Genomic DNA, 68,692 nt, shown 5'->3' on the forward strand with positions numbered 1-68,692 from the left:
TATCTGTTGTCCACAGCTTCGGAACTAGTAGAGCGGGGGCTCGGAAAAAAGAGGGTAAAATTTGTGAATGGGTTTTTAAGGAATAGAATGCGCCGTATCTTTTGTCCCCAGCTTCGGAACTAGTAGAGCGGGAGCTCGGAAAGCAGAGGGTAAATTTTGTGAATTGGTTTTTGAGGAAATGAAATGCGCCGCATCTGTTGCCCGCAGGGTCCGAACTAGTAGAGCAGGGGCTCGGAAAGCAGAGAGTAAAATTTGTGAATTGATTTTTGGGAAAAATAAATGCGCCGTATCTGTTGTCAGGAGCTTCAGAACTAGTAGAGCGGGGGCTCGGACAGCAGAGGGTAAAATTTGTGAATTGGTTTTTGAGCCGTATCTGTTGTCCGCAGCTTCGGAACTAGTAGAGCGGGGGCTCGGAAAGAAGAGGGTAAAATTTGTGAATGTTTTTTTAAGGAATAGAAATGCGCCGTATCTGTTGTCCGCAGCTTCGGAACTAGTAGAGCGGGGGCTCGGAAAGCAGAGGGTAAAATTTGTGAATTGGTTTTTGGGGAAAAGAAATGCGCCGTATCTGTTGTCATGAGCTTCGGAACTAGTAGAGCGGGGGCTCGGAAAGGAGAGGGTAAAAATTGTGAATTGATTTTTCAGGAAAATGAATGCGCCGTATCTGCTGTCCGCAGCTTCGGAACTAGTAGAGCGGGGGTTCGGAAAGCAGAGGGTCAAATTTGTGAATTGGTTTTTGAGGAAATGAAATGCGCCGCATCTGTTGTCCGCAGCTTCGGAAGTAGTAGAGCGGGGACTCGGAAAGCAGAGGGTAAAATTTTTGAATTGGTTTTTGAGGAAAAGAAATGTGCCGTATCTGTTGCCCGCAGGGTCGGAACTAGTAGAGCGGGGGCTCGGACAGCAGAGGGTAAAATTTGTGAATTGGTTTTTGAGGAAACGGAATGCGCCGTATCTGTTGTCAGGAGGTTCGGAACTAGTAGAGCGGGGGCTCGGAAAGAAGAGGGTAAAATTTGTGAAGGGGTTTTTAAGGAATAGAAATGCGCCGTATCTGTTGTCCGCAGCTTCAGAACTAGTAGAGCGGGGGCTCGGAAAGCAGAGGGTAAGATTTGTATTTGGTTTTCAAGCAAAAAAATGCGCCGTATCTGTTGTCCGCAGCTTCGGAACCAGTAGAGCGCGGGCTCGGAAAGCAGAGGGTCAAATTTGTGAATTGGTTTTTGAGGAAAAGAAATGCGCCGTATCTGGTGTCAGGAGCTTCCGAACTAGTAGAGCGGGGGTTCGGAAAGCAGAGGGTCAAATTTGTGAATTGGTTTTTGAGGAAATTAAATGCACCGCATCTGTTGTCCGCAGCTTCGGAAGTAGTAGAGCGGGGACTCAGAAAGCAGAGGGTAAAATTTTTGAATTGGTTTTTGAGGAAAAGAAATGTGCCGTATCTGTTGTCCGCAGCTTCGGAAGTAGTTGAGCGGGGGCTCGGAAAGCAGAGTAAAATTTGTGAATTGATTTTTGAGGAAAAGAAATGCGCCGTATCTGTTGTCAGGAGCTTCGGAACTAGTAGAGCGGGGGCTCGGAAAGAGGAGGGTAAAATGTGTGAATGGGTTTTTAAGGAATAGAAATGCGCCGTATCTGTTGTCCGCAGCTTCGGAACTAGTAGAGCGGGGGCTCCGAAAGCTGAGGGTAAAATTTGTGAATTGGTTTTTGGGGAAACGAAATGCGCCGTATTTGTTGTCATGAGCTTCGGAACTAGTAGAGCGGGGGCTCGGAAAGAAGAGGGTAAAATTTGTGAATGGGTTTTTAAGGAATAGAAATGCGCCGTATCTGGTGTCTGCAGCTTCGGAACGAGTGGAGTGGGGCTCGGAAAGCACATGGTAAAATTTGTGAATGGGTTTTCGGGGAAAAGAAATGCGCCGTATCTGTTGTCGGCAGCTTCGGAACCAGTAGAGTGGGGGATCGGAAAGCAGAGGGTCAAATTTGTGAATTGGTTTTTGAGGAAAATAAAGGCTCCGTATCTGTTGTCCGCAGCTTCGGAACTAGTAGAGCGGGGGCTCAGAAAGCAGAGGGTAAAATTTGTGAATTGGTTTTTGAGGAAAAGAAATGCGCCGTATCTGTTGTCCGCAGCTTCAGAACTATTAGAGCGGGGGCTCGGAAAGCAGAGGGTAAAATTGGTGAATTGATTTTTGAGGAAATCAAATGCGCCGTATCTGTTGTCCGCAGCTTCAGACCTAGTAGAGCAGGGGCTCGGAAAGCAGAGGCTAAAATTTTTCAATTGGTTTTTAGGAAAAGAAATGTGCCGTATATGTTGCCCGCACGGTCGGAACTAGTAAAGCAGGAGCTCGGAAAGCAGAGTAAAATTTGTGAACTGATTTTTGGGGCAAAGAAATGCGCCGTATCTGTTGTCAGGAGCTTCGGAACTAGTAGAGCGGGGGCGCGGACAGCAGAGGGTAAAATTTGTGAATTGTTTTTTGAGGAAAAGAAATGTGCCGTATCTGTTGCCCGCAGGGTCGGAACTAGTAGAGCAGGGGCTCGGAAAGCAGAGGGTAAAATTTGTGAATGGGTTGTTAAGGAATAGAAATGTGCCGTATCTGGTGTCTGCAGCTTCGGAACGAGTAGAGCGGGGGCTCGGAAAGCAGAGGGTAAAATTTCTGAATTGTTTTTTGAGGAAAAAAAATGTGCCGTATCTGTTGCCCGCAGGGTCGGAACTAGTAGAGCAGGGGCTCGGAAAGTAGAGGGTAAAATTTGTGAATGGGTTGTTAAGGAATAGAAATGTGCCGTATCTGGTGTCTGCAGCTTCGGAACGAGTAGAGCGGGGGCTCGGAAAGCAGGGGGTAAAATTTTTGAATTGTTTTTTGAGGAAAAGAAATGTGCCGTATCTGTTGCCCGCAGGGTCGGAACTAGTAGAGCAGGGGCTCCGAAAGCAGAGGGTAAAATTTTTGAATTGTTTTTTGAGGAAAAGAAATGTGCCGTATCTGTTGCCCGCAGGGTCGGAACAAGTAGAGCAGGGGCTCGGAAAGCAGAGGGTAAAATTTGTGAATGGGTTGTTAAGGAATAGAAATGTGCCATATCTGGTGTCTGCAGCTTCGGAACGAGTAGAGCGGGGGCTCGGAAAGCAGAGGGTAAAATTTTTGAATTGTTTTTTGAGGAAAAGAAATGTGCCGTATCTGTTGCCCGCAGGGTCGGAACAAGTAGAGCAGGGGCTCGGAAAGCAGAGGGTAAAATTTGTGAATGGGTTGTTAAGGAATAGAAATGTGCCATATCTGGTGTCTGCAGCTTCGGAACGAGTAGAGCGGGGGCTCGGAAAGCAGAGGGTAAAATTTTTGAATTGGTTTTTGAGGAAAACAAATGCGCCGTATCTGTTGTCCGCAGCTTCGGAACTAGTAGAGCGGGGGCTCGGAAAGAAGAGGGTAAAATTGGTGAATTGGTATTTGAGGAAAAGAAATGCGCCGTATCTGTTGTCAGGAGGTTCGGAACTAGTAGAGCGGCGGCTCGGAAAGAAGGGGGTAAAATTTGTGAAGGGGTTTTTAAGGAATAGAAATGCGCCGTATCAGTTGTCCGCAGTTTCGGAACGAGTAGAGCGGGGGCTCGGAAAGCAGAGGGTAAAATTTGTGAACGGGTTTTTAAGGAATAGAAATACGCCGTATCAGTTGTCCGCAGTTTCGGAACTAGTAGAGCGGGGGCTCGGAAAGCAGAGGGTAAACTTTGTGAATTGGTTTTTGAGGAAAAGAAATGCGCCGCATCTGTTGTCCGCAGCTTCGGAACTAGTAGAGCGGCGGCTCGGAAAGCAGAGGGTAAACTTTGTGAATTGGTTTTTGAGGAAAACAAATGCGCCGCATCTGTTGTCCGCAGCTTCGGAACTAGTAGAGCGGGGGCTCGGAAAGCAGAGGGTAAACTTTGTGAATTGGTTTTTGAGGAAAACAAATGCGCCGTATCTGTTGTCCACAGCTTCGGAACTAGTAGAGCGGGGGCTCGGAAAAAAGAGGGTAAAATTTGTGAATGGGTTTTTAAGGAATAGAATGCGCCGTATCTTTTGTCCCCAGCTTCGGAACTAGTAGAGCGGGAGCTCGGAAAGCAGAGGGTAAATTTTGTGAATTGGTTTTTGAGGAAATGAAATGCGCCGCATCTGTTGCCCGCAGGGTCCGAACTAGTAGAGCAGGGGCTCGGAAAGCAGAGAGTAAAATTTGTGAATTGATTTTTGGGAAAAATAAATGCGCCGTATCTGTTGTCAGGAGCTTCAGAACTAGTAGAGCGGGGGCTCGGACAGCAGAGGGTAAAATTTGTGAATTGGTTTTTGAGCCGTATCTGTTGTCCGCAGCTTCGGAACTAGTAGAGCGGGGGCTCGGAAAGAAGAGGGTAAAATTTGTGAATGTTTTTTTAAGGAATAGAAATGCGCCGTATCTGTTGTCCGCAGCTTCGGAACTAGTAGAGCGGGGGCTCGGAAAGCAGAGGGTAAAATTTGTGAATTGGTTTTTGGGGAAAAGAAATGCGCCGTATCTGTTGTCATGAGCTTCGGAACTAGTAGAGCGGGGGCTCGGAAAGGAGAGGGTAAAAATTGTGAATTGATTTTTCAGGAAAATGAATGCGCCGTATCTGCTGTCCGCAGCTTCGGAACTAGTAGAGCGGGGGTTCGGAAAGCAGAGGGTCAAATTTGTGAATTGGTTTTTGAGGAAATGAAATGCGCCGCATCTGTTGTCCGCAGCTTCGGAAGTAGTAGAGCGGGGACTCGGAAAGCAGAGGGTAAAATTTTTGAATTGGTTTTTGAGGAAAAGAAATGTGCCGTATCTGTTGCCCGCAGGGTCGGAACTAGTAGAGCGGGGGCTCGGACAGCAGAGGGTAAAATTTGTGAATTGGTTTTTGAGGAAACGGAATGCGCCGTATCTGTTGTCAGGAGGTTCGGAACTAGTAGAGCGGGGGCTCGGAAAGAAGAGGGTAAAATTTGTGAAGGGGTTTTTAAGGAATAGAAATGCGCCGTATCTGTTGTCCGCAGCTTCAGAACTAGTAGAGCGGGGGCTCGGAAAGCAGAGGGTAAGATTTGTATTTGGTTTTCAAGCAAAAAAATGCGCCGTATCTGTTGTCCGCAGCTTCGGAACCAGTAGAGCGCGGGCTCGGAAAGCAGAGGGTCAAATTTGTGAATTGGTTTTTGAGGAAAAGAAATGCGCCGTATCTGGTGTCAGGAGCTTCCGAACTAGTAGAGCGGGGGTTCGGAAAGCAGAGGGTCAAATTTGTGAATTGGTTTTTGAGGAAATTAAATGCACCGCATCTGTTGTCCGCAGCTTCGGAAGTAGTAGAGCGGGGACTCAGAAAGCAGAGGGTAAAATTTTTGAATTGGTTTTTGAGGAAAAGAAATGTGCCGTATCTGTTGTCCGCAGCTTCGGAAGTAGTTGAGCGGGGGCTCGGAAAGCAGAGTAAAATTTGTGAATTGATTTTTGAGGAAAAGAAATGCGCCGTATCTGTTGTCAGGAGCTTCGGAACTAGTAGAGCGGGGGCTCGGAAAGAGGAGGGTAAAATGTGTGAATGGGTTTTTAAGGAATAGAAATGCGCCGTATCTGTTGTCCGCAGCTTCGGAACTAGTAGAGCGGGGGCTCCGAAAGCTGAGGGTAAAATTTGTGAATTGGTTTTTGGGGAAACGAAATGCGCCGTATTTGTTGTCATGAGCTTCGGAACTAGTAGAGCGGGGGCTCGGAAAGAAGAGGGTAAAATTTGTGAATGGGTTTTTAAGGAATAGAAATGCGCCGTATCTGGTGTCTGCAGCTTCGGAACGAGTGGAGTGGGGCTCGGAAAGCACATGGTAAAATTTGTGAATGGGTTTTCGGGGAAAAGAAATGCGCCGTATCTGTTGTCGGCAGCTTCGGAACCAGTAGAGTGGGGGCTCGGAAAGCAGAGGGTCAAATTTGTGAATTGGTTTTTGAGGAAAATAAAGGCTCCGTATCTGTTGTCCGCAGCTTCGGAACTAGTAGAGCGGGGGCTCAGAAAGCAGAGGGTAAAATTTGTGAATTGGTTTTTGAGGAAAAGAAATGCGCCGTATCTGTTGTCCGCAGCTTCAGAACTATTAGAGCGGGGGCTCGGAAAGCAGAGGGTAAAATTGGTGAATTGATTTTTGAGGAAATCAAATGCGCCGTATCTGTTGTCCGCAGCTTCAGACCTAGTAGAGCAGGGGCTCGGAAAGCAGAGGCTAAAATTTTTCAATTGGTTTTTAGGAAAAGAAATGTGCCGTATATGTTGCCCGCACGGTCGGAACTAGTAAAGCAGGAGCTCGGAAAGCAGAGTAAAATTTGTGAACTGATTTTTGGGGCAAAGAAATGCGCCGTATCTGTTGTCAGGAGCTTCGGAACTAGTAGAGCGGGGGCGCGGACAGCAGAGGGTAAAATTTGTGAATTGTTTTTTGAGGAAAAGAAATGTGCCGTATCTGTTGCCCGCAGGGTCGGAACTAGTAGAGCAGGGGCTCGGAAAGCAGAGGGTAAAATTTGTGAATGGGTTGTTAAGGAATAGAAATGTGCCGTATCTGGTGTCTGCAGCTTCGGAACGAGTAGAGCGGGGGCTCGGAAAGCAGAGGGTAAAATTTCTGAATTGTTTTTTGAGGAAAAAAAATGTGCCGTATCTGTTGCCCGCAGGGTCGGAACTAGTAGAGCAGGGGCTCGGAAAGTAGAGGGTAAAATTTGTGAATGGGTTGTTAAGGAATAGAAATGTGCCGTATCTGGTGTCTGCAGCTTCGGAACGAGTAGAGCGGGGGCTCGGAAAGCAGGGGGTAAAATTTTTGAATTGTTTTTTGAGGAAAAGAAATGTGCCGTATCTGTTGCCCGCAGGGTCGGAACTAGTAGAGCAGGGGCTCCGAAAGCAGAGGGTAAAATTTTTGAATTGTTTTTTGAGGAAAAGAAATGTGCCGTATCTGTTGCCCGCAGGGTCGGAACAAGTAGAGCAGGGGCTCGGAAAGCAGAGGGTAAAATTTGTGAATGGGTTGTTAAGGAATAGAAATGTGCCATATCTGGTGTCTGCAGCTTCGGAACGAGTAGAGCGGGGGCTCGGAAAGCAGAGGGTAAAATTTTTGAATTGTTTTTTGAGGAAAAGAAATGTGCCGTATCTGTTGCCCGCAGGGTCGGAACGAGTAGAGCGGGGGCTCGGAAAGCAGAGGGTAAAATTTTTGAATTGTTTTTTGAGGAAAAGAAATGTGCCGTATCTGTTGCCCGCAGGGTCGGAACTAGTAGAGCACGGGCTCGGAAAGCAGAGGGTAAAATTTGTGAATGGGTTGTTAAGGAATAGAAATGTGCCGTATCTGGTGTCTGCAGCTTCGGAACGAGTAGAGCGGGGGCTAGGAAAGCAGAGGGTAAAATTTTTGAATTGCTTTTTGAGGAAACGAAATGTGCCGTATCTGTTGCCCGCAGGCTCGGAACAAGTAGAGCAGGGGCTCGGAAAGCAGAGGGTAAAATTTTTGAATTGATTTTTGAGGAAAAGAAATGTGCCGTATCTGTTGCCCGCAAGGTCGGAACTAGTAGAGCAGGGCCTCGGAAAGCAGAGGGTAAAATTTGTGAATGGGTTGTTAAGGAATAGAAATGTGCCGTATCTGGTGTCTGCAGCTTCGGAACGAGTAGAGCGGGGGCTCGGAAAGCAGAGGGTAAAATTTTTGAATTGTTTTTTGAGGAAAAGAAATGTGCCGTATCTGTTGCCCGCAGCGTCGGAACAAGTGGAGCGTGGGTTCGGAAAGCAGAGGGTAAAATTTGTGAATTGATTTTTGAGGAAATGAAATGCGCCGCATCTGTTGTCCGCACCTTCGGAACTAGTTGAGCGGGGCTCGGAAAGCAGAGGGTAAAATTTTTGAATTGGTTTTTGAGGAAAAGAAATGTGCCGTATCTGTTGCCCGCAGCGTCGGAACTAGTGGACCGGGGGTTCGGAAAGCAGAGGGTAAAATTTGTGAATTGAGTTTTGGGGAAAAGAAATCCGCCGTATCTGTTGTCAGGAGCTTCGGAACTAGTAGAGCGGGGGCTCGGACAGCAGAGGGTAAAATTTGTGAATTGGTTTTTGAGGAAACGGAATGCGCCGTATCTGTTGTCAGGAGGTTCGGAACTAGTAGAGCGGGGGCTCGGAAAGAAGAGGGTAAAATTTGTGAAGGGGTTTTTAAGGAATAGAAATGCGCCGTATCTGTTGTCCGCAGCTTCAGAACTAGTAGAGCGGGGGCTCGGAAAGCAGAGGGTAAGATTTGTTATTTGGTTTTCAAGCAAAAAAATGCGCCGTATCTGTTGTCCGCAGCTTCGGAACCAGTAGAGCGCGGGCTCGGAAAGCAGAGGGCCAAATTTGTGAATTGGTTTTTGCGGAAAAGAAATGCGCCGTATCTGGTGTCAGGAGGTTCCGCACTAGTAGAGCGGGGGTTCGGAAAGCAGAGGGTCAAATTTTGGAATTGGTTTTTGAGGAAAAGAAATGCGCCGTATCTGTTCTAGTAGAGTGGGGGCTCGGAAAGCAGAGGGTCAAATTTGTGAATTGGTTTTTGAGGAAGATAAAGGCTCCGTATCTGTTGTCCGCAGCTTCGGAACTAGTAGAGCGGGGGCTCAGAAAGCAGAGGGTAAAATTTGTGAATTGGTTTTTGAGGAAAAGAAATGCGCCGTATCTGTTGTCCGCAGCTTCAGAACTATTAGAGCGGGGGCTCGGAAAGCAGAGGGTAAAATTGGTGAATTGATTTTTGAGGAAATCAAAAGCGCCGTATCTGTTGTCCGCAGCTTCAGACCTAGTAGAGCAGGGGCTCGGAAAGCAGAAGGTAAAATTTGTGAATTGGTTTTTGGGGAAAAGAAATGCGCCGTATCTGTTGTCCGCAGCTTCGGAACTAGTAGAGTGGTGGCTCGGAAAGCAGAGGGTCAAATTTCTGAATTGGTTTTTGAGGAAAAGAAATGCCCCGTATCTGTTGTCCGCAACATCGGAACTAGTAGAGCGGGGGCTCGGAAAGCAGAGGGTAAAATTGGTGAATTGGTATTTGAGGAAACGAAATGCGCCGTATCTGTTGTCCGCAGCTCCGGAACTAGTAGAGCGGGGACTCGGAAAGGAGAGGCTAAAAATTTTCAATTGGTTTTTAGGAAAAGAAATGTGCCGTATCTGTTGCCCGCAGGGTCGGAACTAGTAAAGCAGGGGCTCGGAAAGCAGAGTAAAATTTGTGAATTGATTTTTGGGGAAAAGAAATGCGCCGTATCTGTTGTCAGGAGCTTCGGAACTAGTAGAGCGGGGGCGCGGACAGCAGAGGGTAAAATTTGTGAATTGGTTTTTGAGGAGTAGAATTGCGCCGTATCTGTTGTCCGCAGCTTCGGAACTAGTAGAGCGGGGGCTCGGAAAGCAGAGGGTAAAATTTGTGAATTGGTTTTTGGGAAAAAGAAATGCGCCGTATCTGTTGTCCGCAGCTTCGGAACTAGTAGAGCGGGGGTTCGGAAAGCAGAGGGTAAAATTTGTGAATTGGTTTTTGGGGAAATGAAATGCGCCGCATCTGTTGTCCGCAGCTTCGGAACTAGTTGAGCGGGGACTCGGAAAGCAGAGGGTAAAATTTTTGAATTGGTTTTTGAGGAAAAGAAATGTGCCGTATCTGTTGCCCGCAGCGTCGGAACTAGTGGAGCGGGGGTTCGGAAAGCAGAGGGTAAAATTTGTGAATTGATTTTTGGGGAAAAGAAATGCGCCGTATCTGTTGTCAGGAGCTTCGGAACTAGTAGAGCGGGGGCTCGGACAGCAGAGGGTAAAATTTGTGAATTGGTTTTTGAGGAAACGAAATGCGCCGTATCTGTTGTCAGGAGGTTCGAAACTAGTAGAGCGGGGGCTCGGAAAGAAGAGGGTAAAATTTGTGAAGGGGTTTTTAAGGAATAGAAATGCGCCGTATTTGTTGTCCGCAGCTTCGGAACTAGTAGAGCGGGGGCTCGGAAAGCAGAGGGTAAGATTTGTTATTTGGTTTTCAAGCAAAAAAATGCGCCGTATCTGTTGTCCGCAGCTTCGGAACCAGTAGAGCGCGGGCTCGGAAAGCAGAGGGTCAAATTTGTGAATTGGTTTTTGAGGAAAAGAAATGCGCCGTATCTGGTGTCAGGAGCTTCCGAACTAGTAGAGCGGGGGCTCGGAAAGAAGAGGGTAAAATTTGTGAACGGGTTTTTAAGGAATAGAAATGCGCCGTATCTGTTGTCCGCAGCTTCGGAACTAGTAGAGCGGGGGCTCGGAAAGAAGAGGGTCAAATTTCTGAATTGGTTTTTGAGGAAAAGAAATGCGCCGTATCTGGTGTCAGGAGCTTCCGAACTAGTAGAGCGGGGGCTCGGAAAGAAGAGGGTAAAATTTGTGAACGGGTTTTTAAGGAATAGAAATGCGCCGTATCTGTTGTCCACAGCTTCGGAACTAGTAGAGCGGGGGCTCAGAAAGAAGAGGGTAAAATTTGTGAATGGGTTTTTAAGGAATAGAATGCGCCGTATCTGTTGTCCCCAGCTTCGGAACTAGTAGAGCGGGGGCTCGGAAAGCAGAGGGTAAAATTTGTGAATTGGTTTTTGAGGAAATGAAATGCGCCGCATCTGTTGCCCGCAGGGTCGGAACTAGTAGAGCAGGGGCTCGGAAAGCAGAGAGTAAAATTTGTGAATTGATTTTTGGGAAAAATAAATGCGCCGTATCTGTTGTCAGGAGCTTCAGAACTAGTAGAGCGGGGGCTCGGAATGCAGAGGGTAAGATTTGTGAATTGGTTTTTGAGCCGTATCTGTTGTCCGCAGCTTCGGAACTAGTAGAGCGGGGGCTCGGAAAGAAGAGGGTAAAATTTGTGAATGTTTTTTTAAGGAATAGAAATGCGCCGTATCTGTTGTCCGCAGCTTCGGAACTAGTAGAGCGGGGGCTCGGAAAGCAGAGGGTAAAATTTGTGAATTGGTTTTTGGGGAAAAGAAATGCGCCGTATCTGTTGTCATGAGCTTCGGAACTAGTAGAGCGGGGGCTCGGAAAGCAGAGGGTAAAATTGTGAATTGATTTTTCAGGAAAATGAATGCGCCGTATCTGCTGTCCGCAGCTTCGGAACTAGTAGAGCGGGGGTTCGGAAAGCAGAGGGTCAAATTTGTGAATTGGTTTTTGAGGAAATGAAATGCGCCGCATCTGTTGTCCGCAGCTTCGGAAGTAGTAGAGCGGAGACTCGGAAAGCAGAGGGTAAAATTTTTTAATTGGTTTTTGAGGAAAAGAAATGTGCCGTATCTGTTGCCCGCAGGGTCGGAACTAGTAGAGCGGGGGCTCGGAAAGCAGAGGGTAAAATTTGTGAATGGGTTGTTAAGGAATAGAAATGTGCCGTATCTGTTGCCCGCAGCGTCGGAACTAGTGGACCGGGGGTTCGGAAAGCAGAGGGTAAAATTTGTGAATTGATTTTTGGGGAAACGAAATGCGCCGTATCTGTTGTCAGGAGCTTCGGAACTAGTAGAGCGGGGGCTCGGACAGCAGAGGGTAAAATTTGTGAATTGGTTTTTGAGGAAACGAAATGCGCCGTATCTGTTGTCAGGAGGTTCGGAACTAGTAGAGCGGGGGCTCGGAAAGAAGAGGGTAAAATTTGTGAAGGGGTTTTTAAGGAATAGAAATGCGCCGTATTTGTTGTCCGCAGCTTCGGAACTAGTAGAGCGGGGGCTCGGAAAGCAGAGGGTAAGATTTGTTATTTGGTTTTCAAGCTAAAAAATGCGCCGTATCTGTGTCCGCAGCTTCGGAACCAGTAGAGCGCGGGCTCGGAAAGCAGAGGGTAAAATTTGTGAATTGGTTTTTGGGGAAATGAAATCCGCCGCATCTGTTGTCCGCAGCTTCGGAACTAGTTGAGCGGGGACTCGGAAAGCAGAGGGTAAAATTTTTGAATTGGTTTTTGAGGAAAAGAAATGTGCCGTATCTGTTGCCCGCAGCGTCGGAACTAGTGGAGCGGGGGTTCGGAAAGCAGAGGGTAAAATTTGTGAATTGATTTTTGGGGAAAAGAAATGCGCCGTATCTGTTGTCAGGAGCTTCGGAACTAGTAGAGCGGGGGCTCGGACAGCAGAGGGTAAAATTTGTGAAGGGGTTTTTAAGGAATAGAAATGCGCCGTATTTGTTGTCCGCAGCTTCGGAACTAGTAGAGCGGGGGCTCGGAAAGCAGAGGGTAAGATTTGTTATTTGGTTTTCAAGCAAAAAAATGCGCCGTATCTGTTGTCCGCAGCTTCGGAACCAGTAGAGCGCGGGCTCGGAAAGCAGAGGGTCAAATTTGTGAATTGGTTTTTGAGGAAAAGAAATGCGCCGTATCTGGTGTCAGGAGCTTCCGAACTAGTAGAGCGGGGGCTCGGAAAGAAGAGGGTAAAATTTGTGAACGGGTTTTTAAGGAATAGAAATGCGCCGTATCTGTTGTCCGCAGCTTCGGAACTAGTAGAGCGGGGGCTCGGAAAGAAGAGGGTCAAATTTGTGAATTGGTTTTTGAGGAAAAGAAATGCGCCGTATCTGGTGTCAGGAGCTTCCGAACTAGTAGAGCGGGGGCTCGGAAAGAAGAGGGTAAAATTTGTGAACGGGTTTTTAAGGAATAGAAATGCGCCGTATCTGTTGACCACAGCTTCGGAACTAGTAGAGCGGGGGCTCGGAAAGAAGAGGGTAAAATTTGTGAATGGGTTTTTAAGGAATAGAATGCGCCGTATCTGTTGTCCCCAGCTTCGGAACTAGTAGAGCGGGGGCTCGGAAAGCAGAGGGTAAAATTTGTGAATTGGTTTTTGAGGAAATGAAATGCGCCGCATCTGTTGCCCGCAGGGTCGGAACTAGTAGAGCAGGGGCTCGGAAAGCAGAGAGTAAAATTTGTGAATTGATTTTTGGGAAAAATAAATGCGCCGTATCTGTTGTCAGGAGCTTCAGAACTAGTAGAGCGGGGGCTCGGAATGCAGAGGGTAAGATTTGTGAATTGGTTTTTGAGCCGTATCTGTTGTCCGCAGCTTCGGAACTAGTAGAGCGGGGGCTCGGAAAGAAGAGGGTAAAATTTGTGAATGTTTTTTTAAGGAATAGAAATGCGCCGTATCTGTTGTCCGCAGCTTCGGAACTAGTAGAGCGGGGGCTCGGAAAGCAGAGGGTAAAATTTGTGAATTGGTTTTTGGGGAAAAGAAATGCGCCGTATCTGTTGTCATGAGCTTCGGAACTAGTAGAGCGGGGGCTCGGAAAGCAGAGGGTAAAAATTGTGAATTGATTTTTCAGGAAAATGAATGCGCCGTATCTGCTGTCCGCAGCTTCGGAACTAGTAGAGCGGGGGTTCGGAAAGCAGAGGGTCAAATTTGTGAATTGGTTTTTGAGGAAATGAAATGCGCCGCATCTGTTGTCCGCAGCTTCGGAAGTAGTAGAGCGGAGACTCGGAAAGCAGAGGGTAAAATTTTTTAATTGGTTTTTGAGGAAAAGAAATGTGCCGTATCTGTTGCCCGCAGGGTCGGAACTAGTAGAGCGGGGGCTCGGAAAGCAGAGGGTAAAATTTGTGAATGGGTTGTTAAGGAATAGAAATGTGCCGTATCTGTTGCCCGCAGCGTCGGAACTAGTGGACCGGGGGTTCGGAAAGCAGAGGGTAAAATTTGTGAATTGATTTTTGGGGAAAAGAAATGCGCCGTATCTGTTGTCAGGAGCTTCGGAACTAGTAGAGCGGGGGCTCGGACAGCAGAGGGTAAAATTTGTGAATTGGTTTTTGAGGAAACGGAATGCGCCGTATCTGTTGTCAGGAGGTTCGGAACTAGTAGAGCGGGGGCTCGGAAAGAAGAGGGTAAAATTTGTGAAGGGGTTTTTAAGGAATAGAAATGCGCCGTATCTGTTGTCCGCAGCTTCAGAACTAGTAGAGCGGGGGCTCGGAAAGCAGAGGGTAAGATTTGTTATTTGGTTTTCAAGCAAAAAAATGCGCCGTATCTGTTGTCCGCAGCTTCGGAACCAGTAGAGCGCGGGCTCGGAAAGCAGAGGGTCAAATTTGTGAATTGGTTTTTGAGGAAAAGAAATGCGCCGTATCTGTTGTCAGGAGCTTCGGAACTAGTAGAGCGGGGGCTCGGAAAGAGGAGGGTAAAATGTGTGAATGGGTTTTTAAGGAATAGAAATGCGCCGTATCTGTTGTCCGCAGCTTCGGAACTAGTAGAGCGGGGGCTCCAAAAGCTTAGGGTAAAATTTGTGAATTGGTTTTTGGGGAAAAGAAATGCGCCGTATTTGTTGTCATGAGCTTCGGAACTAGTAGAGCGGGGGCTCGGAAAGAAGAGGGTAAAATTTGTGAATGGGTTTTTAAGGAATAGAAATACGCCGTATCTGGTGTCTGCAGCTTCGGAACGAGTGGAGTGGGGCTCGGAAAGCACAGGGTAAAATTTGTGAATGGGTTTTCGGGGAAAAGAAATGCGCCGTATCTGTTGTCGGCAGCTTCGGAACAAGTAGAGCGGGCGCTCGGAAAGCAGAGGGTCAAATTTGGGAATTGGTTTTTGAGGAAAAGAAATGCGCCATATCTGTTGTCCGCAGCTTCGGAGCTTATAGAGCGGGGGCTCGGAAAGCAAAGGGTAAATTTGTGAATTGGTTTTTGAGGAAAAAAAATGCGCCGTATCTGTTCTAGTAGAGTGGGGGCTCGGAAAGCAGAGGGTCAAATTTGTGAATTGGTTTTTGAGGAAAATAAAGGCTCCGTATCTGTTGTCCGCAGCTTCGGAACTAGTAGAGCGGGGGCTCAGAAAGCAGAGGGTAAAATTTGGGAATTGGTTTTTGAGGAAAATAAATGCGCCGTATCTGTTGTCCGCAGCTTCAGAACTATTAGAGCGGGGGCTCGGAAAGCAGAGGGTAAAATTAGTGAATTGATTTTTGAGGAAATCAAATGCGCCGTATCTGTTGTCCGCAGCTTCAGACCTAGTAGAGCGGGGGCTCGGAAAGCAGAGGGTAAAATTGGTGAATTGGTATTTGAGGAAAAGAAATGCGCCGTATCTGTTGTCCGCAGCTCCGGAACTAGTAGAGCGGGGACTCGGAAAGCAGAGGCTAAAATTTTTCAATTGGTTTTTAGGAAAAGAAATGTGCCGTATATGTTGCCCGCACGGTCGGAACTAGTAAAGCAGGAGCTCGGAAAGCAGAGTAAAATTTGTGAATTGATTTTTGGGGAAAAGAAATGCGCCGTATCTGTTGTCAGGAGCTTCGGAACTAGTAGAGCGGGGGCGCGGACAGCAGAGGGTAAAATTTGTGAATTGGTTTTTGAGGAATAGAATTGCGCCGTATCTGTTGTCCGCAGCTTCGGAACTAGTAGAGCGGGGGCTCGGAAAGCAGAGGGTAAAATGTTTGAATTGGTATTTGGGAAAAAGAAATGCGCCGTATCTGTTGTCCGCAGCTTCGGAACTAGTAGAGCGGGGGTTCGGAAAGCAGAGGGTAAAATTTGTGAATTGGTTTTTGAGGAAATGATATGCGCCGCATCTGTTGTCCGCAGCTTCGGAACTAGTTGAGCTGGGACTCGGAAAGCAGAGGGTAAAATTTTTGAATTGGTTTTTGAGGAAAAGAAATGTGCCGTATCTGTTGCCCGCAGCGTCGGAACTAGTGGAGCGGGGGTTCGGAAAGCAGAGGGTAAAATTTGTGAATTGATTTTTGGGGAAAAGAAATGTGCCGTATCTTGTCAGGAGCTTCGGAACTAGTAGAGCGGGGGCTCGGACAGCAGAGGGTAAAATTTGTGAATTGGTTTTTGAGGAAACGAAATGCGCCGTATCTGTTGTCCGCAGCTTCGGAACCAGTATAGCGCGGGCTCGGAAAGTAGAGGGTCAAATTTGTGAATTGGGTTTTGAGGAAAAGAAATGCGCCGTATCTGGTGTCAGGAGCTTCCGAACTAGTAGAGCGGGGCTCGGAAAGAAGAGGGTAAAATTTGTGAATGGGTTTTTAAGGAATAGAAATGCGCCGTATCAGTTGTCCGCAGTTTCGGAACTAGTAGAGCGGGGGCTCGGAAAGCAGAGGGTAAACTTTGTGAATTGGTTTTTGAGGAAAAGAAATGCGCCGTATCTGTTGTCCGCAGCTTCGGAACTAGTAGAGCGGGGGCTCCGAAAGCAGAGGGTAAAATTTGTGAATTGGTTTTTGGGGAAAAGAAATGCGCCGTATCTGTTGTCCGCAGCTTCGGAACTAGTAGAGGGGTGGCTCGGAAAGCAGAGGGTCAAATTTCTGAATTGGTTTTTGAGGAAAAGAAATGCCCCGTATCTGTTGTCCGCAACTTCGGAACTAGTAGAGCGGGGGCTCGGAAAGCAGAGGGTAAAATTGGTGAATTGGTATTTGAGGAAAAGAAATGCGCCGTATGTGTTGTCCACAGCTTCGGAACTAGTAGAGCGGGGGCTCGGAAAGAAGAGGGTAAAATTTGTGAATGGGTTTTTAAGGAATAGAATGCGCCGTATCTGTTGTCCCCAGCTTCGGAACTAGTAGAGCGGGGGCTCGGAAAGCAGAGGGTAAAATTTGTGAATTGGTTTTTGAGCCGTATCTGTTGTCCGCAGCTTCGGAACTAGTAGAGCGGGGGCTCGGAAAGAAGAGGGTAAAATTTGTGAATGTTTTTTTAAGGAATAGAAATGCGCCGTATCTGTTGTCCGCAGCTTCGGAACTAGTAGAGCGGGGGCTCGGAAAGCAGAGGGTAAAATTTGTGAATTGGTTTTTGGGGAAAAGAAATGCGCCGTATCTGTTGTCATGAGCTTCGGAACTAGTAGAGCGGGGGCTCGGAAAGCAGAGGGTAAAATTTGTGAATTGATTTTTCAGGAAAATAAATGCGCCGTATCTGTTGTCCGCAGCTTCGGAACTAGAAGAGTGGGGCTTCGGAAAGCAGAGGGTCAAATTTGTGAATTGGTTTTTGAGGAAATGAAATGCGCCGCATCTGTTGTCAGGAGCTTCGGAACTAGTAGAGCAGGGGCTCGGAAAGCAGAGTAAAATTTGTGAATTGGTTTTTGGGGAAAAGAAATGCGCCGTATCTGTTGTCATGAGCTTCGGAACTAGTAGAGCGGGGTTCGGAAAGCAGAGGGTCAAATTTGTGAATTGGTTTTTGGGGAAAAGAAATGCGCCGTATCGGTTGTCAGGAGCTTCGGAACTAGTAGAGCAGGGACTCGGAAAGCAGAGGGTAAAATTTGGGAATTGGTTTTTGAGGAAAAGAAATGCGCCGTATCTGTTGTCCGCAGCTTCAGAACTATTAGAGCGGGGGCTCGGAAAGCAGAGGGTAAAATTGGTGAATTGATTTTTGAGGAAATCAAATGCGCCGTATCTGTTGTCCGCAGCTTCAGACCTAGTAGAGCAGGGGCTCGGAAAGCAGAAGGTAAAATTTGTGAATTGGTTTTTGGGGAAAAGAAATGCGCCGTATCTGTTGTCCGCAGCTTCGGAACTAGTAGAGTGGTGGCTCGGAAAGCAGAGGGTCAAATTTCTGAATTGGTTTTTGAGGAAAAGAAATGCGCCGTATCTGTTGTCCGCAGCTTCGGAACTAGTAGAGCGGGGGCTCGGAAAGCAGAGGGTAAACTTTGTGAATTGGTTTTTGAGAAAAAGAAATGCGCTGTATCTGTTGTCCGCAGCTCCGGAACTAGTAGAGCGGGGACTCGGGAAGCAGAGGCTAAAATTTTTCAATTGGTTTTTAGGAAAAGAAATGTGCCGTATATGTTGCCCGCACGCTCGGAACTAGTAAAGCATGAGCTCGGAAAGCAGAGTAAAATTTGTGAATTGATTTTTGGGGAAAAGAAATGCGCCGTATCTGTTGTCAGGAGCTTCGGAACTAGTAGAGCGGGGGCGCGGACAGCAGAGGGTAAAATTTGTGAATTGGTTTTTTAGGAATAGAATTGCGCCGTATCTGTTGTCCGCAGCTTCGGAACTAGTAGAGCGGGGGCTCGGAAAGCAGAGGGTAAAATTTGTGAATTGGTTTTTGAGGAAATGATATGCGCCGCATCTGTTGTCCGCAGCTTCGGAACTAGTTGAGCTGGGACTCGGAAAGCAGAGGGTAAAATTTGTGAATTGGTTTTTGAGGAAATGATATGCGCCGCATCTGTTGTCCGCAGCTTCGGAACTAGTTGAGCTGGGACTCGGAAAGCAGAGGGTAAAATTTTTCAATTGGTTTTTGAGGAAAAGAAATGTGCCGTATCTGTTGCCCGCAGCGTCGGAACTAGTGGAGCGGGGGTTCGGAAAGCAGAGGGTAAAATTTGTGAATTGATTTTTGGGGAAAAGAAATGCGCCGTATCTTGTCAGGAGCTTCGGAACTAGTAGAGCGGGGGCTCGGACAGCAGAGGGTAAAATTTGTGAATTGGTTTTTGAGGAAACGAAATGCGCCGTATCTGTTGTCAGGAGTTTCGGAACTAGTAGAGCGGGGGCTCGGAAAGAAGAGGGTAAAATTTGTGAAGGGGTTTTCAAGCAAAAAAATGCGAAGTATCTGTTTTCCGCAGCTTCGGAACCAGTAGAGCGCGGGCTCGGAAAGCAGAGGGTCAAATTTGTGAATTGGTTTTTGAGGAAAAGAAATGCGCCGTATCTGGTGTCAGGAGCTTCCGAACTAGTAGAGCGGGGCTCGGAAAGAAGAGGGTAAAATTTGTGAATGGGTTTTTAAGGAATAGAAATGCGCCGTATCAGTTGTCCGCAGTTTCGGAACTAGTAGAGCGGGGGCTCGGAAAGCAGAGGGTAAACTTTGTGAATTGGTTTTTGAGGAAAAGAAATGCGCCGTATCTGTTGTCCGCAGCTTCGGAACTAGTAGAGCGGGGGCTCGGAAAGCAGAGGGTAAATTTTGTGAATTGGTTTTTGAGGAAAAGAAATGCGCCGTATCTGTTGTCCGCAGCTTCGGAACTAGTAGAGCGGGGGCTCGGAAAGAAGAGGGTCAAATTTCTGAATTGGTTTTTGAGGAAAAGAAATGCGCCGTATCTGTTGTCCGCAGCTTCGGAACTAGTAGAGCGGGGGCTCGGAAAGCAGAGGGTAAAATTTGTGAATTAGTTTTTGAGGAAAAGAAATGCGCCGTATCTGTTGTCCGCAGCTTCGGAACAAGTAGAGCGGGGGCTCGGAAAGCAGAGGGTAAAATTTGTGAATTGGTTTTTGGGGAAAAGAAATGCGCCGTATCTGTTGTCCGCAGCTTCGGAACTAGTAGAGGGGTGGCTCGGAAAGCAGAGGGTCAAATTTCTGAATTGGTTTTTGAGGAAAAGAAATGCCCCGTATCTGTTGTCCGCAACTTCGGAACTAGCAGAGCGGGGGCTCGGAAAGCAGAGGGTAAAATTGGTGAATTGTTATTTGAGGAAAAGAAATGCGCCGTATGTGTTGTCCACAGCTTCGGAACTAGTAGAGCGGGGGCTCGGAAAGAAGAGGGTAAAATTTGTGAATGGGTTTTTAAGGAATAGAATGCGCCGTATCTGTTGTCCCCAGCTTCGGAACTAGTAGAGCGGGGGCTCGGAAAGCAGAGGGTAAAATTTGTGAATTGGTTTTTGAGCCGTATCTGTTGTCCGCAGCTTCGGAACTAGTAGAGCGGGGGCTCGGAAAGAAGAGGGTAAAATTTGTGAATGTTTTTTTAAGGAATAGAAATGCGCCGTATCTGTTGTCCGCAGCTTCGGAACTAGTAGAGCGGGGGCTCGGAAAGCAGAGGGTAAAATTGGTGAATTGGTATTTGAGGAAAAGAAATGCGCCGTATGTGTTGTCCACAGCTTCGGAACTAGTAGAGCGGGGGCTCGGAAAGAAGAGGGTAAAATTTGTGAATGGGTTTTTAAGGAATAGAATGCGCCGTATCTGTTGTCCCCAGCTTCGGAACTAGTAGAGCGGGGGCTCGGAAAGCAGAGGGTAAAATTTGTGAATTGGTTTTTGAGCCGTATCTGTTGTCCGCAGCTTCGGAACTAGTAGAGCGGGGGCTCGGAAAGAAGAGGGTAAAATTTGTGAATGTTTTTTTAAGGAATAGAAATGCGCCGTATCTGTTGTCCGCAGCTTCGGAACTAGTAGAGCGGGGGCTCGGAAAGCAGAGGGTAAAATTTGTGAATTGGTTTTTGGGGAAAAGAAATGCGCCGTATCTGTTGTCATGAGCTTCGGAACTAGTAGAGCGGGGGCTCGGAAAGCAGAGGGTAAAATTTGTGAATTGATTTTTCAGGAAAATAAATGCGCCGTATCTGTTGTCCGCAGCTTCGGAACTAGAAGAGTGGGGCTTCGGAAAGCAGAGGGTCAAATTTGTGAATTGGTTTTTGAGGAAATGAAATGCGCCGCATCTGTTGTCAGGAGCTTCGGAACTAGTAGAGCAGGGGCTCGGAAAGCAGAGTAAAATTTGTGAATTGGTTTTTGGGGAAAAGAAATGCGCCGTATCTGTTGTCATGAGCTTCGGAACTAGTAGAGCGGGGTTCGGAAAGCAGAGGGTCAAATTTGTGAATTGGTTTTTGGGGAAAAGAAATGCGCCGTATCGGTTGTCAGGAGCTTCGGAACTAGTAGAGCAGGGGCTCGGAAAGCAGAGGGTAAAATTTGGGAATTGGTTTTTGAGGAAAAGAAATGCGCCGTATCTGTTGTCCGCAGCTTCAGAACTATTAGAGCGGGGGCTCGGAAAGCAGAGGGTAAAATTGGTGAATTGATTTTTGAGGAAATCAAATGCGCCGTATCTGTTGTCCGCAGCTTCAGACCTAGTAGAGCAGGGGCTCGGAAAGCAGAAGGTAAAATTTGTGAATTGGTTTTTGGGGAAAAGAAATGCGCCGTATCTGTTGTCCGCAGCTTCGGAACTAATAGAGTGGTGGCTCGGAAAGCAGAGGGTCAAATTTCTGAATTGGTTTTTGAGGAAAAGAAATGCGCCGTATCTGTTGTCCACAGCTTCGGAACTAGTAGAGCGGGGGCTCGGAAAGCAGAGGGTAAACTTTGTGAATTGGTTTTTGAGGAAAAGAAATGCGCCGTATCTGTTGTCCGCAGCTCCGGAACTAGTAGAGCGGGGACTCGGGAAGCAGAGGCTAAAATTTTTCAATTGGTTTTTAGGAAAAGAAATGTGCCGTATATGTTGCCCGCACGGTCGGAACTAGTAAAGCAGGAGCTCGGAAAGCAGAGTAAAATTTGTGAATTGATTTTTGGGGAAAAGAAATGCGCCGTATCTGTTGTCAGGAGCTTCGGAACTAGTAGAGCGGGGGCGCGGACAGCAGAGGGTAAAATTTGTGAATTGGTTTTTTAGGAATAGAATTGCGCCGTATCTGTTGTCCGCAGCTTCGGAACTAGTAGAGCGGGGGCTCGGAAAGCAGAGGGTAAATTTTGTGAATTGGTTTTTGAGGAAATGATATGCGCCGCATCTGTTGTCCGCAGCTTCGGAACTAGTTGAGCTGGGACTCGGAAAGCAGAGGGTAAAATTTGTGAATTGGTTTTTGAGGAAATGATATGCGCCGCATCTGTTGTCCGCAGCTTCGGAACTAGTTGAGCTGGGACTCGGAAAGCAGAGGGTAAAATTTTTCAATTGGTTTTTGAGGAAAAGAAATGTGCCGTATCTGTTGCCCGCAGCGTCGGAACTAGTGGAGCGGGGGTTCGGAAAGCAGAGGGTAAAATTTGTGAATTGGTTTTTGAGGAAACGAAATGCGCCGTATCTGTTGTCAGGAGGTTCGGAACTAGTAGAGCGGGGGCTCGGAAAGAAGAGGGTAAAATTTGTGAAGGGGTTTTCAAGCAAAAAAATGCGCCGTATCTGTTTTCCGCAGCTTCGGAACCAGCAGAGCGCGGGCTCGGAAAGCAGAGGGTCAAATTTGTGAATTGGTTTTTGAGGAAAAGAAATGCGCCGTATCTGGTGTCAGGAGCTTCCGAACTAGTAGAGCGGGGCTCGGAAAGAAAAAGGGTAAAATTTGTGAATGGGTTTTTAAGGAATAGAAATGCGCCGTATCAGTTGTCCGCAGTTTCGGAACTAGTAGAGCGGGGGCTCGGAAAGCAGAGGGTAAACTTTGTGAATTGGTTTTTGAGGAAAAGAAATGCGCCGTATCTGTTGTCCGCAGCTTCGGAACTAGTAGAGCGGGGGCTCGGAAAGCAGAGGGTAAACTTTGTGAATTGGTTTTTGAGGAAAAGAAATGCGCCGTATTTGTTGTCCGCAGCTTCGGAACTAGTAGAGCGGGGGCTCGGAAAGAAGAGGGTCAAATTTCTGAATTGGTTTTTGAGGAAAAGAAATGCGCCGTATCTGTTGTCCGCAGCTTCGGATCTAGTAGAGCGGGGGCTCGGAAAGCAGAGGGTAAACTTCGTGAATTGGTTTTTGAGGAAATATCTGTTGTCCGCAGCTTCGGAACAAGTAGAGCGGGGGCTCGGAAAGCAGAGGGTAAAATTTGTGAATTGGTTTTTGGGGAAAAGAAATGCGCCGTATCTGTTGTCCGCAGCTTCGGAACTAGTAGAGGGGTGGCTCGGAAAGCAGAGGGTCAAATTTCTGAATTGGTTTTTGAGGAAAAGAAATGCCCCGTATCTGTTGTCCGCAACTTCGGAACTAGTAGAGCGGGGGCTCGGAAAGCAGAGGGTAAAATTTGTGAATTGGTTTTTGAGCCGTATCTGTTGTCCGCAGCTTCGGAACTAGTAGAGCGGGGGCTCGGAAAGAAGAGGGTAAAATTTGTGAATGTTTTTTTAAGGAATAGAAATGCGCCGTATCTGTTGTCCGCAGCTTCGGAACTAGTAGAGCGGGGGCTCGGAAAGCAGAGGGTAAAATTTGTGAAGGGGTTTTCAAGCAAAAAAATGCGCCGTATCTGTTTTCCGCAGCTTCGGAACCAGCAGAGCGCGGGCTCGGAAAGCAGAGGGTCAAATTTGTGAATTGGTTTTTGAGGAAAAGAAATGCGCCGTATCTGGTGTCAGGAGCTTCCGAACTAGTAGAGCGGGGCTCGGAAAGAAAAAGGGTAAAATTTGTGAATGGGTTTTTAAGGAATAGAAATGCGCCGTATCAGTTGTCCGCAGTTTCGGAACTAGTAGAGCGGGGGCTCGGAAAGCAGAGGGTAAACTTTGTGAATTGGTTTTTGAGGAAAAGAAATGCGCCGTATCTGTTGTCCGCAGCTTCGGAACTAGTAGAGCGGGGGCTCGGAAAGCAGAGGGTAAACTTTGTGAATTGGTTTTTGAGGAAAAGAAATGCGCCGTATTTGTTGTCCGCAGCTTCGGAACTAGTAGAGCGGGGGCTCGGAAAGAAGAGGGTCAAATTTCTGAATTGGTTTTTGAGGAAAAGAAATGCGCCGTATCTGTTGTCCGCAGCTTCGGATCTAGTAGAGCGGGGGCTCGGAAAGCAGAGGGTAAACTTCATGAATTGGTTTTTGAGGAAAAGAAACGCGCCGTATCTGTTGTCCGCAGCTTCGGAACAAGTAGAGCGGGGGCTCGGAAAGCAGAGGGTAAAATTTGTGAATTGGTTTTTGGGGAAAAGAAATGCGCCGTATCTGTTGTCCGCAGCTTCGGAACTAGTAGAGGGGTGGCTCGGAAAGCAGAGGGTCAAATTTCTGAATTGGTTTTTGAGGAAAAGAAATGCCCCGTATCTGTTGTCCGCAACTTCGGAACTAGTAGAGCGGGGGCTCGGAAAGCAGAGGGTAAAATTGGTGAATTGGTATTTGAGGAAAAGAAATGCGCCGTATGTGTTGTCCACAGCTTCGGAACTAGTAGAGCGGGGGCTCGGAAAGAAGAGGGTAAAATTTGTGAATGGGTTTTTAAGGAATAGAATGCGCCGTATCTGTTGTCCCCAGCTTCGGAACTAGTAGAGCGGGGGCTCGGAAAGCAGAGGGCTAAATTTGTGAATTGGTTTTTGAGCCGTATCTGTTGTCCGCAGCTTCGGAACTAGTAGAGCGGGGGCTCGGAAAGAAGAGGGTAAAATTTGTGAATATTTTTTTAAGGAATAGAAATGCGCCGTATCTGTTGTCCGCAGCTTCGGAACTAGTAGAGAGGGGGCTCGGAAAGCAGAGGGTAAAATTTGTGAATTGGTTTTTGGGGAAAAGAAATGTGTCGTATCTGTTGTCATGAGCTTCGGAACTAGTAGAGCGGGGGCTCGGAAAGCAGAGGGTAAAATTTGTGAATTGATTTTTCAGGAAAATAAATGCGCCGTATCTGTTGTCCGCAGCTTCGGAACTAGAAGAGTGGGGGTTCGGAAAGCAGAGGGTCAAATTTGTGAATTGGTTTTTGAGGAAACGAAATGCGCCGCATCTGTTGTCCGCAGCTTCGGAAGTAGTAGAGCGGGGACTCGGAAAGCAGAGGGTAAAATTTTTGAATATGTTTTTGAGGAAAAGAAATGTGCCGTATCTGTTGTCCGCAGGGTCGGAACTAGTAGAGCGGGGGCTCGGAAAGCAGAGGGTAAAATTTGTGAATTGGTTTTTGAGCCGTATCTGTTGTCCGCTGCTTCGGAACTAGTAGAGCGGGGGCTCGGAAAGAAGAGGGTAAAATTTGTGAATGTTTTTTTAAGGAATAGAAATGCGCCGCATCTGTTGTCCGCAGCTTCGGAAGTAGTAGAGCGGGGACTCGGAAAGCAGAGGGTAAAATTTTTGAATATGTTTTTGAGGAAAAGAAATGTGCCGTATCTGTTGTCCGCAGGGTCGGAACTAGTAGAGCGGGGGCTCGGAAAGCAGAGGGTAAAATTTGTGAATTGGTTTTTGAGCCGTATCTGTTGTCCGCTGCTTCGGAACTAGTAGAGCGGGGGCTCGGAAAGAAGAGGGTAAAATTTGTGAATGTTTTTTTAAGGAATAGAAATGCGCCGTATCTGTTGTCCGCAGCTTCGGAACTAGTAGAGCGGGGGCTCGGAAAGCAGAGGGTAAAATTCGTGAATTGATTTTTGAGGAAATGAAATGCGCCGCATCTGTTGTCCGTAGCTTCGAAAGTAGTAGAGCAGGGGCTCGGAAAGCCGAGTAAAATTTGGGAATTGATTTTTGGGGAAAAGAAATGCGCCGTATCTGTTGTCAGAAGCTTCGGAACTAGTAGAGCAGGGGCTCGGAAAGCAGAGTAAAATTTGTGAATGATTTTTGAGGAAAAGAAATGCGCCGTATCTGTTGTCATGAGCTTCGGAACTAGTAGAGCGGGGGCTCGGAAAGCAGAGGGTAAAATTTGTGAATTGGTTTTTGAGGAAAAGAAATGCGCCGTATTTGTTGCCCGCAGCTTCGGAACTAGTAGAGCGGGGGTTCCGAAAGCAGAGGGTCAAATTTGTGAATTGGTTTTTGGGGAAAAGAAATGCGCCGTATCTGTTGTCATGAGCTTCGGAACTAGTAGAGCAGGGGCTCGGAAAGCAGAGTAAAATTTGTCAATTGGTTTTTGGGGAAAAGAAATGCGCCGTATCTGTTGTCATGAGCTTCGGAACTAGTAGAGCAGGGGCTCGGAAAGCAGAGTAAAATTTGTGAATTGGTTTTTGGGGAAAATAAATGCGCCGTATCTGTTGTCAGGAGCTTCGGGACTAGTAGAGCAGGGGCTCGGAAAGCAGAGTAAAATTTGTGAATTGGTTTTGGGGGAAACGAAATGCGCCGTATCTGTTGTCATGAGCTTCGGAACTAGTAGAGCGGGGGTTCGGAAAGCAGAGGGTCAAATTTGTGAATTGGTTTTTGAAGAAAAGAAATGCGCCGTATCTGTTGTCAGGAGCTTCGGAACTAGTAGACCGGGGGTTCGGAAAGCAGAGGGTCAAATTTGTGAATTGGTTTCTGGGGAAAAGAAATGCGCCGTATCTGTTGTCATGAGCTTCGGAACTAGTAGAGCGGGGGTTCGGAAAGCAGAGGGTCAAATTTCTGAATTATTTTTTGGGGAAAAGAAATGCGCCGTATCTGTTGTCATGAGCTTCGGAACTAGTAGAGCAGGGGCTCGGAAAGCAGAGGGTCAAATTTCTGAATTGGTTTTTGGGGAAAAGAAATGCGCCGTATCTGTTGTCATGATCTTCGGAAATAGTAGAGCGGGGGTTCGGAAAGCAGAGGATCAAATTTGTGAATTGGTTTTTGGGGAAAAGAAATGCGCCGTATCTGTTGTCATGAGCTTCGGAACTAGTAGAGCAGGGGTTCGGAAAGTAGAGGGTCAAATTTGTGAATTGGTTTTTGGGGAAAAGAAATGCGTCGTCTCTGTTGTCATGAGCTTCGGAACTAGTAGAGCGGGGGTTCGGAAAGCAGAGGGTCAAATTTGTGAATTGGTTTTTGGGGAAAAGAAATGCGCCGTATCTGTTGTCAGGAGCTTCGGAACTAGTAGAGCGGGGGCTCGGAAAGCAGAAGGTAAAATTTGTGAATTGATTTTTGAGGAAAAGAAATGCGCCGTATCTGTTGTCCGCAGCTTCGGAACTATTAGAGCGGGGGCTCGGAAAGCAGAGGGTAAAATTGGTGAATTGATTTTTGAGGAAATCAAATGCGCCGTATCTGTTGTCCGCAGCTTCAGTCCTAGTAGAGCAGGGGCTCGGAAAGCAGAAGGTAAAATTTGTGAATTGGTTTTTGGGGAAAAGAAATGCGCCGTATCTGTTGTCCGCAGCTTCGGAACTAGTAGAGTGGTGGCTCGGAAAGCAGAGGGTCAAATTTCTGAATTGGTTTTTGAGGAAAAGAAATTCCACGTATCTGTTGTCTGCAACATCGGAACTAGTAGAGCGGGGGCTCGGAAAGCAGAGGGTAAAATTGATGAATTGGTATTTGAGGAAAAGAAATGCGCCGTATCTGTTGTCCGCAGCTCCGGAACTAGTAGAGCGGGGACTCGGGAAGCAGAGGCTAAAATTTTTCAATTGGTTTTTAGGAAAAGAAATGTGCCGTATATGTTGCCCGCACGGTCGGAACTAGTAAAGCAGGAGCTCGGAAAGCAGAGTAAAATTTGTGAATTGATTTTTGGGGAAAAGAAATGCGCCGTATCTGTTGTCAGGAGCTTCGGAACTAGTAGAGCGGGGGCGCGGACAGCAGAGGGTAAAATTTGTGAATTGGTTTTTGAGGAAATGATATGCGCCGCATCTGTTGTCCGCAGCTTCGGAACTAGTTGAGCTGGGACTCGGAAAGCAGAGGGTAAAATTTTTCAATTGGTTTTTGAGGAAAAGAAATGTGCCGTATCTGTTGCCCGCAGCGTCGGAACTAGTGGAGCGGGGGTTCGGAAAGCAGAGGGTAAAATTTGTGAATTGATTTTTGGGGAAAAGAAATGCGCCGTATCTTGTCAGGAGCTTCGGAACTAGTAGAGCGGGGGCTCGGAAAGAAGAGGGTAAAATTTGTGAAGGGGTTTTCAAGCAAAAAAATGCGCCGTATCTGTTTTCCGCAGCTTCGGAACCAGTAGAGCGCGGGCTCGGAAAGCAGAGGGTCAAATTTGTGAATTGGTTTTTGAGGAAAAGAAATGCGCCGTATCTGGTGTCAGGAGCTTCCGAACTAGTAGAGCGGGGCTCGGAAAGAAGAGGGTAAAATTTGTGAATGGGTTTTTAAGGAATAGAAATGCGCCGTATCAGTTGTCCGCAGTTTCGGAACTAGTAGAGCGGGGGCTCGGAAAGCAGAGGGTAAACTTTGTGAATTGGTTTTTTGAGGAAAAGAAATGCGCCGTATCTGTTGTCCGCAGCTTCGGAACTAGTAGAGCGGGGGCTCGGAAAGCAGAGGGTAAACTTTGTGAATTGGTTTTTGAGGAAAGAAATGCGCCGTATCTGTTGTCCGCAGCTTCGGAACTAGTAGAGCGGGGGCTCGGAAAGAAGAGGGTCAAATTTCTGAATTGGTTTTTGAGGAAAAGAAATGCGCCGTATCTGTTGTCCGCAGCTTCGGAACTAGTAGAGCGGGGGCTCGGAAAGCAGAGGGTAAACTTTGTGAATTGGTTTTTGAGGAAAAGAAATGTGCCGTATCTGTTGTCCGCAGCTTCAGAACAAGTAGAGCGGGGGCTCGGAAAGCAGAGGGTAAAATTTGTGAATTGGTTTTTGGGGAAAAGAAATGCGCCGTATCTGTTGTCCGCAGCTTCGGAACTAGTAGAGGGGTGGCTCGGAAAGCAGAGGGTCAAATTTCTGAATAGGTTTTTGAGGAAAAGAAATGCCCCGTATCTGTTGTCCGCAACTTCGGAACTAGTAGAGCGGGGGCTCGGAAAGAAGAGGGTAAAATTTGTGAATGGGTTTTTAAGGAATAGAATGCGCCGTATCTGTTGTCCCCAGCTTCGGAACTAGTAGAGCGGGGGCTCGGAAAGCAGAGGGTAAAATTTGTGAATTGGTTTTTGAGCCGTATCTGTTGTCCGCAGCTTCGGAACTAGTAGAGCGGGGGCTCGGAAAGAAGAGGGTAAAATTTGTGAATGTTTTTTTAAGGAATAGAAATGCGCCGTATCTGTTGTCCGCAGCTTCGGAACTAGTAGAGCGGGGGCTCGGAAAGCAGAGGGTAAAATTTGTGAATTGGTTTTTGGGGAAAAGAAATGTGCCGTATCTGTTGTCATGAGCTTCGGAACTAGTAGAGCGGGGGCTCGGAAAGCAGAGGGTAAAATTTGTGAATTGATTTTTCAGGAAAATAAATGCGCCGTATCTGTTGTCCGCAGCTTCGGAACTAGAAGAGTGGGGGTTCGGAAAGCAGAGGGTCAAATTTGTGAATTGGTTTTTGAGGAAACGAAATGCGCCGCATCTGTTGTCCGCAGCTTCGGAAGTAGTAGAGCGGGGACTCGGAAAGCAGAGGGTAAAATTTTTGAATATGTTTTTGAGGAAAAGAAATGTGCCGTATCTGTTGTCCGCAGGGTCGGAACTAGTAGAGCGGGGGCTCGGAAAGCAGAGGGTAAAATTTGTGAATTGGTTTTTGAGCCGTATCTGTTGTCCGCTGCTTCGGAACTAGTAGAGCGGGGGCTCGGAAAGAAGAGGGTAAAATTTGTGAATGTTTTTTTAAGGAATAGAAATGCGCCGTATCTGTTGTCCGCAGCTTCGGAACTAGTAGAGCGGGGGCTCGGAAAGCAGAGGGTAAAATTTGTGAATTGGTTTTTGGGGAAAAGAAATGTGCCGTATCTGTTGTCATGAGCTTCGGAACTAGTAGAGCGGGGGCTCGGAAAGCAGAGGGTAAAATTTGTGAATTGATTTTTCAGGAAATGAAATGCGCCGCATCTGTTGTCCGCAGCTTCGGAAGTAGTAGAGCAGGGGCTCGGAAAGCCGAGTAAAATTTGGGAATTGATTTTTGGGGAAAAGAAATGCGCCGTATCTGTTGTCAGAAGCTTCGGAACTAGTAGAGCAGGGGCTCGGAAAGCAGAGTAAAATTTGTGAATGATTTTTGAGGAAAAGAAATGCGCCGTATCTGTTGTCATGAGCTTCGGAACTAGTAGAGCGGGGGCTCGGAAAGCAGAGGGTAAAATTTGTGAATTGGTTTTTGAGGAAAAGAAATGCGCCGTATTTGTTGCCCGCAGCTTCGGAACTAGTAGAGCGGGGGTTCCGAAAGCAGAGGGTCAAATTTGTGAATTGGTTTTTGGGGAAAAGAAATGCGCCGTATCTGTTGTCATGAGCTTCGGAACTAGTAGAGCAGGGGCTCGGAAAGCAGAGTAAAATTTGTCAATTGGTTTTTGGGGAAAAGAAATGCGCCGTATCTGTTGTCATGAGCTTCGGAACTAGTAGAGCAGGGGCTCGGAAAGCAGAGTAAAATTTGAGAATTGGTTTTTGGGGAAAATAAATGCGCCGTATCTGTTGTCAGGAGCTTCGGGACTAGTAGAGCAGGGGCTCGGAAAGCAGAGTAAAATTTGTGAATTGGTTTTGGGGGAAACGAAATGCGCCGTATCTGTTGTCATGAGCTTCGGAACTAGTAGAGCGGGGGTTCGGAAAGCAGAGGGTCAAATTTGTGAATTGGTTTTTGGGGAAAAGAAATGCGCCGTATCTGTTGTCAGGAGCTTCGGAACTAGTAGACCGGGGGTTCGGAAAGCAGAGGGTCAAATTTGTGAATTGGTTTCTGGGGAAAAGAAATGCGCCGTATCTGTTGTCATGAGCTTCGGAACTAGTAGAGCGGGGGTTCGGAAAGCAGAGGGTCAAATTTCTGAATTGGTTTTTGGGGAAAAGAAATGCGCCGTATCTGTTGTCATGAGCTTCGGAACTAGTAGAGCAGGGGCTCGGAAAGCAGAGGGTCAAATTTGTGAATTGGTTTTTGGGGAAAAGAAATGCGCCGTATCTGTTGTCATGATCTTCGGAAATAGTAGAGCGGGGGTTCGGAAAGCAGAGGATCAAATTTGTGAATTGGTTTTTGGGGAAAAGAAATGCGCCGTATCTGTTGTCATGAGCTTCGGAACTAGTAGAGCAGGGGTTCGGAAAGTAGAGGGTCAAATTTGTGAATTGGTTTTTGGGGAAAAGAAATGCGTCGTCTCTGTTGTCATGAGCTTCGGAACTAGTAGAGCGGGGGTTCGGAAAGCACAGGGTCAAATTTGTGAATTGGTTTTTGGGGAAAAGAAATGCGCCGTATCTGTTGTCAGGAGCTTCGGAACTAGTAGAGCGGGGGCTCGGAAAGCAGAAGGTAAAATTTGTGAATTGGTATTTGAGGAAAGAAATGCGCCGTATCTGTTGTCCGCAGCTCCGGAACTAGTAGAGCGGGGACTCGGGAAGCAGAGGCTAAAATTTTTCAATTGGTTTTTAGGAAAAGAAATGTGCCGTATATGTTGCCCGCACGGTCGGAACTAGTAAAGCAGGAGCTCGGAAAGCAGAGTAAAATTTGTGAATTGATTTTTGGGGAAAAAAAATGCGCCGTATCTGTTGTCAGGAGCTTCGGAACTAGTAGAGCGGGGGCGCGGACAGCAGAGGGTAAAATTTGTGAATTGGTTTTTGAGGAAATGATATGCGCCGCATCTGTTGTCCGCAGCTTCGGAACTAGTTGAGCTGGGACTCGGAAAGCAGAGGGTAAAATTTGTGAATTGGTTTTTGAGGAAAAGAAATGTGCCGTATCTGTTGCCCGCAGCGTCGGAACTAGTGGAGCGGGGGTTCGGAAAGCAGAGGGTAAAATTTGTGAATTGATTTTTGGGGAAAAGAAATGCGCCGTATCTTGTCAGGAGCTTCGGAACTAGTAGAGCGGGGGCTCGGACAGCAGAGGGTAAAATTTGTGAATTGGTTTTTGAGGAAACGAAATGCGCCGTATCTGTTGTCAGGAGGTTCGGAACTAGTAGAGCGGGGGCTCGGAAAGAAGAGGGTAAAATTTGTGAAGGGGTTTTCAAGCAAAAAAATGCGCCGTATCTGTTGTCCGCAGCTTCGGAACCAGTAGAGCGCGGGCTCGGAAAGCAGAGGGTCAAATTTGTGAATTGGTTTTTGAGGAAAAGAAATGCGCCGTATCTGGTGTCAGGAGCTTCCGAACTAGTAGAGCGGGGCTCGGAAAGAAGAGGGTAAAATTTGTGAATGGGTTTTTAAGGAATAGAAATGCGGCGTATCAGTTGTCCGCAGGTTCGGAACTAGTAGAGCGGGGGCTCGGAAAGCAGAGGGTAAACTTTGTGAATTGGTTTTTGAGGAAAAGAAATGCGCCGTATCTGTTGTCCGCAGCTTCGGAACTAGTAGAGCGGGGGCTCGGAAAGCAGAGGGTAAACTTTGTGAATTGGTTTTTGAGGAAAAGAAATGCGCCGCATCTGTTGTCCGCAGCTTCGGAACTAGTAGAGCGGGGGCTCGGAAAGAAGAGGGTCAAATTTCTGAATTGGTTTTTGAGGAAAAGAAATGCGCCGTATCTGTTGTCCGCAGCTTCGGAACTAGTAGAGCGGGGGCTCGGAAAGCAGAGGGTAAACTTTGTGAATTGGTTTTTGAGGAAAAGAAATGCGCCGTATCTGTTGTCCGCAGCTTCGGAACAAGTAGAGCGGGGGCTCGGAAAGCAGAGGGTAAAATTTGTGAATTGGTTTTTGGGGAAAAGAAATGCGCCGTATCTGTTGTCCGCAGCTTCGGAACTAGTAGAGGGGTGGCTCGGAAAGCAGAGGGTCAAATTTCTGAATTGGTTTTTGAGGAAAAGAAATGCCCCGTATCTGTTGTCCGCAACTTCGGAACTAGTAGAGCGGGGGCTCGGAAAGAAGAGGGTAAAATTTGTGAATGGGTTTTTAAGGAATAGAATGCGCCGTATCTGTTGTCCCCAGCTTCGGAACTAGTAGAGCGGGGGCTCGGAAAGAAGAGGGTAAAATTTGTGAATGTTTTTTTAAGGAATAGAAATGCGCCGTATCTGTTGTCCGCAGCTTCGGAACTAGTAGAGCGGGGGCTCGGAAAGCAGAGGGTAAAATTTGTGAATTGGTTTTTGGGGAAAAGAAATGCGCCGTATCTGTTGTCATGAGCTTCGGAACTAGTAGAGCGGGGGCTCGGAAAGCAGAGGATAAAATTTGTGAATTGATTTTTCAGGAAAATAAATGCGCCGTATCTGTTGTCCGCAGCTTCGGAACTAGAAGAGTGGGGGTTCGGAAAGCAGAGGGTCAAATTTGTGAATTGGTTTTTGAGGAAATGAAATGCGCCGCATCTGTTGTCCGCAGCTTCGGAAGTAGTAGAGCGGGGACTCGGAAAGCAGAGGGTAAAATTTTTGAATATGTTTTTGAGGAAAAGAAATGTGTCGTATCTGTTGCCCGCAGGGTCGGAACTAGTAGAGCGGGGGCTCGGAAAGCAGAGGGTAAAATTTGTGAATTGATTTTTGAGGAAATGAAATGCGCCGCATCTGTTGTCCGCAGCTTCGGAAGTAGTAGAGCAGGGGCTCGGAAAGCAGAGTAAAATTTGGGAATTGATTTTTGGGGAAAAGAAATGCGCCGTATATGTTGTCAGGAGCTTCGGAACTAGTAGAGGGGTGGCTCGGAAAGCAGAGGGTCAAATTTCTGAATTGGTTTTTGAGGAAAAGAAATGCCCCGTATCTGTTGTCCGCAACTTCGGAACTAGTAGAGCGGGGGCTCGGAAAGAAGAGGGTAAAATTTGTGAATGGGTTTTTAAGGAATAGAATGCGCCGTATCTGTTGTCCCCAGCTTCGGAACTAGTAGAGCGGGGGCTCGGAAAGAAGAGGGTAAAATTTGTGAATGTTTTTTTAAGGAATAGAAATGCGCCGTATCTGTTGTCCGCAGCTTCGGAACTAGTAGAGCGGGGGCTCGGAAAGCAGAGGGTAAAATTTGTGAATTGGTTTTTGGGGAAAAGAAATGCGCCGTATCTGTTGTCATGAGCTTCGGAACTAGTAGAGCGGGGGCTCGGAAAGCAGAGGGTAAAATTTGTGAATTGATTTTTCAGGAAAATAAATGCGCCGTATCTGTTGTCCGCAGCTTCGGAACTAGAAGAGCGGGAACTCGGAAAGCAGAGGGTAAAATTTTTGAATATGTTTTTGAGGAAAAGAAATGTGCCGTATCTGTTGTCCGCAGGGTCGGAACTAGTAGAGCGGGGGCTCGGAAAGCAGAGGGTAAAATTTGTGAATTGATTTTTGAGGAAATGAAATGCGCCGCATCTGTTGTCCGCAGCTTCGGAAGTAGTAGAGCAGGGGCTCGGAAAGCCGAGTAAAATTTGGGAATTGATTTTTGGGGAAAAGAATTGCGCCGTATCTGTTGTCAGAAGCTTCGGAACTAGTTGAGCAGGGGCTCGGAAAGCAGAGTAAAATTTGTGAATTGATTTTTGAGGAAAAGAAATGCGCCGTATCTGTTGTCATGAGCTTCGGAACTAGTAGAGCGGGGGCTCGGAAAGCAGAGGGTAAAATTTGTGAATTGGTTTTTGAGGAAAAGAAATGCGCCGTATTTGTTGCCCGCAGCTTCGGAACTAGTAGAGCGGGGGTTCCGAAAGCAGAGGTTCAAATTTGTGAATTGGTTTTTGGGGAAAAGAAATGCGCCGTATCTGTTGTCATGAGCTTCGGAACTAGTAGAGCAGGGGCTCGGAAAGCAGAGTAAAATTTATCAATTGGTTTTTGGGGAAAAGAAATGCGCCGTATCTGTTGTCATGAGCTTCGGAACTAGTAGAGCAGGGGCTCGGAAAGCAGAGTAAAATTTGTGAATTGGTTTTTGGGGAAAAGAAATGCGCCGTATCTGTTGTCAGGAGCTTCGGGACTAGTAGAGCAGGGGCTCGGAAAGCAGAGTAAAATTTGTGAATTGGTTTTGGGGGAAACGAAATGCGCCGTATCTGTTGTCATGAGCTTCGGAACTAGTAGAGCGGGGGTTCGGAAAGCAGAGGGTCAAATTTGTGAATTGGTTTTTGGGGAAAAGAAATGCGCCGTATCTGTTGTCAGGAGCTTCGGAACTAGTAGAGCGGGGGTTCGGAAAGCAGAGGGTCAAATTTGTGAATTGGTTTCTGGGGAAAAGAAATGCGCCGTATCTGTTGTCATGAGCTTCGGAACTAGTAGAGCGGGGGTTCGGAAAGCAGAGGGTCAAATTTCTGAATTGGTTTTTGGGGAAAAGAAATGCGCCGTATCTGTTGTCATGAGCTTCGGAACTAGTAGAGCAGGGGCTCGGAAAGCAGAGGGTCAAATTTGTGAATTGGTTTTTGGGGAAAAGAAATGCGCCGTATCTGTTGTCATGAGCTTCGGAAATAGTAGAGCGGGGGTTCGGAAAGCAGAGGATCAAATTTGTGAATTGGTTTTTGGGGAAAAGAAATGCGCCGTGTCTGTTTTCATGAGCTTCGGAACTAGTAGAGCAGAGGTTCGGAAAGTAGAGGGTCAAATTTGTGAATTGGTTTTGGGGGAAAAGAAATGCGCCGTATCTGTTGTCATGAGCTTCGGAACTAATAGAGCAGGGGCTCGGAAAGCAGAGTAAAATTTGTGAATTGGTTTTTGGGGAAAAGAAATGCGCCGTATCTGTTGTCAGGAGCTTCGGAACTAGTAGAGCAGGGGCTCGGAAAGCAGAGTAAAATTTGTGAATTGGTTTTTGGGGAAAAGAAATGCGCCGTATCTGTTGTCATGAGCTTCGGAACTAGTAGAGCGGGGTTCGGAAAGCAGAGGGTCAAATTTGTGAATTGGTTTTGGGGAAAAGAAATGCGCCGTATCTGTTGTCCGCAGCTTCGGAACTAGTAGAGCGGGGGTTCGGAAAACAGAGGGTCAAATTTGTGAATTGGTTTTTGAGGAAATGAAATGCACCGCATCTGTTGTCATGAGCTTCGGAACTAGTAGAGCAGGGGCTCGGAAAGCAGAGGGTCAAATTTGTGAATTGGTTTTTGGGGAAAAGAAATGCGCCGTATCTGTTGTCGTGAGCTTCGGAAATAGTAGAGCGGGGGTTCGGAAAGCAGAGGATCAAATTTGTGAATTGGTTTTTGGGGAAAAGAAATGCGCCGTGTCTGTTTTCATGAGCTTCGGAACTAGTAGAGCAGAGGTTCGGAAAGTAGAGGGTCAAATTTGTGAATTGGTTTTTGGGGAAAAGAAATGCGTCGTCTCTGTTGTCATGAGCTTCGGAACTAGTAGAGCGGGGGTTCGGAAAGCAGAGGGTCAAATTTGTGAATTGGTTTTTGGGGAAAAGAAATGCGCCGTATCTGTTGTCAGGAGCTTCGGAACTAGTAGAGCGGGGGCTCGGAAAGCAGAAGGTAAAATTTGTGAATTGATTTTTGAGGAAAAGAAATGCGCCGTATCTGTTGTCCGCAGCTTCGGAACTAGTGGAGCGGGGGTTCGGAAAGCAGAGGGTCAAGTTTGTGAATTGGTTTTGGGGGAAAAGAAATGCGCCGTATCTGTTGTCATGAGCTTCGGAACTAGTAGAGCAGGGGCTCGGAAAGCAGAGTAAAATTTGTGAATTGGTTTTTGGGGAAAAGAAATGCGCCGTATCTGTTGTCATGAGCTTCGGAACTAGTAGAGCAGGGGCTCGGAAAGCAGAGTAAAATTTGTGAATTGGTTTTTGGGGAAAAGAAATGCGCCGTATCTGTTGTCAGGAGCTTCGGAACTAGTAGAGCAGGGGCTCGGAAAGCAGAGTAAAATTTGTGAATTGGTTTTTGGGGAAAAGAAATGCCCCGTATCTGTTGTCATGAGCTTCGGAACTAGTAGAGCGGGGGCTCGGAAAGCAGAGGGTAAAATTTGTAAATTGATTTTTGAGGAAAAGAAATGCGCCGTATCTGTTGTCCGCAGCTTCGGAACTAGTAGAGCGGGGGTTCGGAAAGCAGAGGGTCAAATTTGTGAATTGGTTTTTAAGGAAACGAAATGCGCCGCATCTGTTGTCCGCAGCTTCGGAAGTAGTAGAGCGGGGACTCGGAAAGCAGAGGGTAAAATTTTTGAATATGTTTTTGAGGAAAAGAAATGTGCCGTATCTGTTGTCCGCAGGGTCGGAACTAGTAGAGCGGGGGCTCGGAAAGCAGAGGGTAAAATTTGTGAATTGGTTTTTGAGCCGTATCTGTTGTCCGCTGCTTCGGAACTAGTAGAGCGGGGGCTCGGAAAGAAGAGGGTAAAATTTGTGAATGTTTTTTTAAGGAATAGAAATGCGCCGTATCTGTTGTCCGCAGCTTCGGAACTAGTAGAGCGGGGGCTCGGAAAGCAGAGGGTAAAATTTGTGAATTGGTTTTTGGGGAAAAGAAATGTGCCGTATCTGTTGTCATGAGCTTCGGAACTAGTAGAGCGGGGGCTCGGAAAGCAGAGGGTAAAATTTGTGAATTGATTTTTCAGGAAAATAAATGCGCCGTATGTGTTGTCCGCAGCTTCGGAACTAGAAGAGTGGGGGTTCGGAAAGCAGAGGGTAAAATTTGTGAATTGATTTTTGAGGAAATGAAATGCGCCGCATCTGTTGTCCGCAGCTTCGGAAGTAGTAGAGCAGGGGCTCGGAAAGCCGAGTAAAATTTGGGAATTGATTTTTGGGGAAAAGAAATGCGCCGTATCTGTTGTCAGAAGCTTCGGAACTAGTAGAGCAGGGGCTCGGAAAGCAGAGTAAAATTTGTGAATGATTTTTGAGGAAAAGAAATGCGCCGTATCTGTTGTCATGAGCTTCGGAACTAGTAGAGCGGGGGCTCGGAAAGCAGAGGGTAAAATTTGTGAATTGGTTTTTGAGGAAAAGAAATGCGCCGTATTTGTTGCCCGCAGCTTCGGAACTAGTAGAGCGGGGGTTCCGAAAGCAGAGGGTCAAATTTGTGAATTGGTTTTTGGGGAAAAGAAATGCGCCGTATCTGTTGTCATGAGCTTCGGAACTAGTAGAGCAGGGGCTCGGAAAGCAGAGTAAAATTTGTCAATTGGTTTTTGGGGAAAAGAAATGCGCCGTATCTGTTGTCATGAGCTTCGGAACTAGTAGAGCAGGGGCTCGGAAAGCAGAGTAAAATTTGAGAATTGGTTTTTGGGGAAAATAAATGCGCCGTATCTGTTGTCAGGAGCTTCGGGACTAGTAGAGCAGGGGCTCGGAAAGCAGAGTAAAATTTGTGAATTGGTTTTGGGGGAAACGAAATGCGCCGTATCTGTTGTCATGAGCTTCGGAACTAGTAAAGCGGGGGTTCAGAAAGCAGAGGGTCAAATTTGTGAATTGGTTTTTGGGGAAAAGAAATGCGCCGTATCTGTTGTCAGGAGCTTCGGAACTAGTAGACCGGGGGTTCGGAAAGCAGAGGGTCAAATTTGTGAATTGGTTTCTGGGGAAAAGAAATGCGCCGTATCTGTTGTCATGAGCTTCGGAACTAGTAGAGCGGGGGTTCGGAAAGCAGAGGGTCAAATTTCTGAATTGGTTTTTGGGGAAAAGAAATGCGCCGTATCTGTTGTCATGAGCTTCGGAACTAGTAGAGCAGGGGCTCGGAAAGCAGAGGGTCAAATTTGTGAATTGGTTTTTGGGGAAAAGAAATGCGCCGTATCTGTTGTCATGATCTTCGGAAATAGTAGAGCGGGGGTTCGGAAAGCAGAGGATCAAATTTGTGAATTGGTTTTTGGGGAAAAGAAATGCGCCGTATCTGTTGTCATGAGCTTCGGAACTAGTAGAGCAGGGGTTCGGAAAGTAGAGGGTCAAATTTGTGAATTGGTTTTTGGGGAAAAGAAATGCGTCGTCTCTGTTGTCATGAGCTTCGGAACTAGTAGAGCGGGGGTTCGGAAAGCACAGGGTCAAATTTGTGAATTGGTTTTTGGGGAAAAGAAATGCGCCGTATCTGTTGTCAGGAGCTTCGGAACTAGTAGAGCGGGGGCTCGGAAAGCAGAAGGTAAAATTTGTGAATTGGTATTTGAGGAAAGAAATGCGCCGTATCTGTTGTCCGCAGCTCCGGAACTAGTAAAGCAGGAGCTCGGAAAGCAGAGTAAAATTTGTGAATTGATTTTTGGGGAAAAAAATGCGCCGTATCTGTTGACAGGAGCTTCGGAACTAGTAGAGCGGGGGCGCGGACAGCAGAGGGTAAAATTTGTGAATTGGTTTTTGAGGAAATGATATGCGCCGCATCTGTTGTCCGCAGCTTCGGAACTAGTTGAGCTGGGACTCGGAAAGCAGAGGGTAAAATTTGTGAATTGGTTTTTGAGGAAAAGAAATGTGCCGTATCTGTTGCCCGCAGCGTCGGAACTAGTGGAGCGGGGGTTCGGAAAGCAGAGGGTAAAATTTGTGAATTGATTTTTGGGGAAAAGAAATGCGCCGTATCTTGTCAGGAGCTTCGGAACTAGTAGAGCGGGGGCTCGGACAGCAGAGGGTAAAATTTGTGAATTGGTTTTTGAGGAAACGAAATGCGCCGTATCTGTTGTCAGGAGGTTCGGAACTAGTAGAGCGGGGGCTCGGAAAGAAGAGGGTAAAATTTGTGAAGGGGTTTTCAAGCAAAAAAATGCGCCGTATCTGTTGTCCGCAGCTTCGGAACCAGTAGAGCGCGGGCTCGGAAAGCAGAGGGTCAAATTTGTGAATTGGTTTTTGAGGAAAAGAAATGCGCCGTATCTGGTGTCAGGAGCTTCCGAACTAGTAGAGCGGGGCTCGGAAAGAAGAGGGTAAAATTTGTGAATGGGTTTTTAAGGAATAGAAATGCGGCGTATCAGTTGTCCGCAGGTTCGGAACTAGTAGAGCGGGGGCTCGGAAAGCAGAGGGTAAACTTTGTGAATTGGTTTTTGAGGAAAAGAAATGCGCCGTATCTGTTGTCCGCAGCTTCGGAACTAGTAGAGCGGGGGCTCGGAAAGCAGAGGGTAAACTTTGTGAATTGGTTTTTGAGGAAAAGAAATGCGCCGCATCTGTTGTCCGCAGCTTCGGAACTAGTAGAGCGGGGGCTCGGAAAGAAGAGGGTCAAATTTCTGAATTGGTTTTTGAGGAAAAGAAATGCGCCGTATCTGTTGTCCGCAGCTTCGGAACTAGTAGAGCGGGGGCTCGGAAAGCAGAGGGTAAACTTTGTGAATTGGTTTTTGAGGAAAAGAAATGCGCCGTATCTGTTGTCCGCAGCTTCGGAACAAGTAGAGCGGGGGCTCGGAAAGCAGAGGGTAAAATTTGTGAATTGGTTTTTGGGGAAAAGAAATGCGCCGTATCTGTTGTCCGCAGCTTCGGAACTAGTAGAGGGGTGGCTCGGAAAGCAGAGGGTCAAATTTCTGAATTGGTTTTTGAGGAAAAGAAATGCCCCGTATCTGTTGTCCGCAACTTCGGAACTAGTAGAGCGGGGGCTCGGAAAGAAGAGGGTAAAATTTGTGAATGGGTTTTTAAGGAATAGAATGCGCCGTATCTGTTGTCCCCAGCTTCGGAACTAGTAGAGCGGGGGCTCGGAAAGAAGAGGGTAAAATTTGTGAATGTTTTTTTAAGGAATAGAAATGCGCCGTATCTGTTGTCCGCAGCTTCGGAACTAGTAGAGCGGGGGCTCGGAAAGCAGAGGGTAAAATTTGTGAATTGGTTTTTGGGGAAAAGAAATGCGCCGTATCTGTTGTCATGAGCTTCGGAACTAGTAGAGCGGGGGCTCGGAAAGCAGAGGATAAAATTTGTGAATTGATTTTTCAGGAAAATAAATGCGCCGTATCTGTTGTCCGCAGCTTCGGAACTAGAAGAGTGGGGGTTCGGAAAGCAGAGGGTCAAATTTGTGAATTGGTTTTTGAGGAAATGAAATGCGCCGCATCTGTTGTCCGCAGCTTCGGAAGTAGTAGAGCGGGGACTCGGAAAGCAGAGGGTAAAATTTTTGAATATGTTTTTGAGGAAAAGAAATGTGTCGTATCTGTTGCCCGCAGGGTCGGAACTAGTAGAGCGGGGGCTCGGAAAGCAGAGGGTAAAATTTGTGAATTGATTTTTGAGGAAATGAAATGCGCCGCATCTGTTGTCCGCAGCTTCGGAAGTAGTAGAGCAGGGGCTCGGAAAGCAGAGTAAAATTTGGGAATTGATTTTTGGGGAAAAGAAATGCGCCGTATATGTTGTCAGGAGCTTCGGAACTAGTAGAGGGGTGGCTCGGAAAGCAGAGGGTCAAATTTCTGAATTGGTTTTTGAGGAAAATAAATGCGCCGTATCTGTTGTCCGCAGCTTCGGAACTAGAAGAGTGGGGGTTCGGAAAGCAGAGGGTCAAATTTGTGAATTGGTTTTTGAGGAAATGAAATGCGCCGCATCTGTTGTCCGCAGCTTCGGAAGTAGTAGAGCGGGAACTCGGAAAGCAGAGGGTAAAATTTTTGAATATGTTTTTGAGGAAAAGAAATGTGCCGTATCTGTTGTCCGCAGGGTCGGAACTAGTAGAGCGGGGGCTCGGAAAGCAGAGGGTAAAATTTGTGAATTGATTTTTGAGGAAATGAAATGCGCCGCATCTGTTGTCCGCAGCTTCGGAAGTAGTAGAGCAGGGGCTCGGAAAGCCGAGTAAAATTTGGGAATTGATTTTTGGGGAAAAGAATTGCGCCGTATCTGTTGTCAGAAGCTTCGGAACTAGTTGAGCAGGGGCTCGGAAAGCAGAGTAAAATTTGTGAATTGATTTTTGAGGAAAAGAAATGCGCCGTATCTGTTGTCATGAGCTTCGGAACTAGTAGAGCGGGGGCTCGGAAAGCAGAGGGTAAAATTTGTGAATTGGTTTTTGAGGAAAAGAAATGCGCCGTATTTGTTGCCCGCAGCTTCGGAACTAGTAGAGCGGGGGTTCCGAAAGCAGAGGTTCAAATTTGTGAATTGGTTTTTGGGGAAAAGAAATGCGCCGTATCTGTTGCCATGAGCTTCGGAACTAGTAGAGCAGGGGCTCGGAAAGCAGAGTAAAATTTATCAATTGGTTTTTGGGGAAAAGAAATGCGCCGTATCTGTTGTCATGAGCTTCGGAACTAGTAGAGCAGGGGCTCGGAAAGCAGAGTAAAATTTGTGAATTGGTTTTTGGGGAAAAGAAATGCGCCGTATCTGTTGTCAGGAGCTTCGGGACTAGTAGAGCAGGGGCTCGGAAAGCAGAGTAAAATTTGTGAATTGGTTTTGGGGGAAACGAAATGCGCCGTATCTGTTGTCATGAGCTTCGGAACTAGTAGAGCGGGGGTTCGGAAAGCAGAGGGTCAAATTTGTGAATTGGTTTTTGGGGAAAAGAAATGCGCCGTATCTGTTGTCAGGAGCTTCGGAACTAGTAGAGCGGGGGTTCGGAAAGCAGAGGGTCAAATTTGTGAATTGGTTTCTGGGGAAAAGAAATGCGCCGTATCTGTTGTCATGAGCTTCGGAACTAGTAGAGCGGGGGTTCGGAAAGCAGAGGGTCAAATTTCTGAATTGGTTTTTGGGGAAAAGAAATGCGCCGTATCTGTTGTCATGAGCTTCGGAACTAGTAGAGCAGGGGCTCGGAAAGCAGAGGGTCAAATTTGTGAATTGGTTTTTGGGGAAAAGAAATGCGCCGTATCTGTTGTCATGAGCTTCGGAAATAGTAGAGCGGGGGTTCGGAAAGCAGAGGATCAAATTTGTGAATTGGTTTTTGGGGAAAAGAAATGCGCCGTGTCTGTTTTCATGAGCTTCGGAACTAGTAGAGCAGAGGTTCGGAAAGTAGAGGGTCAAATTTGTGAATTGGTTTTGGGGGAAAAGAAATGCGCCGTATCTGTTGTCATGAGCTTCGGAACTAATAGAGCAGGGGCTCGGAAAGCAGAGTAAAATTTGTGAATTGGTTTTTGGGGAAAAGAAATGCGCCGTATCTGTTGTCAGGAGCTTCGGAACTAGTAGAGCAGGGGCTCGGAAAGCAGAGTAAAATTTGTGAATTGGTTTTTGGGGAAAAGAAATGCGCCGTATCTGTTGTCATGAGCTTCGGAACTAGTAGAGCGGGGTTCGGAAAGCAGAGGGTCAAATTTGTGAATTGGTTTTGGGGAAAAGAAATGCGCCGTATCTGTTGTCCGCAGCTTCGGAACTAGTAGAGCGGGGGTTCGGAAAACAGAGGGTCAAATTTGTGAATTGGTTTTTGAGGAAATGAAATGCACCGCATCTGTTGTCATGAGCTTCGGAACTAGTAGAGCAGGGGCTCGGAAAGCAGAGGGTCAAATTTGTGAATTGGTTTTTGGGGAAAAGAAATGCGCCGTATCTGTTGTCATGAGCTTCGGAAATAGTAGAGCGGGGGTTCGGAAAGCAGAGGATCAAATTTGTGAATTGGTTTTTGGGGAAAAGAAATGCGCCGTGTCTGTTTTCATGAGCTTCGGAACTAGTAGAGCAGAGGTTCGGAAAGTAGAGGGTCAAATTTGTGAATTGGTTTTTGGGGAAAAGAAATGCGTCGTCTCTGTTGTCATGAGCTTCGGAACTAGTAGAGCGGGGGTTCGGAAAGCAGAGGGTCAAATTTGTTAATTGGTTTTTGGGGAAAAGAAATGCGCCGTATCTGTTGTCAGGAGCTTCGGAACTAGTAGAGCGGGGGCTCGGAAAGCAGAAGGTAAAATTTGTGAATTGATTTTTGAGGAAAAGAAATGCGCCGTATCTGTTGTCCGCAGCTTCGGAACTAGTGGAGCGGGGGTTCGGAAAGCAGAGGGTCAAGTTTGTGAATTGGTTTTGGGGGAAAAGAAATGCGCCGTATCTGTTGTCATGAGCTTCGGAACTAGTAGAGCAGGGGCTCGGAAAGCAGAGTAAAATTTGTGAATTGGTTTTTGGGGAAAAGAAATGCGCCGTATCTGTTGTCATGAGCTTCGGAACTAGTAGAGCAGGGGCTCGGAAAGCAGAGTAAAATTTGTGAATTGGTTTTTGGGGAAAAGAAATGCGCCGTATCTGTTGTCAGGAGCTTCGGAACTAGTAGAGCAGGGGCTCGGAAAGCAGAGTAAAATTTGTGAATTGGTTTTTGGGGAAAAGAAATGCCCCGTATCTGTTGTCATGAGCTTCGGAACTAGTAGAGCGGGGGCTCGGAAAGCAGAGGGTAAAATTTGTAAATTGATTTTTGAGGAAAAGAAATGCGCCGTATCTGTTGTCCGCAGCTTCGGAACTAGTAGAGCGGGGGTTCGGAAAGCAGAGGGTCAAATTTGTGAATTGGTTTTTAAGGAAATGAAATGCACCGCATCTGTTGTCCGCAGCTTCGGAAGTAGTAGAGCAGGGGCTCGGAAAGCAGAGTAAAATTTGTGAATTGATTTTTGGGGAAAAGAAATGCGCCGTATCTGTTGTCCGCAGCTTCGGAAGTTGTAGAGCAGGGGCTCGGAAAGCAAAGTAAAATTTGTGAATTGATTTTTGGGGAAAAGAAATCCACCGTATCTGTTGTCCGCAGCTTCGGAACTAGTAGAGCGGGGGTTCGGAAAACAGAGGGTCTAATTTGTGAATTGGTTTTTGAGGAAATGAAATGCGCCGTATCTGTTGTCCGCAGCTTCGGAAGTAGTAGAGCGGGGCTCGGAAAGCAGAGTAAAATTTGTGAATTGATTTTTGGGGAAAGGAAATGCGCCGTATCTGTTGTCAGGAGCTTCGGAAGTAGTAGAACAGGGGCTCGGAAAGCAGAGTAACATTTGTGAATTGATTTTTGAGGAAATGAAATGCGCCGTATCTGTTGTCCGCAGCTTCGGAAGTAGTAGAGCGGGGGCTCGGAAAGCAGAGTAAAATTTGTGAATTGATTTTTGGGGAAAAGAAATGCGCCGTATCTGTTGTCTGCAGCTTCGGAAGTAGTAGAGCAAGGGCTCGGAAAGCAGAGTAAAATTTTTGAATTGATTTTCGGGGAAAAGAAATGCGCCGTATCTGTTGTCCGCAGATTCGGAAGTAGTAGAGCAGGGGCTCGGAAAGCAGAGTAAAATTTGTGAATTGATTTTTGGCGAAAAGAAATGCGCCGTATCTGTTGTCCACAGCTTCGGAAGTAGTAGAGCAGGGGCTCGGAAAGCAGAGTAACATTTGTGAATTGATTTTTGGGGAAAAGAAATGCCCCGTATCTGTTGTCAGGAGCTTCGGAACTAGTAGAGCGGGGGCTCGGAAAGAGGAGGGTAAAATTTGTGAATGGGTTTTTAAGGAATAGAAATGCGCCGTATCTGTTGTCCGCAGCTTCGGAACTAGTAGAGCGGGGGCTCGGAAAGCAGAGGGTAAAATTTGTGAATTGGTTTTTGGGGAAAAGAAATGCGCCGTATTTGTTGTCATGAGCTTCGGAACTAGTAGAGCGGGGGCTCGGACAGCAGAGGGTAAAATATGTGAATTGGTTTTTCAGGAAAAGAAATGCGCCGTATCTGTTGTCAGGAGCTTCGGAACTAGTAGAGCGGGGGCTCGGAAAGCAGAGTAAAATTTGTGAATTGATTTTTGAGGAAAAGAAATGCGCCGTATCTGTTGTCATGAGCTTCGGAACTAGTAGAGCGGGGGCTCGGAAAGCAGAGGGTAAAATTTGTGAATTGGTTTTTGAGGAAAAGAAATGCGCCGTATTTGTTGCCCGCAGCTTCGGAACTAGTAGAGCGGGGGTTCCGAAAGCAGAGGGTCAAATTTGTGAATTGGTTTTTGGGGAAAAGAAATGCGCCGTATCTGTTGTCATGAGCTTCGGAACTAGTAGAGCGGGGGCTCGGAAAGCAGAGTAAAATTTATCAATTGGTTTTTGGGGAAAAGAAATGCGCCGTATCTGTTGTCATGAGCTTCGGAACTAGTAGAGCAGGGGCTCGGAAAGCAGAGTAAAATTTGTGAATTGGTTTTTGGGGAAAAGAAATGCGCCGTATCTGTTGTCAGGAGCTTCGGGACTAGTAGAGCAGGGGCTCGGAAAGCAGAGTAAAATTTGTGAATTGGTTTTGGGTGAAACGAAATGCGCCGTATCTGTTGTCATGAGATTCGGAACTAGTAGAGCGGGGGTTCGGAAAGCAGAGGGTCAAATTTGTGAATTGGTTTTTGGGGAAAAGAAATGCGCCGTATCTGTTGTCAGGAGCTTCGGAACTAGTAGAGCGGGGGTTCGGAAAGCAGAGGGTCAAATTTGTGAATTGGTTTCTGGGGAAAAGAAATGCGCCGTATCTGTTGTCATGAGCTTCGGAACTAGTAGAGCGGGGGTTCGGAAAGCAGAGGGTCAAATTTCTGAATTGGTTTTTGGGGAAATGAAATGCGCCGTATCTGTTGTCATGAGCTTCGGAACTAGTAGAGCGGGGGTTCGGAAAGCAGAGGGTCAAATTTGTGAATTGGTTTTTGGGGAAAAGAAATGCGCCGTATCTGTTGTCATGAGCTTCGGAAATAGTAGAGCGGGGGTTCGGAAAGCAGAGGATCAAATTTGTGAATTGGTTTTTGGGGAAAAGAAATGCGCCGTGTCTGTTGTCATGAGCTTCGGAACTAGTAGAGCGGGGGTTCGGAAAGTAGAGGGTCAAATTTGTGAATTGGTTTTTGGGGAAAAGAAATGCGTCGTCTCTGTTGTCATGAGCTTCGGAACTAGTAGAGCGGGGGTTCGGAAAGCAGAGGGTCAAATTTGTGAATTGGTTTTTGGGGAAAAGAAATGCGCCGTATCTGTTGTCAGGAGCTTCGGAACTAGTAGAGCGGGGGCTCGGAAAGCAGAAGGTAAAATTTGTGAATTGATTTTTGGGGAAAGGAAATGCGCCGTATCTGTTGTCAGGAGCTTCGGAAGTAGTAGAACAGGGGCTCGGAAAGCAGAGTAAAATTTGTGAATTGATTTTTGAGGAAATGAAATGCGCCGTATCTGTTGTCCGCAGCTTCGGAAGTAGTAGAGCGGGGGCTCGGAAAGCAGAGTAAAATTTGTGAATTGATTTTTGGGGAAAAGAAATGCGCCGTATCTGTTGTCCGCAGCTTCGGAAGTAGTAGAGCAAGGGCTCGGAAAGCAGAGTAAAATTTTTGAATTGATTTTCGGGGAAAAGAAATGCGCCGTATCTGTTGTCCGCAGATTCGGAAGTAGTAGAGCAGGGGCTCGGAGAGCAGAGTAAAATTTGTGAATTGATTTTTGGGGAAAAGAAATGCGCCGTATCTGTTGTCCGCAGCTTCGGAAGTAGTAGAGCAGGGGCTCGGAAAGCAGAGTAACATTTGTGAATTGATTTTTGGGGAAAAGAAATGCCCCGTATCTGTTGTCAGGAGCTTCGGAACTAGTAGAGCGGGGGCTCGGAAAGAGGAGGGTAAAATTTGTGAATGGGTTTTTAAGGAATAGAAATGCGCCGTATCTGTTGTCCGCAGCTTCGGAACTAGTAGAGCGGGGGCTCCGAAAGCTGAGGGTAAAATTTGTGAATTGGTTTTTGGGGAAAAGAAATGCGCCGTATTTGTTGTCATGAGCTTCGGAACTAGTAGAGCGGGGGCTCGGAAAGAAGAGGGTAAAATTTGTGAATGGGTTTTTAAGGAATAGAAATACGCCGTATCTGGTGTCTGCAGCTTCGGAACGAGTGGAGTGGGGCTCGGAAAGCACAGGGTAAAATTTTGGAATTGGTTTTTGAGAAAAAGAAATGCGCCGTATCTGTTCTAGTAGAGTGGGGGCCCGGAAAGCAGAGGGTCAAATTTGTGAATTGGTTTTTGAGGAAAATAAAGGCTCCGTATCTGTTGTCCGCAGCTTCGGAACTAGTAGAGCGGGGGCTCAGAAAGCAGAGGGTAAAATTTGGGAATTGGTTTTTGAGGAAAAGAAATGCGCCATATCTGTTTTCCGCAGCTTCAGAACTATTAGAGCGGGGGCTCGGAAAGCAGAGGGTAAAATTGGTGAATTGATTTTTGAGGAAATCAAATGCGCCGTATCTGTTGTCCGCAGCTTCAGACCTAGTAGAGCAGGGGCTCGGAAAGCAGAAGGTAAAATTTGTGAATTGGTTTTTGGGGAAAAGAAATGCGCCGTATCTGTTGTCCGCAGCTTCGGAACTAGTAGAGTGGTGGCTCGGAAAGCAGAGGGTCAAATTTCTGAATTGGTTTTTGAGGAAAAGAAATGCCCCGTATCTGTTGTCCGAAACATCGGAACTAGTAGAGCGGGGGCTCGGAAAGCAGAGGGTAAAATTGGTGAATTGGTATTTGAGGAAAAGAAATGCGCCGTATCTGTTGTCCGCAGCTCCGGAACTAGTAGAGCGGGGACTCGGAAAGCAGAGGCTAAAATTTTTCAATTGGTTTTTAGGAAAAGAAATGTGCCGTATATGTTGCCCGCACGGTCGGAACTAGTAAAGCAGGAGCTCGGAAAGCAGAGTAAAATTTGTGAATTGATTTTTGGGGAAAATAAATGCGCCGTATCTGTTGTCAGGAGCTTCGGAACTAGTAGAGCGGGGGCGCGGACAGCAGAGGGTAAAATTTGTGAATTGGTTTTTGAGGAATAGAATTGCGCCGTATCTGTTGTCCACAGCTTTGGAACTAGTAGAGCGGGGGCTCGGAAAGCAGAGGGTAAAATTTGTGAATTGGTATTTGGGAAAAAGAAATGCGTCGTATCTGTTGTCCGCAGCTTCGGAACTAGTAGAGCGGGGGTTCGGAAAGCAGAGGGTAAAATTTGTGAATTGGTTTTTGAGGAAATGATATGCGCCGCATCTGTTGTCCGCAGCTTCGGAACTAGTTGAGCTGGGACTCGGAAAGCAGAGGGTAAAATTTGTGAATTGATTTTTGGGGAAAAGAAATGCGCCGTATCTTGTCAGGAGCTTCGGAACTAGTAGAGCGGGGGCTCGGACAGCAGAGGGTAAAATTTGTGAATTGGTTTTTGAGGAAACGAAATGCGCCGTATCTGATGTCAGGAGGTTCGGAACTAGTAGAGCGCGGGCTCGGAAAGAAGAGGGTAAAATTTGTGAAGGGGTTTTCAAGCAAAAAAATGCGCCGTATCTGTTGTCCGCAGCTTCGGAACCAGTATAGCGCGGGCTCGGAAAGCAGAGGGTAAAATTTGTGAATGGGTTTTTAAGGAATAGAAATGCGCCGTATCAGTTGTCCGCAGTTTCGGAACTAGTAGAGCGGGGGCTCGGAAAGCAGAGGGTAAACTTTGTGAATTGGTTTTTGAGGAAAAGAAATGCGCCGTATCTGTTGTCCGCAGCTTCGGAACTAGTAGAGCGGGGGCTCGGAAAGCAGAGGGTAAACTTTGTGAATTGGTTTTTGAGGAAAAGAAATGCGCCGTATCTGTTGTCCGCAGCTTCGGAACTAGTAGAGCGGGGGCTCGGAAAGAAGAGGGTCAAATTTCTGAATTGGTTTTTGAGGAAAAGAAATGCGCCGTATCTGTTGTCCGCAGCTTCGGAACTAGTAGAGCGGGGGCTCGGAAAGCAGAGGGTAAACTTTGTGAATTGGTTTTTGAGGAAAAGAAATGCGCCGTATCTGTTGTCCGCAGCTTCGGAACTAGTAGAGCGGGGGCTCGGAAAGCAGAGGGTAAAATTTGTGAATTGGTTTTTGGGGAAAAGAAATGCGCCGTATCTGTTGTCCACAGCTTCGGAACTAGTAGAGGGGTGGCTCGGAAAGCAGAGGGTCAAATTTCTGAATTGGTTTTTGAGGAAAAGAAATGCCCCGTATCTGTTGTCCGCAACTTCGGAACTAGTAGAGCGGGGGCTCGGAAAGCAGAGGGTAAAATTGGTGAATTGGTATTTGAGGAAAAGAAATGCGCCGTATGTGTTGTCCACAGCTTCGGAACAAGTAGAGCGGGGGCTCGGAAAGAAGAGGGTAAAATTTGTGAATGGGTTTTTAAGGTATAGAATGCGCCTTATCTGTTGTCCCCAGCTTCGGAACTAGTAGAGCGGGGGCTCGGAAAGCAGAGGGTAAAATTTGTGAATTGGTTTTTGAGCCGTATCTGTTGTCCGCAGCTTCGGAACTAGTAGAGCGGGGGCTCGGAAAGAAGAGGGTAAAATTTGTGAATGTTTTTTTAAGGAATAGAAATGCGCCGTATCTGTTGTCCGGAGCTTCGGAACTAGTAGAGCGGGGGCTCGGAAAGCAGAGGGTAAAATTTGTGAATTGGTTTTTGGGGAAAAGAAATGCGCCGTATCTGTTGTCATGAGCTTCGGAACTAGTAGAGCGGGGGCTCGGAAAGCAGAGGGTAAAATTTGTGAATTGATTTTTCAGGAAAATAAATGCGCCGTATCTGTTGTCCGCAGCTTCGGAACTAGAAGAGTGGGGGTACGGAAAGCAGAGGGTCAAATTTGTGAATTGGTTTTTGAGGAAATGAAATGCGCCGCATCTGTTGTCCGCAGCTTCGGAAGTAGTAGAGCGGGGACTCGGAAAGCAGAGGGTAAAATTTGTGAATTGATTTTTGAGGAAATGAAATGCGCCGCATCTGTTGTCCGCAGCTTCGGAAGTAGTAGAGCAGGGGCTCGGAAAGCCGAGTAAAATTTGGGAATTGATTTTTGGGGAAAAGAAATGCGCCGTATCTGTTGTCAGAAGCTGCGGAACTAGTAGAGCAGGGGCTCGGAAAGCAGAGTAAAATTTGTGAATTGATTTTTGAGGAAAAGAAATGCGCCGTATCTGTTGTCATGAGCTTCGGAACTAGTAGAGCGGGGGCTCGGAAAGCAGAGGGTAAAATTTGTGAATTGGTTTTTGAGGAAAAGAAATGCGCCGTATTTGTTGCCCGCAGCTTCGGAACTAGTAGAGCGGGGGTTCCGAAAGCAGAGGGTCAAATTTGTGAATTGGTTTTTGGGGAAAAGAAATGCGCCGTATCTGTTGTCATGAGCTTCGGAACTAGTAGAGCAGGGGCTCGGAAAGCAGAGTAAAATTTGTCAATTGGTTTTTGGGGAAAAGAAATGCGCCGTATCTGTTGTCATGAGCTTCGGAACTAGTAGAGCAGGGGCTCGGAAAGCAGAGTAAAATTTGTGAATTGGTTTTTGGGGAAAAGAAATGCGCCGTATCTGTTGTCAGGAGCTTCGGGACTAGCAGAGCAGGGGCTCGGAAAGCAGAGTAAAATTTGTGAATTGGTTTTGGGGGAAACGAAATGCGCCGTATCTGTTGTCATGAGCTTCGGAACTAGTAGAGCGGGGGTTCGGAAAGCAGATGGTCAAATTTGTGAATTGTTTTTTGGGGAAAAGAAATGCGCCGTATCTGTTGTCAGGAGCTTCGGAACTAGTAGAGCGGGGGTTCGGAAAGCAGAGGGTCAAACTTGTGAATTGGTTTCTGGGGAAAAGAAATGCGCCGTATCTGTTGTCATGAGCTTCGGAACTAGTAGAGCGGGGGTTCGGAAAGCAGAGGGTCAAATTTCTGAATTGGTTTTTGGGGAAAAGAAATGCGCTGTATCTGTTGTCATGAGCTTCGGAACTAGTAGAGCAGGGGCTCGGAAAGCAGAGTAAAATTTGTCAATTGGTTTTTGGGGAAAAGAAATGCGCCGTATCTGTTGTCATGAGCTTCGGAACTAGTAGAGCAGGGGCTCGGAAAGCAGAGTAAAATTTGTGAATTGGTTTTTGGGGAAAAGAAATGCGCCGTATCTGTTGTCAGGAGCTTCGGGACTAGCAGAGCAGGGGCTCGGAAAGCAGAGTAAAATTTGTGAATTGGTTTTGGGGGAAACGAAATGCGCCGTATCTGTTGTCATGAGCTTCGGAACTAGTAGAGCGGGGGTTCGGAAAGCAGAGGGTCAAATTTGTGAATTGGTTTTTGGGGGAAAGAAATGCGCCGTATCTGTTGTCAGGAGCTTCGGAACTAGTAGAGCGGGGGTTCGGAAAGCAGAGGGTCAAATTTGTGAATTGGTTTCTGGGGAAAAGAAATGCGCCGTATCTGTTGTCATGAGCTTCGGAACTAGCAGAGCGGGGGTTCGGAAAGCAGAGGGTCAAATTTCTGAATTGGTTTTTGGGGAAAAGAAATGCGCCGTATCTGTTGTCATGAGCTTCGGAACTAGTAGAGCAGGGGTTCGGAAAGTAGAGGGTCAAATTTGTGAATTGGTTTTTGGGGAAAAGAAATCCGTCGTCTCTGTTGTCACGAGCTTCGGAACTAGTAGAGCGGGGGTTCGGAAAGCAGAGGGTCAAATTTGTGAATTGGTTTTTGGGGAAAAGAAATGCGCCGTATCTGTTGTCATGAGCTTCGGAACTAGTAGAGCAGGGGCTCGGAAAGCAGAGTAAAATTTGTCAATTGGTTTTTGGGGAAAAGAAATGCGCCGTATCTGTTGTCATGAGCTTCGGAACTAGTAGAGCAGGGGCTCGGAAAGCAGAGTAAAATTTGTGAATTGGTTTTTGGGGAAAAGAAATGCGCCGTAACTGTTGTCAGGAGCTTCGGGACTAGCAGAGCAGGGGCTCAGAAAGCAGAGTAAAATTTGTGAATTGGATTTGCGGGAAACGAAATGCGCCGTATCTGTTGTCACGAGCTTCGGAACTAGTAGAGCGGGGGTTCGGAAAGCAGAGGGTCAAATTTGTGAATTGGTTTTTGGGGAAAAGAAATGCGCCGTATCTGTTGTCAGGAGCTTCGGAACTAGTAGAGCGGGGGTTCGGAAAGCAGAGGGTCAAATTTGTGAATTGGTTTCTGGGGAAAAGAAATGCGCCGTATCTGTTGTCATGAGCTTCGGAACTAGCAGAGCGGGGGTTCGGAAAGCAGAGGGTCAAATTTCTGAATTGGTTTTTGGGGAAAAGAAATGCGCCGTATCTGTTGTCATGAGCTTCGGAACTAGTAGAGCAGGGGCTCGGAAAGCAGAGGGTCAAATTTGTGAATTGGTTTTTGGGGAAAAGAAATGCGCCGTATCTGTTGTCATGAGCTTCGGAAATAGTAGAGCGGGGGTTCGGAAAGCAGAGGATCAAATTTGTGAATTGGTTTTTGGGGAAAAGAAATGCGCCGTATCTGTTGTCCGCAGCTTCGGAACTAGTAGAGCGGGGGCTCGGAAAGCAGAGGGTAAAATTTGTGAATTGGTTTTTGGGGAAAAGAAATGCGCCGTATCTGTTGTCCACAGCTTCGGAACTAGTAGAGGGGTGGCTCGGAAAGCAGAGGGTCAAATTTCTGAATTGGTTTTTGAGGAAAAGAAATGCCCCGTATCTGTTGTCCGCAACTTCGGAACTAGTAGAGCGGGGGCTCGGAAAGCAGAGGGTAAAATTGGTGAATTGGTATTTGAGGAAAAGAAATGCGCCGTATGTGTTGTCCACAGCTTCGGAACAAGTAGAGCGGGGGCTCGGAAAGAAGAGGGTAAAATTTGTGAATGGGTTTTTAAGGTATAGAATGCGCCTTATCTGTTGTCCCCAGCTTCGGAACTAGTAGAGCGGGGGCTCGGAAAGCAGAGGGTAAAATTTGTGAATTGGTTTTTGAGCCGTATCTGTTGTCCGCAGCTTCGGAACTAGTAGAGCGGGGGCTCGGAAAGAAGAGGGTAAAATTTGTGAATGTTTTTTTAAGGAATAGAAATGCGCCGTATCTGTTGTCCGGAGCTTCGGAACTAGTAGAGCGGGGGCTCGGAAAGCAGAGGGTAAAATTTGTGAATTGGTTTTTGGGGAAAAGAAATGCGCCGTATCTGTTGTCATGAGCTTCGGAACTAGTAGAGCGGGGGCTCGGAAAGCAGAGGGTAAAATTTGTGAATTGATTTTTCAGGAAAATAAATGCGCCGTATCTGTTGTCCGCAGCTTCGGAACTAGAAGAGTGGGGGTACGGAAAGCAGAGGGTCAAATTTGTGAATTGGTTTTTGAGGAAATGAAATGCGCCGCATCTGTTGTCCGCAGCTTCGGAAGTAGTAGAGCGGGGACTCGGAAAGCAGAGGGTAAAATTTGTGAATTGATTTTTGAGGAAATGAAATGCGCCGCATCTGTTGTCCGCAGCTTCGGAAGTAGTAGAGCAGGGGCTCGGAAAGCCGAGTAAAATTTGGGAATTGATTTTTGGGGAAAAGAAATGCGCCGTATCTGTTGTCAGAAGCTGCGGAACTAGTAGAGCAGGGGCTCGGAAAGCAGAGTAAAATTTGTGAATTGATTTTTGAGGAAAAGAAATGCGCCGTATCTGTTGTCATGAGCTTCGGAACTAGTAGAGCGGGGGCTCGGAAAGCAGAGGGTAAAATTTGTGAATTGGTTTTTGAGGAAAAGAAATGCGCCGTATTTGTTGCCCGCAGCTTCGGAACTAGTAGAGCGGGGGTTCCGAAAGCAGAGGGTCAAATTTGTGAATTGGTTTTTGGGGAAAAGAAATGCGCCGTATCTGTTGTCATGAGCTTCGGAACTAGTAGAGCAGGGGCTCGGAAAGCAGAGTAAAATTTGTCAATTGGTTTTTGGGGAAAAGAAATGCGCCGTATCTGTTGTCATGAGCTTCGGAACTAGTAGAGCAGGGGCTCGGAAAGCAGAGTAAAATTTGTGAATTGGTTTTTGGGGAAAAGAAATGCGCCGTATCTGTTGTCAGGAGCTTCGGGACTAGCAGAGCAGGGGCTCGGAAAGCAGAGTAAAATTTGTGAATTGGTTTTGGGGGAAACGAAATGCGCCGTATCTGTTGTCATGAGCTTCGGAACTAGTAGAGCGGGGGTTCGGAAAGCAGATGGTCAAATTTGTGAATTGTTTTTTGGGGAAAAGAAATGCGCCGTATCTGTTGTCAGGAGCTTCGGAACTAGTAGAGCGGGGGTTCGGAAAGCAGAGGGTCAAACTTGTGAATTGGTTTCTGGGGAAAAGAAATGCGCCGTATCTGTTGTCATGAGCTTCGGAACTAGTAGAGCGGGGGTTCGGAAAGCAGAGGGTCAAATTTCTGAATTGGTTTTTGGGGAAAAGAAATGCGCTGTATCTGTTGTCATGAGCTTCGGAACTAGTAGAGCAGGGGCTCGGAAAGCAGAGTAAAATTTGTCAATTGGTTTTTGGGGAAAAGAAATGCGCCGTATCTGTTGTCATGAGCTTCGGAACTAGTAGAGCAGGGGCTCGGAAAGCAGAGTAAAATTTGTGAATTGGTTTTTGGGGAAAAGAAATGCGCCGTATCTGTTGTCAGGAGCTTCGGGACTAGCAGAGCAGGGGCTCGGAAAGCAGAGTAAAATTTGTGAATTGGTTTTGGGGGAAACGAAATGCGCCGTATCTGTTGTCATGAGCTTCGGAACTAGTAGAGCGGGGGTTCGGAAAGCAGAGGGTCAAATTTGTGAATTGGTTTTTGGGGGAAAGAAATGCGCCGTATCTGTTGTCAGGAGCTTCGGAACTAGTAGAGCGGGGGTTCGGAAAGCAGAGGGTCAAATTTGTGAATTGGTTTCTGGGGAAAAGAAATGCGCCGTATCTGTTGTCATGAGCTTCGGAACTAGCAGAGCGGGGGTTCGGAAAGCAGAGGGTCAAATTTCTGAATTGGTTTTTGGGGAAAAGAAATGCGCCGTATCTGTTGTCATGAGCTTCGGAACTAGTAGAGCAGGGGTTCGGAAAGTAGAGGGTCAAATTTGTGAATTGGTTTTTGGGGAAAAGAAATCCGTCGTCTCTGTTGTCACGAGCTTCGGAACTAGTAGAGCGGGGGTTCGGAAAGCAGAGGGTCAAATTTGTGAATTGGTTTTTGGGGAAAAGAAATGCGCCGTATCTGTTGTCATGAGCTTCGGAACTAGTAGAGCAGGGGCTCGGAAAGCAGAGTAAAATTTGTCAATTGGTTTTTGGGGAAAAGAAATGCGCCGTATCTGTTGTCATGAGCTTCGGAACTAGTAGAGCAGGGGCTCGGAAAGCAGAGTAAAATTTGTGAATTGGTTTTTGGGGAAAAGAAATGCGCCGTAACTGTTGTCAGGAGCTTCGGGACTAGCAGAGCAGGGGCTCAGAAAGCAGAGTAAAATTTGTGAATTGGATTTGCGGGAAACGAAATGCGCCGTATCTGTTGTCACGAGCTTCGGAACTAGTAGAGCGGGGGTTCGGAAAGCAGAGGGTCAAATTTGTGAATTGGTTTTTGGGGAAAAGAAATGCGCCGTATCTGTTGTCAGGAGCTTCGGAACTAGTAGAGCGGGGGTTCGGAAAGCAGAGGGTCAAATTTGTGAATTGGTTTCTGGGGAAAAGAAATGCGCCGTATCTGTTGTCATGAGCTTCGGAACTAGCAGAGCGGGGGTTCGGAAAGCAGAGGGTCAAATTTCTGAATTGGTTTTTGGGGAAAAGAAATGCGCCGTATCTGTTGTCATGAGCTTCGGAACTAGTAGAGCAGGGGCTCGGAAAGCAGAGGGTCAAATTTGTGAATTGGTTTTTGGGGAAAAGAAATGCGCCGTATCTGTTGTCATGAGCTTCGGAAATAGTAGAGCGGGGGTTCGGAAAGCAGAGGATCAAATTTGTGAATTGGTTTTTGGGGAAAAGAAATGCGCCGTATCTGTTGTCATGAGCTTCGGAACTAGTAGAGCAGGGTTTCGGAAAATAGAGGGTCAAATTTGTGAATTGGTTTTTGGGGAAAAGAAATGCGTCGTCTCTGTTGTCATGAGCTTCGGAACTAGTAGAGCGGGGGTTCGGAAAGCAGAGGGTCAAATTTGTGAATTGGTTTTTGGGGAAACGGAATGCGCCGTCTCTGTTGTCAGGAGGTTCGGAACTAGTAGAGCGGGGGCTCGGAAAGAAGAGGGTAAAATTTGTGAAGGGGTTTTTAAGGAATAGAAACGCGCCGTATCTGTTGTCCGCAGCTTCAGAACTAGTAGAGCGGGGGCTCGGAAAGCAGAGGGTAAGATTTGTTATTTGGTTTTCAAGCAAAAAAATGCGCCGTATCTGTTGTCCGCAGCCTCGGAACGAGTAGAGCGCGGGCTCGGAAAGCAGAGGGTCAAATTTGTGAATTGGTTTTTGAGGAAAAGAAATGCGCCGTATCTGGTGTCAGGAGCTTCCGAACTAGTAGAGCGGGGGTTCGGAAAGCAGAGGGTCAAATTTGTGAATTGGTTTTTGAGGAAATGAAATGCACCGCATCTGTTGTCCGCAGCTTCAGAAGTAGTAGAGCGGGGACTCAGAAAGCAGAGGGTAAAATTTTTGAATTGGTTTTTGAGGAAAAGAAATGTGCCGTATCTGTTGTCCGCAGCTTCGGAAGTAGTTGAGCGGGGGCTCGGAAAGCGGAGTAAAATTTGTGAATTGATTTTTGGGGAAAAGAAATGCGCCGTATCTGTTGTCCGCAGTTTCGGAAGTAGTAGAGCAGGGGTCGGAAAGCAGAGTAAAATTTTGAATTGATTTTGGGGAAAAGAAATGCGCCGTATCTGTTGTCAGCAGCTTCGGAAGTAGTTGAGCAGGGGCTCGGAAAGCAGAGTAAAATTTGTGAATTGATTTTTGGGGAAAAGAAATGCGCCGTATCTGTTGTCCGCAACTTCGGAAGTAGTAGAGCAGGGGCTCGGAAAGCAGAGTAAAATTTGTGAATTGATTTTTGGGGAAAAGAAATGCGCCGTATCTGTTGTCAGGAGCTTCGGAACTAGTAGAGCGGGGGCTCGGAAAGAGGAGGGTAAAATGTGTGAATGGGTTTTTAAGGAATAGAAATGCGCCGTATCTGTTGTCCGCAGCTTCGGAACTAGTAGAGCGGGGGCTCCGAAAGCTGAGGGTAAAATTTGTGAATTGGTTTTTGGGGAAAAGAAATGCGCCGTATTTGTTGTCATGAGCTTCGGAACTAGTAGAGCGGGGGCTCGGAAAGAAGAGGGTAAAATTTGTGAATGGGTTTTTAAGGAATAGAAATACGCCGTATCTGGTGTCTGCAGCTTCGGAACGAGTGGAGTGGGGCTCGGAAAGCACAGGGTAAAATTTGTGAATGGGTTTTCGGGGAAAAGAAATGCGCCGTATCTGTTGTCGGCAGCTTCGCAACAAGTAGAGCGGGGGCTCGGAAAGCAGAGGGTCAAATTTGGGAATTGGTTTTTGAGGAAAAGAAATGCGCCATATCTGTTGTCCGCAGCTTCGGAGCTTATAGAGCGGGGGCTCGGAAAGCAAAGGGTAAATTTGTGAATTGGTTTTTGAGGAAAAAAAATGCGCCGTATCTTTTGTCCGCAGCTTCGGAGCTTACAGAGCGGGGGCTCGGAAAGCAGAGGGTAAAATTTTGGAATTGGTTTTTGAGAAAAAGAAATGCGCCGTATCTGTTCTAGTAGAGTGGGGGCTCGGAAAGCAGAGGGTCAAATTTGTGAATTGGTTTTTGAGGAAAATAAAGGCTCCGTATCTGTTGCCCGCAGCTTCGGAACTAGTAGAGCGGGGGCTCAGAAAGCAGAGGGTAAAATTTGGGAATTTGTTTTTGAGGAAAATAAATGCGCCGTATCTGTTGTCCGCAGCTTCAGAACTATTAGAGCGGGGGCTCGGAAAGCAGAGGGTAAAATTAGTGAATTGATTTTTGAGGAAATCAAATGCGCCGTATCTGTTGTCCGCAGCTTCAGACCTAGTAGAGCAGGGGCTCGGAAAGCAGAAGGTAAAATTTGTGAATTGGTTTTTGGGGAAAAGGAATGCGCCGTATCTGTTGACCGCAGCTTCGGAACTAGTAGAGTGGTGGCTCGGAAAGCAGAAGGTCAAATTTCTGAATTGGTTTTTGAGGAAAAGAAATGCCCCGTATCTGTTGTCCGCAACATCGGAACTAGTAGAGCGGGGGCTCGGAAAGCAGAGGGTAAAATTGGTGAATTGGTATTTGAGGAAAAGAAATGCGCCGTATCTGTTGTCCGCAGCTCCGGAACTAGTAGAGCGGGGACTCGGAAAGCAGAGGCTAAAATTTTTCAATTGGTTTTTAGGAAAAGAAATGTGCCGTATATGTTGCCCGCACGGTCGGAACTAGTAAAGCAGGAGCTCGGAAAGCAGAGTAAAATTTGTGAATTGATTTTTGGGGAAAAGAAATGCGCCGTATCTGCTGTCAGGAGCTTCGGAACTAGTAGAGCGGGGGCGCGGACAGCAGAGGGTAAAATTCGTGAATTGGTATTTGGGAAAAAGAAATGCGCCGTATCTGTTGTCCGCAGCTTCGGAACTAGTAGAGCGGGGGTTCGGAAAGCAGAGGGTAAAATTTGTGAATTGGTTTTTGAGGAAATGATATGCGCCGCATCTGTTGTCCGCAGCTTCGGAACTAGTTGAGCTGGGACTCGGAAAGCAGAGGGTAAAATTTTTGAATTGGTTTTTGAGGAAAAGAAATGTGCCGTATCTGTTGCCCGCAGCGTCGGAACTAGTGGAGCGGGGGTTCGGAAAGCAGAGGGTAAAATTTGTGAATTGATTTTTGGGGAAAAGAAATGCGCCGTATCTTGTCAGGAGCTTCGGAACTAGTAGAGCGGGGGCTCGGACAGCAGAGGGTAAAATTTGTGAATTGGTTTTTGAGGAAACGAAATGCGCCGTATCTGTTGTCAGGAGGTTCGGAACTAGTAGAGCGGGGGCTCGGAAAGAAGAGGGTAAAATTTGTGAAGGGGTTTTCAAGCAAAAAAATGCGCCGTATCTGTTCTCCGCAGCTTCGGAACCAGTATAGCGCGGGCTCGGAAAGCAGAGGGTCAAATTTGTGAATTGGGTTTTGAGGAAAAGAAATGCGCCGTATCTGGTGTCAGGAGCTTCCGAACTAGTAGAGCGGGGCTCGGAAAGAAGAGGGTAAAATTTGTGAATGGGTTTTTAAGGAATAGAAATGCGCCGTATCAGTTGTCCGCAGTTTCGGAACTAGTAGAGCGGGGGCTCGGAAAGCAGAGGGTAAACTTTGTGAATTGGTTTTTGAGGAAAAGAAATGCGCCGTATCTGTTGTCCGCAGCTTCGGAACCAGTAGAGCGCGGGCTCGGAAAGCAGAGGGTCAAATTTGTGAATTGGTTTTTGAGGAAAAGAAATGCGCCGTATCTGGTGTCAGGTGCTTCCGAACTAGTAGAGCGGGGGTTCGGAAAGCAGAGGGTCAAATTTGTGAATTGGTTTTTGAGGAAATGAAATGCACCGCATCTGTTGTCCGCAGCTTCAGAAGTAGTAGAGCGGGGACTCAGAAAGCAGAGGGTAAAATTTTTGAATTGGTTTTTGAGGAAAAGAAATGTGCCGTATCTGTTGTCCGCAGCTTCGGAAGTAGTTGAGCGGGGGCTCGGAAAGCAGAGTAAAATTTGTGAATTGATTTTTGGGGAAAAGAAATGCGCCGTATCAGTTGTCCGCAGTTTCGGAAGTAGTACAGCAGGGGCTCGGAAAGCAGAGTAAAATTTTTGAATTGATTTTGGGGAAAAGAAATGCGCCGTATCTGTTGTCCGCAGCTTCGGAAGTAGTTGAGCAGGGGCTCGGAAAGCAGAGTAAAATTTGTGAATTGATGTTTGGGGAAAATAAATGCGCCGTATCTGTTGTCAGGAGCTTCGGAACTAGTAGAGCGGGGGCTCGGAAAGAGGAGGGTAAAATGTGTGAATGGGTTTTTAAGGAATAGAAATGCGCCGTATCTGTTGTCCGCAGCTTCGGAACTAGTAGAGCGGGGGCTCGGAAAGAAGAGGGTAAAATTTGTGAATGGGTTTTTAAGGAATAGAAATACGCCGTATCTGGTGTCTGCAGCTTCGGAACGAGTGGAGTGGGGCTCGGAAAGCACAGGGTAAAATTTGTGAATGGGTTTTCGGGGAAAAGAAATGCGCCGTATCTGTTGTCGGCAGCTTCGGAACAAGTTGAGCGGGGGCTCGGAAAGCAGAGGGTCAAATTTGGGAATTGGTTTTTGAGGAAAAGAAATGCGCCATATCTGTTGTCCGCAGCTTCGGAGCTTATAGAGCGGGGGCTCGGAAAGCAAAGGGTAAATTTGTGAATTGGTTTTTGAGGAAAAAAAATGCGCCGTATCTGTTGTCCGCAGCTTCGGAGCTTATAGAGCGGGGGCTCGGAAAACAGAGGGTAAAATTTTGGAATTGGTTTTTGAGAAAAAGAAATGCGCCGTATCTGTTCTAGTAGAGTGGGGGCTCGGAAAGCAGAGGGTCTAATTTGTGAATTGGTTTTTGAGGAAAATAAAGGCTCCGTATCTGTTGTCCGCAGCTTCGGAACTAGTAGAGCGGGGGCTCAGAAAGCAGAGGGTAAAATTTGGGAATTGGTTTTTGAGGAAAATAAATGCGCCGTATCTGTTGTCCGCAGCTTCAGAACTATTAGAGCGGGGGCTCGGAAAGCAGAGGGTAAAATTAGTGAATTGATTTTTGAGGAAATCAAATGCGCCGTATCTGTTGTCCGCAGCTTCAGACCTAGTAGAGCAGGGGCTCGGAAAGCAGAAGGTAAAATTTGTGAATTGGTTTTTGGGGAAAAGAAATGCGCCGTATCTGTTGTCCGCAGCTTCGGAACTAGTAGAGTGGTGCCTCGGAAAGCAGAGGGTCAAATTTCTGAATTGGTTTTTGAGGCAAAGAAATGCCCCGTATCTGTTGTCCGCAACATCGGAACTAGTAGAGCGGGAGCTCGGAAAGCAGAGGGTAAAATTGGTGAATTGGTATTTGAGGAAAAGAAATGCGCCGTATCTGTTGTCCGCAGCTCCGGAACTAGTAGAGCGGGGACTCGGAAAGCAGAGGCTAAAATTTTTCAATTGGTTTTTAGGAAAAGAAATGTGCCGTATATGTTGCCCGCACGGTCGGAACTAGTAAAGCAGGAGCTCGGAAAGCAGAGTAAAATTTGTGAATTGATTTTTGGGGAAAAGAAATGCGCCGTATCTGTTGTCAGGAGCTTCGGAACTAGTAGAGCGGGGGCGCGGACAGCAGAGGGTAAAATTTGTGAATTGGTTTTTGAGGAATAGAATTGCGCCGTATCTGTTGTCCGCAGCTTCGGAACTAGTAGAGCGGGGGCTCGGAAAGCAGAGGGTAAAATTTGTGAATTGGTATTTGGGAAAAAGAAATGCGCCGTATCTGTTGTCCGCAGCTTCGGAACTAGTAGAGCGGGGGTTCGGAAAGCAGAGGGTAAAATTTGTGAATTGGTTTTTGAGGAAATGATATGCGCCGCATCTGTTGTCCGCAGCTTCAGAACTAGTTGAGCTGGGACTCGGAAAGCAGAGGGTAAAATTTTTGAATTGGTTTTTGAGGAAAAGAAATGTGCCGTATCTGTTGCCCGCAGCGTCGGAACTAGTGGAGCGGGGGTTCGGAAAGCAGAGGGTAAAATTTGTGAATTGATTTTTGAGGAAACGAAATGCGCCGTATCTGTTGTCAGGAGGTTCGGAACTAGTAGAGCGGGGGCTCGGAAAGAAGAGGGTAAAATTTGTGAAGGGGTTTTCAAGCAAAAAAATGCGCCGTATCTGTTGTCCGCAGCTTCGGAACCAGTATAGCGCGGGCTCGGAAAGCAGAGGGTCAAATTTGTGAATTGGGTTTTGAGGAAAAGAAATGCGCCGTATCTGGTGTCAGGAGCTTCCGAACTAGTAGAGCGGGGCTCGGAAAGAAGAGGGTAAAATTTGTGAATGGGTTTTTAAGGATTAGAAATGCGCCGTATCAGTTGTCCGCAGTTTCGGAACTAGTAGAGCGGGGGCTCGGAAAGCAGAGGGTAAACTTTGTGAATTGGTTTTTGAGGAAAAGAAATGCGCCGTATCTGTTGTCCGCAGCTTCGGAACTAGTAGAGCGGGGGCTCGGAAAGCAGAGGGTAAAATTTGTGAATTGGTTTTTGGGGAAAAGAAATGCGCCGTATCTGTTGTCCGCAGCTTCGGAACTAGTAGAGGGGTGGCTCGGAAAGCAGAGGGTCAAATTTCTGAATTGGTTTTTGAGGAAAAGAAATGCCCCGTATCTGTTGTCCGCAACTTCGGAACTAGTAGAGCGGGGGCTCGGAAAGCAGAGGGTAAAATTGGTGAATTGGTATTTGAGGAAAAGAAATGCGCCGTATGTGTTGTCCACAGCTTCGGAACTAGTAGAGCGGGGGCTCGGAAAGAAGAGGGTAAAATTTGTGAATGGGTTTTTAAGGAATAGAATGCGCCGTATCTGTTGTCCCCAGCTTCGGAACTAGTAGAGCGGGGGCTCGGAAAGCAGAGGGTAAAATTTGTGAATTGGTTTTTGAGCCGTATCTGTTGTCCGCAGCTTCGGAACTAGTAGAGGGGGGCTCGGAAAGAAGAGGGTAAAATTTGTGAATGTTTTTTTAAGGAATAGAAATGCGCCGTATCTGTTGTCCGCAGCTTGGGAACTAGTAGAGCGGGGGCTCGGAAAGCAGAGGGTAAAATTTGTGAATTGGTTTTTGGGGAAAAGAAATGCGCCGTATCTGTTGTCATGAGCTTCGGAACTAGTAGAGCGGGGGCTCGGAAAGCAGAGGGTAAAATTTGTGAATTGATTTTTCAGGAAAATAAATGCGCCGTATCTGTTGTCCGCAGCTTCGGAACTAGAAGAGTGGGGCTTCGGAAAGCAGAGGGTCAAATTTGTGAATTGGTTTTTGAGGAAATGAAATGCGCCGCATCTGCTGTCCGCAGCTTCAGAACTATTAGAGCGGGGGCTCGGAAAGCAGAGGGTAAAATTGGTGAATTGATTTTTGAGGAAATCAAATGCGCCGTATCTGTTGTCCGCCGCTTCAGACCTAATAGAGCAGGGGCTCGGAAAGCAGAAGGTAAAATTTGTGAATTGGTTTTTGGGGAAAAGAAATGCGCCGTATCTGTTGTCCGCAGCTTCGGAACTAGTAGAGTGGTGGCTCGGAAAGCAGAGGGTCAAATTTCTGAATTGGTTTTTGAGGAAAAGAAATGCCCCGTATCTGTTGTCTGCAACATCGGAACTAGTAGAGCGGGGGCTCGGAAAGCAGAGGGTAAAATTGGTGAATTGGTATTTGAGGAAAAGAAATGCGCCGTATCTGTTGTCCGCAGCTCCGGAACTAGTAGAGCGGGGACTCGGGAAGCAGAGGCTAAAATTTTTCAATTGGTTTTTAGGAAAAGAAATGTGCCGTATATGTTGCCCGCACGGTCGGAACTAGTAAAGCAGGAGCTCGGAAAGCAGAGTAAAATTTGTGAATTGATTTTTGGGGAAAAGAAATGTGCCGTATCTGTTGTCAGGAGCTTCGGAACTAGTAGAGCGGGGGCGCGGACAGCAGAGGGTAAAATTTGTGAATTGGTTTTTTAGGAATAGAATTGCGCCGTATCTGTTGTCCGCAGCTTCGGAACTAGTAGAGCGGGGGCTCGGAAAGCAGAGGGTAAAATTTGTGAATTGGTTTTTGAGGAAATGATATGCGCCGCATCTGTTGTCCGCAGCTTCGGAACTAGTTGAGCTGGGACTCGGAAAGCAGAGGGTAAAATTTGTGAATTGGTTTTTGAGGAAAAGAAATGCGCCGTATCTGTTGTCCGCAGCTTCGGAACTAGTAGAGCGGGGGCTCGGAAAGAAGAGGGTCAAATTTCTGAATTGGTTTTTGAGGAAAAGAAATGCGCCGTATCTGTTGTCCGCAGCTTCGGAACTAGTAGAGCGGGGGCTCGGAAAGCAGAGGGTAAACTTTGCGAATTGGTTTTTGAGGAAAAGAAATGCGCCGTATCTGTTGTCCGCAGCTTCGGAACAAGTAGAGCGGGGGCTCGGAAAGCAGAGGGTAAAATTTGTGAATTGGTTTTTGGGGAAAAGAAATGCGCCGTATCTGTTGTCCGCAGCTTCGGAACTAGTAGAGGGGTGGCTCGGAAAGCAGAGGGTCAAATTTCTGAATTGGTTTCTGAGGAAAAGAAATGCCCCGTATCTGTTGTCCGCAACTTCGGAACTAGTAGAGCGGGGGCTCGGAAAGCAGAGGGTAAAATTGGTGAATTGGTATTTGAGGAAAAGAAATGCGCCGTATGTGTTGTCCACAGCTTCGGAACTAGTAGAGCGGGGGCTCGGAAAGAAGAGGGTAAAATTTGTGAATGGGTTTTTAAGGAATAGAATGCGCCGTATCTGTTGTCCCCAGCTTCGGAACTAGTAGAGCGGGGGCTCGGAAAGCAGAGGGTAAAATTTGTGAATTGGTTTTTGAGCCGTATCTGTTGTCCGCAGCTTCGGAACTAGTAGAGCGGGGGCTCGGAAAGAAGAGGGTAAAATTTGTGAATGTTTTTTTAAGGAATAGAAATGCGCCGTATCTGTTGTCCGCAGCTTCGGAACTAGTAGAGCGGGGGCTCGGAAAGCAGAGGGTAAAATTTGTGAATTGGTTTTTGGGGAAAAGAAATGCGCCGTATCTGTTGTCATGAGCTTCGGAACTAGTAGAGCGGGGGCTCGGAAAGCAGAGGGTAAAATTTGTGAATTGATTTTTCAGGAAAATAAATGCGCCGTATCTGTTGTCCGCAGCTTCGGAACTAGAAGAGTGGGGGTTCGGAAAGCAGAGGGTCAAATTTGTGAATTGGTTTTTGAGGAAATGAAATGCGCCGCATCTGTTGTCCGCAGCTTCGGAAGTAGTAGAGCGGGGACTCGGAAAGCAGAGGGTAAAATTTTTGAATATGTTTTTGAGGAAAAGAAATGTGCCGTATCTGTTGTCCGCAGGGTCGGAACTAGTAGAGCGGGGGCTCGGAAAGCAGAGGGTAAAATTTGTGAATTGATTTTTGAGGAAATGAAATGCGCCGCATCTGTTGTCCGCAGCTTCGGAAGTAGTAGAGCAGGGGCTCGGAAAGCCGAGTAAAATTTGGGAATTGATTTTTGGGGAAAAGAAATGCGCCGTATCTGTTGTCAGAACCTTCGGAACTAGTAGAGCAGGGGCTCGGAAAGCAGAGTAAAATTTGTGAATTGATTTTTGAGGAAAAGAAATGCGCCGTATCTGTTGTCATGAGCTTCGGAACTAGTAGAGCGGGGGCTCGGAAAGCAGAGGGTAAAATTTGTGAATTGGTTTTTGAGGAAAAGAAATGCGCCGTATTTGTTGCCCGCAGCTTCGGAACTAGTAGAGCGGGGGTTCCGAAAGCAGAGGGTCAAATTTGTGAATTGGTTTTTGGGGAAAAGAAATGCGCCGTATCTGTTGTCATGAGCTTCGGAACTAGTAGAGCAGGGGCTCGGAAAGCAGAGTAAAATTTATCAATTGGTTTTTGGGGAAAAGAAATGCGCCGTATCTGTTGTCATGAGCTTCGGAACTAGTAGAGCAGGGGCTCGGAAAGCTGAGTAAAATTTGTGAATTGGTTTTTGGGGAAAAGAAATGCGCCGTATCTGTTGTCAGGAGCTTCGGGACTAGTAGAGCAGGGGCTCGGAAAGCAGAGTAAAATTTGTGAATTGGTTTTGGGGGAAACGAAATGCGCCGTATCTGTTGTCATGAGCTTCGGAACTAGTAGAGCGGGGGTTCGGAAAGCGGAGGGTCAAATTTGTGAATTGGTTTTTGGGGAAAAGAATGCGCCGTATCTGTTGTCAGGAGCTTCGGAACTAGTAGAGCGGGGGTTCGGAAAGCAGAGGGTCAAATTTGTGAATTGGTTTCTGGGGAAAAGAAATGCGCCGTATCTGTTGTCATGAGCTTCGGAACTAGTAGAGCGGGGGTTCGGAAAGCAGAGGGTCAAATTTCTGAATTGGTTTTTGGGGAAAAGAAATGCGCCGTATCTGTTGTCATGAGCTTCGGAACTAGTAGAGCAGGGGCTCGGAAAGCAGAGGGTCAAATTTGTGAATTGGTTTTTGGGGAAAAGAAATGCGCCGTATCTGTTGTCATGAGCTTCGGAAATAGTAGAGCGGGGGTTCGGAAAGCAGAGGATCAAATTTGTGAATTGGTTTTTGGGGAAAAGAAATGCGCCGTGTCTGTTTTCATGAGCTTCGGAACTAGTAGAGCGGGGGTTCGGAAAGCAGAGGGTCAAATTTGTGAATTGGTTTTTGGGGAAAAGAAATGCGCCGTATCTGTTGTCAGGAGCTTCGGAACTAGTAGAGCGGGGGCTCGGAAAGCAGAAGGTAAAATTTGTGAATTGATTTTTGAGGAAAAGAAATGCCCCGTATCTGTTGTCCGCAGCTTCGGAACTAGTGGAGCGGGGGTTCGGAAAGCAGAGGGTCAAGTTTGTGAATTGGTTTTGGGGGAAAAGAAATGCGCCGTATCTGTTGTCATGAGCTTCGGAACTAGTAGAGCAGGGGCTCCGAAAGCAGAGTAAAATTTGTGAATTGGTTTTTGGGGAAAAGAAATGCGCCGTATCTGTTGTCAGGAGCTTCGGAACTAGTAGAGCAGGGGCTCGGAAAGCAGAGTAAAATTTGTGAATTGGTTTTTGGGGAAAAGAAATGCGCCGTATCTGTTGTCATGAGCTTCGGAACTAGTAGAGCGGGGTTCGGAAAGCAGAGGGTCAAATTTGTGAATTGGTTTTTGGGGAAAAGAAATGCGCGTATCTGTTGTCAGGAGCTTCGGAACTAGTAGAGCAGGGGCTCGGAAAGCAGAGTAAAATTTGTGAATTGGTTTTTGGGGAAAAGAAATGCGCCGTATCTGTTGTCATGAGCTTCGGAACTAGTAGAGCGGGGGCTCGGAAAGCAGAGGGTAAAATTTGTAAATTGATTTTTGAGGAAAAGAAATGCGCCGTATCTGTTGTCCGCAGCTTCGGAACTAGTAGAGCGGGGGTTCGGAAAGCAGAGGGTCAAATTTGTGAATTGGTTTTTGAGGAAATGAAATGCACCGCATCTGTTGTCCGCAGGTTCGGAAGTAGTAGAGCAGGGGCTCGGAAAGCAGAGTAAAATTTGTGAATTGATTTTTGGGGAAAAGAAATGCGCCGTATCTGTTGTCCGCAGCTTCGGAAGTTGTAGAGCAGGGGCTCGGAAAGCAAAGTAAAATTTGTGAATTGATTTTTGGGGAAAAGAAATGCACCGTATCTGTTGTCCGCAGCTTCGGAACTAGTAGAGCGGGGGTTCGGAAAACAGAGGGTCTAATTTGTGAATTGGTTTTTGAGGAAATGAATTGCGCCGTATCTGTTGTCCGCAGCTTCGGAAGTAGTAGAGCGGGGGCTCGGAAAGTGAAGTAAAATTTGTGAATTGATTTTTGGGGAAAGGAAATGCGCCGTATCTGTTGTCAGGAGCTTCGGAAGTAGTAGAACAGGGGCTCGGAAAGCAGAGTAAAATTTGTGAATTGATTTTTGAGGAAATGAAATGCGCCGTATCTGTTGTCCGCAGCTTCGGAAGTAGTAGAGCGGGGGCTCGGAAAGCAGAGTAAAATTTGTGAATTGATTTTTGGGGAAAAGAAATGCGCCGTATCTGTTGTCCGCAGCTTCGGAAGTAGTAGAGCAAGGGCTCGGAAAGCAGAGTAAAATTTTTGAATTGATTTTCGGGGAAAAGAAATGCGCCGTATCTGTTGTCCGCAGATTCGGAAGTAGTAGAGCAGGGGCTCGGAAAGCAGAGTAAAATTTGTGAATTGATTTTTGGGGAAAAGAAATGCGCCGTATCTGTTGTCCGCAGCTTCGGAAGTAGTAGAGCAGGGGCTCGGAAAGCAGAGTAACATTTGTGAATTGATTTTTGGGGAAAAGAAATGCCCCGTATCTGTTGTCAGGAGCTTCGGAACTAGTAGAGCGGGGGCTCGGAAAGAGGAGGGTAAAATTTGTGAATGGGTTTTTAAGGAATAGAAATGCGCCGTATCTGTTGGCCGCAGCTTTGGAACTAGTAGAGCGGGGGCTCGGAAAGCAGAGGGTAAAATTTGTGAATTGGTTTTTGGGGAAAAGAAATGCGCCGTATCTGTTGTCATGAGCTTCGGAACTAGTAGAGCGGGGGCTCGGAAAGCAGAGGGTAAAATTTGTAAATTGATTTTTGAGGAAAAGAAATGCGCCGTATCTGTTGTCCGCAGCTTCGGAACTAGTAGAGCGGGGGTTCGGAAAGCAGAGGGTCAAATTTGTGAATTGGTTTTTGAGGAAAAGAAATGCACCGCATCTGTTGTCCGCAGCTTCGGAAGTAGTAGAGCGGGGGCTCGGAAAGCAGAGGGTAAAATTTGTGAATTGGTTTTTGAGCCGTATCTGTTGTCCGCAGCTTCGGAACTAGTAGAGCGGGGGCTCGGAAAGAAGAGGGTAAAATTTGTGAATGTTTTTTTAAGGAATAGAAATGCGCCGTATCTGTTGTCCGCAGCTTCGGAACTAGTAGAGCGGGGGCTCGGAAAGCAGAGGGTAAAATTTGTGAATTGGTTTTTGGGGAAAAGAAATGCGCCGTATCGGTTGTCATGAGCTTCGGAACTAGTAGAGCGGGGGCTCGGAAAGCAGAGGGTAAAATTTGTGAATTGATTTTTCAGGAAAATAAATGCGCCGTATCTGTTGTCCGCAGCTTCGGAACTAGAAGAGTGGGGGTTCGGAAAGCAGAGGGTCAAATATGTGAATTGGTTTTTGAGGAAATGAAATGCGCCGCATCTGTTGTCCGCAGCTTCGGAAGTAGTAGAGCGGGGACTCGGAAAGCAGAGGGTAAAATTTTTGAATATGTTTTTGAGGAAAAGAAATGTGCCGTATCTGTTGTCCGCAGGGTCGGAACTAGTAGAGCGGGGGCTCGGAAAGCAGAGGGTAAAATTTGTGAATTGATTTTTGAGGAAATGAAATGCGCCGCATCTGTTGTCCGCAGCTTCGGAAGTAGTAGAGCAGGGGCTCGGAAAGCCGAGTAAAATTTGGGAATTGATTTTTGGGGAAAAGAAATGCGCCGTATCTGTTGTCAGAACCTTCGGAACTAGTAGAGCAGGGGCTCGGAAAGCAGAGTAAAATTTGTGAATTGATTTTTGAGGAAAAGAAATGCGCCGTATCTGTTGTCATGAGCTTCGGAACTAGTAGAGCGGGGGCTCGGAAAGCAGAGGGTAAAATTTGTGAATTGGTTTTTGAGGAAAAGAAATGCGCCGTATTTGTTGCCCGCAGCTTCGGAACTAGTAGAGCGGGGGTTCCGAAAGCAGAGGGTCAAATTTGTGAATTGGTTTTTGGGGAAAAGAAATGCGCCGTATCTGTTGTCATTAGCTTCGGAACTAGTAGAGCAGGGGCTCGGAAAGCAGAGTAAAATTTATCAATTGGTTTTTGGGGAAAAGAAATGCGCCGTATCTGTTGTCATGAGCTTCGGAACTAGTAGAGCAGGGGCTCGGAAAGCTGAGTAAAATTTGTGAATTGGTTTTTGGGGAAAAGAAATGCGCCGTATCTGTTGTCAGGAGCTTCGGGACTAGTAGAGCAGGGGCTCGGAAAGCAGAGTAAAATTTGTGAATTGGTTTTGGGGGAAACGAAATGCGCCGTATTTGTTGCCCGCAGCTTCGGAACCAGTAGAGCGCGGGCTCGGAAAGCAGAGGGTCAAATTTGTGAATTGGTTTTTGAGGAAAAGAAATGCGCCGTATCGGGTGTCAGGAGCTTCCGAACTAGTAGAGCGGGGCTCGGAAAGAAGAGGGTAAAATTTGTGAATGGGTTTTTAAGGAATAGAAATGCGCCGTATCAGTTGTCCGCAGTTTCGGAACTAGTAGAGCGGGGGCTCGGAAAGCAGAGGGTAAACTTT

Source organism: Amblyomma mixtum, unplaced genomic scaffold (assembly GCF_055824585.1).
Source record: "Amblyomma mixtum isolate Tamu unplaced genomic scaffold, ASM5582458v1 scaffold_17, whole genome shotgun sequence".
NCBI lineage: Eukaryota > Metazoa > Arthropoda > Arachnida > Ixodida > Ixodidae > Amblyomma > Amblyomma mixtum.